The sequence below is a fragment of the Orbicella franksi genome, chromosome 2 (genome assembly GCF_964199315.1).
Source record: "Orbicella franksi chromosome 2, jaOrbFran1.1, whole genome shotgun sequence".
In the NCBI taxonomy this organism is placed as follows: domain Eukaryota; kingdom Metazoa; phylum Cnidaria; class Anthozoa; order Scleractinia; family Merulinidae; genus Orbicella; species Orbicella franksi.
In genome coordinates, this window is record NC_138146.1 from 9,242,012 (window position 1) to 9,299,511 (window position 57,500).

Here is a 57,500-nt window from a genome sequence, read left to right on the forward strand (position 1 = left end):
TCAAGCATTTGGGCGAAGAAATTTTTGAATTTGGTTGAATCCTCGATTTTCTATGCCCTTTCAAAGTCGCGATTAAGTGTTTCACGACCGCGTTTTAGGGAGTCTGGGGCGGCGGTACCTGATGACGTCTACCCAGGAACCAAACACAATAGCGCCTCAGTCAACTCTCTGTATTTGCTCGAGAAAATAGAACGCAAAACTAATCGTTCCGATGTATTTTGGGACTAAAACGTCCAAGTTTTGTCTCAGAATCATTTCTTTTTCGTCACTGGAGTCAGAGTTAAGTTTCGATTCGGAAGGCTCCGAAATAAACTTCGATCGAGCACGTTCGACAATTGTGAACTCACTGCTTAGAGCTTTGAGAGCAATTTACAATATTTCAAGCGACGACGGGGAAGACGTCTTTGCGGACGAGCTGCTTGTATATTAGGAATGGAAAGCTAGATACGAAGTGGAGGAGCAGGCAAACGAAAAGCAGGAAAGAAAACTCAAGGACTGCTTTGGATGGTAATTTCGTCAACTAAACATAAGATTCCCACGCGTGTTTATAGCCCGTTTACATTTGTCCTTACCGAGAATGTATTTTGTCATGGTTCTGTTAAATCCAGTTTGTGTTTTACTTTCAGTTGAATGCTTCATGTTTATAAGAGCGACGTACGTGTTGCAGTTTTCGAGACTTGATGACCTCCAAAACATTGGCTTCGATGGATTGAAAATGGAATTGTTTGGACCTGTATTTTTGAAGCTGCGGGAAGCAAGGCGGAAGGAAACATTTCATACAATTACCGATCTCACATTGTCACACGTTTTAAGTCGTAACTCCAAATAACCAATGTAAATTGTTCTCAAAGTTTGCAGTGAAATTCGTCGGATAAGCGAAAAGGATGTGTTCCCTAAGCGGTCCGCAGATAATGTTACGCGGTCATATTTTCGACGCTATTGCACAGAATCTTTGTCGTACTGCTGATTTCCAAACCTTCGAAAAACTCTGTGAGTCTAACAATTTTGTTATCATGCAATTCTAGAGGATTAATCTTCGACTTTCATCTAAATCGAAAGAGAAATAAGTGTTGGTTAGCGGCGTACAGTTGCGATCTATTTACATATCAGTATAACGCTTCTTGATCATGACGGGATCACATAACTTTGCCGGTTATGTTATAAATATTGCGGGATTGGAAGATATAGGTTGTTGGTAGTATTTCTACAAATTGCTGGTTAGCTTTAAGCAGAAAATTTATGAAAATAGCGTTCGAAAGTCTGCGGAACAAATTCCAGTGAGAGTTCTTTAATGGTTCTCACAGATTCAGTTCGCTTGTTTCGGTTCGACAAAATCAACCATCGTTTACGTCTTTATTGTACCATTAGCCGATCATCGTCAGTAAATTGTACAGTATATCTTTCTTTAAATCTGGAATATTGCTGCAACAGCCGATAGCACCTCTGGAAGGCGTTTCTGCGCACTTTTCGAATGTGTATTGCACCATCCTGAAGGAAATGAGAGGAAATGGGTTATCCAACCTTCCTGGGTAGACGTCACAAGAGCCGCTGGACCCATTCTCCACAAACTCGGTCGTGAAACAAAATGGCGGTGTTTTGGAGCTATTTTCGAGATTTCGTCGTGGCACAGAAAATCGAGGATTTAACGGAATTCAAAAATTTTTTCGCAGAACTATTTCAAATAATAAGTAGATTCGTTCTAGCGAAAAAAAAATTTTGGGGTTAGGTGCACTTTAATCTGATCTGAGCTCTGCAATTGTCGTGATCGATCTATTGCGCTGGATCTTTTGACAAGCTGTTGACATTGATCGTTTTGATTGACGCGCGATTGACCAATCGTTATGCCTAATTGCCTTCCGTTCGTGGACGAACGGCGTTCGGTAAAATGTATGGGCTCAGCAGCAGGCTTTTCCTTTCCTCCCCACCCCCTCCCCTCTGCTCCTAACTTTTTGCTCTCGCCCCATACGTTCGCGCGACTTCCCCTTGGCTCTCGGTTTCTCCCGCTTAGAGGAAACGGAAAAGACTGCTACGCAGGCTAAATTATGCGCTGCTCTCACAACGCAAAAATATGATTGGCTTATGTTAGAAGCGTTGACAACGTGTTGTCAACATTAGAGATACATGTGACGTCTTGCAGGAATGTTTTAATTTGGAACCGGAGTAAATCGAAGCGGTACCAGAGCAAATCGAAGTGTTGGAATCGCGCTTGGCAAGCCGTGATTTTCTTGCGAATCTGCCAACAGGCTTTGGAAAGATTTAAATGTATTCAGTGTTTTGCTTGGCAACGCTTTCCGCCTCTAACCCGACTGCGAGCGTGTTAGTGATTTCGCCGCTAAACAGCATCGTCCAAGCCCGGCGTACAAGTCAGCGAATATCAATTCACTGAGCTTGGCCTTTCTGCCGTCCATTTGAAAGATTGAACCGGACTTTCACTTGAAACCGGACACTCACCTGAAATTTTCCACTGCTATTGGCAAACATTTCACCGCAGTTGGATGTCAAATATATAATGTAAATTTTCGGTTGAAACGCTGCATTTGAAATTTTCGCAATAACTTTTAGATTTACACTTACAGACGCAGCGAAAATTGTGACGAGATGCCTCATTCGCCGTCTTCTTTTTAAAACTTCTTTGGCAGTTTCGCTGAACGAACGCTGAACGAAGATATACTTCTCACGGTTAGCATTATACGTATTCTTACATGAAGTACAGACCCTTCTCACTGCATATGTTTTTGCCTGGCCACTTGAAGAGTAGAGTAGAGCAGTTTTATACAGGATATCTCCCGGGGTTACTGACAACAGGCGATAATAAGAGGACGTCAAGATGGGAAATCCTACACCCAAAAATCACTCGGCCGTGAAAGGGCAAACTCTTGGGCTTAGGCGGTAGTCCCTCCTTTCGCGCGCTTCTCGCCCCCAGGATTTCGCGCGGTGGCCATTTTTTTCTCGCGGTTTTCTTTCGTGTCACGCACGACGGACTAAGCGAAAGAGGGACTACTCGTAGTCTACTATTTTGGCCTGACGCGATGTCTGCGATGACCAAGATCGTCAACAAGGGCAACAAGCTTGCATGGTTTTACCAAAAGTGACTGTGTTAATAAGTTTTTTTTTTTAACCGAAGGTATAAACCAAAAAAAATATTGATTCACTGGAAGAAATCCCGTTTTCCGTTTTCTGCCATAGCCCATGGAGATTTCGAAATCTTTAAGAAAGCTGTGTAAGAGTTTTGTGGCGTGCAATCTTTAGCTGAAGCTAAAGGCTTTGGAAAAAGCATGAACTGCTCGTTTATGAGAACCGTCCGTTCTGGAACTGTGGAAAGTTTTTGTATTCGTACCCAGAAACACTGGGAAAATGAAATGGCTCTTCAAGAACGCGACAGTATTTTGCAAGGTATGTTGACTATGTTAGCACTTTGAATTATTTGTCTTTGCATTATAAATTATGTCCGCTTATTGCTTGCTGTCGGTCATTCTAATAATAATGGCTTTTGCATGCATTTACGAGCAATCATAGGAAGAACTCCTAAATTCAGAGTTTTTGCCTGAACAAAACCACACAATATCATAAACAACACGCAAAACAGTCCACAGACTTGCGCGTGAACATCTACATTTGCAGTGCCAGAACGAACAAACTGGAAGGACAAAAAGCTCCATGAAATTGATGCAAGAAACATAAGAACGTCTCTCTAAGACGGACTTACAGTTTTCCACAAGGAAAGCTACAGCTATCTCTGGCAAAGCCGGACACCCGTGATAAGAAGCAGCATAACCTGCAACAGTTAATCAAACAGCCGGGCCCAGCGTAATAATACAAAATGCAAGTAACCAACATGTTCACGGAATACTTCAAACTTTGTCCCTTCAGAGCTAATATTTAGAGAGCTTAAAACATATCTTGCAATACAAGTGAGACAAAAACACTAGCACGTGGCAAAAAACAGAGGTTTCAAACTCTGTAAATTACACGCAGATAACAGCGAAAACCCCCCAGACCTATGACCTCTAACGGCTCTACTCTGGTGGAATGTCCCTCTAAAATCAGGATTATTGCTTAGCGAAATATTCTAAGATCCCCCTATTGTACCATACAAAAGGGGCAGATCCTCAAAGATATACTAGTTCGAGCAAAACTCTCAAAGCGGCTATTACACGTGGATAGGAGTTGTGTAGGCCTGTCACCCCTTTGTTATCACTCCTCCGACAACGACTTTGATGATTTTTAGTGGAGGAAGATGGTGCTATTCGTGATATGCAGAACGAGGAACTCGGTTTCCTTTTAGCATCGCGCAGAACGCGAAGTGGACGGATAGTGAAAATGACTAACAAGGCTTTGCTTTGGACGTAATTTTTCAAAATGTAACGGTATGCAACTTTTGTTTAAAGAAAAACGTTCTCCTTTTTTCCGTGTAGCGTCAAATGCCTGTTTAATTTTTCGTGAATTGTGAAAGGACCGTTTTATTTTCCGTGAAAAGTGATGTAGACCCCCCCTTTACCACTCTCACTGTAAAGGCGTAGTTTAATCATTTGCAGCAGCAACTTAGCTGACTTCTCTGAAGTCATCTGATGTGCTCGAAAGTGTTCAGGTCAATCCTTTTCTCAGGATCACGGCTTGTAAAGTTTTTCCTTTCAATGGCAAAATTGTACCTTTTAGTAGGTTGCTTTCAACAGAAAATGTTATTGTGCATGTCAAGGAATACTTCTGAGAGGATTTGTTTCCCATTCTGACTAAAATGACAGAAACAACAGCAAACTTAGCTGGGGGGAGGGGGTGTCTTGTGATATACTCCTCTTAACAATTTATCCCTTCATGATTATAAATCAATTGTTTTAAAGTAACCCTCTTTAAATAATGGTCTCTTTTTGGCCCTCGTAAACGGCTTATTATCTAGTTAACACTCCAGAGAATTTACACAATTTATTTTTTCACCTGTTTGGAGAATGTTTCTCACTGCACGAAGAGGTACATCCGATTTCTGCCTGGTGATTAACGAGCAATGATAGTTTCCTTTCTTCTTCTCAGCATTTGCTTGAAAACCTGCCCGGTGCTCCCGAGCCGGTGCTACAAGAGTAAGGTCGCGTCATTGGTTAAATTTTTCCGCAGTGACTTAGTCGGTGCGGAGGACATTCGGCTATTGTTTAGGTGCACAAAAGACCTGCATGATAAATGTGTGGGGTTGCATGGAAATCTTGTCGAGTTATCCCAAATAAGAAGAGCTTTGCCGAGAACTAGAAATGATATCACTTTTGTCTAAATTACGGTAGCCAGTTATCTGTAGACGAATCACAACATCTGAGAGACTTACGAATAACTGTCTTTCCTTTACTTTGAGTAGGTAGGTTTACTTTCCACAGATTTACCGGCTGTCAGGCCTCTTGCATCTCCTTGAATCAATATTTGCTACGTTCGCAAAAGTGCCTAGCTAGAACTAAACATGAAGCCTGCTCGACTACTGAAACATCAAGGAAACGTTTGACAAAAAATTTGCATGCAAAAGCACAGAATTGACATGATTGGTAAGTGAGTATATTTACTGAGCATTTCGGAAGCAATTGAGAACTGTGACAACGCCGTTAAATCATTTGTTGCAGTAATTTAGCAGGCAAAGGCCAAGTATGGTTAGCCAAATGTTGCAAAATTCAACAACTTGGACCTTCATATTCAACAACTTATATTTATGTTCAACAACATATATTTATATTCAACATTTTATATTTATATTCAACGATACGCATTTTCTTTCAACTTCAACCCAAATTATTTTCATTCAACAAAAATATTTGTTCAACTTCAACCAAAAATAATATCATTCAACAAAAATATTTGTTCAACTTCAACCAAAAATAATTTCATTCAACAAAAATATTTGTTCAACTTCAACCGAAAATAATTTCATTCAACAACAATATTTGTTCAACTTCAACCCAGATTATTTTCATTCAACAAAAATATTTGTTCAACTTCAACCAAAAATAATTTCATTCAACAACAATATTTGTTCAACTTCAACCACAATTATTTTTATTCAACAATAAAGTTCCCGGACATTCAAAATAGTCATTCAACAAAATTCCCCGTCCCACCCCCTGAACTACCCCGAACGCTGTCACAAATCCCTAGTGTTTTGGGTACCCAAAACACTGAATGCGTAAAACTGATGCAAGTGAAATCATCCACGATTCTGCTCAAAACCCATTTATCTTCTTACGAAGCTTTGTCTCAATAAATTAAAGCGTTCTTTAGCTTGATATAAACACAATACGTCTCTGAAAATAGTCGCAATTCATAACAGACTGTCTGATCCGAGTCCGCAGTTATAACGACATATAAAACCGAATTCACGCGCCAAAGATCCTTGTATGAACATGCGCTTGGTGCCTATCGATAACCCTTGAAATGCACGTTATTTAAAACGAGAAAGGCGCTTTCTAAACCTCCGATAGTGCGGCGATTAAAATCAATATGCGAACGAACGGCCGTCACGCAATATGCAGGTCTCAAGCTGTGACCGACCTCTGTATGTGTTGCCTGTCGGAAATAAACTCTGGCTTAGACTTGTTTGTCGCTCTTTCCTTGACCATCCCTCCTAGTGTACGTAGATTTTGCCGGGGAACAGTTCTCTATGCCATGAAATAAGTTTTTTGCTTCGGAGACAAAACCAAAATAAATATAAATAAAGTATATACAAGGCTAATCCTTGGATACAGGGAAAGTCTTAGACTTGTTTATTTCTCGCTCTTTCCTTAACCATCCCTCCTATTAGATTTTGCCATTAAAGCAGTTTTTTTCTTCGGAGACAATTCTATAAAAAATGCAAATAAAGTAGACAAGACTACGTCCTTTGAACACTGGGAAAGTGGGATACTTAAATCCCTGGTGATATATGGGTATCCCTTTCCAATATGCTTGTTTGTTATCGTTTCTTTAATTCAGGGTAGCCAAATCGACCGAGGATTAAAAGGCAAAGCAAACCTTTTATATCTTCATCTTATATATTCCGGCAAAATCTACATATACTAGGAGGGATGGTAAAGGAAAGAGCGACAAACAAGTCTAAGCCAGAGTTTATTTCCGACAGGCAACACATACAGAGGTCGGTCACAGCTTGAGACCTGCATATTGCGTGACGGCCGTTCGTTCGCATATTGATTTTAATCGCCGCACTATCGGAGGTTTAGAAAGCGCCTTTCTCGTTTTAAATAACGTGCATTTCAAGGGTTATCGATAGGCACCAAGCGCATGTTCATACAAGGATCTTTGGCGCGTGAATTCGGTTTTATATGTCGTTATAACTGCGGACTCGGATCAGACAGTCTGTTATGAATTGCGACTATTTTCAGAGACGTATTGTGTTTATATCAAGCTAAAGAACGCTTTAATTTATTGAGACAAAGCTTCGTAAGAAGATAAATGGGTTTTGAGCAGAATCGTGGATGATTTCACTTGCATCAGTTTTACGCATTCAGTGTTTTGGGTACCCAAAACACTAGGGATTTGTGACAGCGTTCGGGGTAGTTCAGGGGGTGGGACGGGGAATTTTGTTGAATGACTATTTTGAATGTCCGGGAACTTTATTGTTGAATAAAAATAATTGTGGTTGAAGTTGAACAAATATTGTTGTTGAATGAAATTATTTTTGGTTGAAGTTGAACAAATATTTTTGTTGAATGAAAATAATCTGGGTTGAAGTTGAACAAATATTGTTGTTGAATGAAATTATTTTCGGTTGAAGTTGAACAAATATTTTTGTTGAATGAAATTATTTTTGGTTGAAGTTGAACAAATATTTTTGTTGAATGATATTATTTTTGGTTGAAGTTGAACAAATATTTTTGTTGAATGAAAATAATTTGGGTTGAAGTTGAAAGAAAATGCGTATCGTTGAATATAAATATAAAATGTTGAATATAAATATATGTTGTTGAACATAAATATAAGTTGTTGAATATGAAGGTCCAAGTTGTTGAATTTTGCAACATTTGGCTAACCATACACATCACGTTTCTGGAAAAACATTTTTCGGCCAAAGTATATTGACCTTGTACAAAGCGTTCAAAGTTACCGTGTTTACCGTTATCCTGCTACTTCGGCGAAACACTTTTCTTTTGCCAATACGGCCGTGGATAGCGTCTTAAACGCCACTTTAAACCTTGCTAGGCATTCAAAGACCATCCTGAGTAGAAGGATGTAGAATTGAAAGAGAAAGGAAGATGAAAAATACGCAGAAAAAGAAAATAACTCGAAATTACCATCTGCTAACGAAAGTTGAATCTGGAAAATGTCGTCGTGTGACAGCGGCCATTGACGTCATTTGTCACGTCAAGTCGCAAGAGCGTGGGAAAACGAGTCTGCAATGTCCTTCGGGCGGTCAGCGGCTAGGGTTCCAGTCGTGACCCCATAACTCTGATCACGCTGCGGCCAAAACGGTGTGGCGCTTGGGGAAGTTTTTCTTTTTGAGTGACCATCATTTGTGACAAATAACATAACATTGTTCCACTAAACGTTTTCTGGCCGGGAAAAATTGTTTCCCTATTTGTGCATTCGTCTGGATTCCGCCGCTATTTGTACAAATGACGTCAATGGCCGCTGTCAGGCGACGACATTTTCCAGATTCAACTTTCGTTAGCAGATGGTAATTTCGAGTTATTTTCTTTTTCTGCGTATTTTTCATCTTCCTTTCTCTTTCAATTCTACATCCTTCTACTCAGGATGGTCTTTGAATGCCTAGCAAGGTTTAAAGTGGCGTTTAAGACGCTATCCACGGCCGTATTGGCAAAAGAAAAGTGTTTCGCCGAAGTAGCAGGATAACGGTAAACACGGTAACTTTGAACGCTTTGTACAAGGTCAATATACTTTGGCCGAAAAATGTTTTTCCAGAAACGTGATGTGTATCCCTCCAATGTCTAATTCATCACTGTGATTGCTTTCAACAGCGTTGGACTTTTGAGAAATAATTATTTTAAAATCAGCTCCAACGCTCCATCTAATTTAGTATGCAACATTTGAAAATTTATTTTTTAATCGCTTCGGCAGTTTTTTGATGTTTATCGAATGATATTGCATTAAAAGACCTTTTTCTTCAACACTGTGTAGTTTTCTCATTATTTTGCGTTGCGATAGTAATTTCTGAACAGTCTTTTGCGGGGGCTTATTTTCGGCCTGATTTTGCTGCTATCAGACGGAAAAAGTTTGCGGCTCGATATTTTTGGTTTAAAGCGAAACTGAAACAAAAGAAATTCATTTTTAAATAGTATTCGGTAACCTCTACTTGGGAGATAAAAATCGGCCGATTTTATTTTTTAGCCGGAAATCATCGGTCGTTTCTTAGGCGCAGGGCCTCTCAACACTGTATTGTACTAACTGGTGCAATTGAATTTTCTAATTATAATAAACAATAAAACAAGTTCAATCTTTTACCAATCATACTTTGCTATGTGAGTTCGGGAATTCCAAGGTCACAGCGGTTAATCAGTCGATCGATTCTGATCGATTTTGTCAGCATTTGTCGTCAGTTAGCTCCCACCTTTTAGCTCTTAATTGTTTATAATTTATTTTTATTTTTATAGAGCGCCACTAGTTTGCCAGTCCCCGACTAAAGTGCATCTCCCCTTTCAAAGAAATAAAATTATTATTCTATCAGTAATGCAATCATATTGTACAATTACGTAGTAAAGATAAAATTTCACTCGCTCGTAGATAAGTCACAAATCCGCACAAAGATCAGGCATGTGGACAATTTAGATTAAGTTTAAAATTACTAGAAACGTCTGTAAACATGACAGCCATGTTAAATGATGGGCGGCAGGATGAAACGGTTCCCGGAATGCCAATCCCTTCAAAGCGACTGCTTGAAAAACAAATACAAACATATCACAAAGTGTAATAGGGGCACCCAACGGATCGTTTCGGTAAATTATCTGTTCGGAAGGGCTTTAATCCCCTCTGATTTTCTTAGGAGAATTGTCCGCCTCGAACTTTCGTGATATGATAAATTCAATGTCTGTTGTTTTCGGATTGTTAAAAATGTCGTTTTGAGTACCGAAAAAAGGTCAGCTATCATTTTCAGAGAGGCGATAAGACCTAGGGTTTTCGGGAAATGGACAAAAAAAAAAAAACCCTAATAAATTTGAGAATACTCAAGTTCCCCTAGAATAACCGAACAGATAAAATGTTTTTAGTGCAACCTAAAATTAACGAGATAGCCCATCCCAGAGAAAACGGTCGATGGGTGCCCCTGATGTAACCGCGTTGTCGTTGTCGATACCTCAACAAAATGTTGTTAAGACTGTTTCATCTCTTGTCGAAATCTTTCTTCTAAAGCTTTGTTAAAGAGTTTAATGATACAATCTGACGGTGCCTCATGGATCACAATTAATTTAACATTTTGTGAGCACTGTCCGTATTTGTTAGTCCTAAATCCACGATGTCTCCGAGGGTTGACACCAACTCTTTCCGCCAACATTCCCATGTAAACATCTTCAAGTTTCAAAGGCTTCTTTGGGTCAAATATGTCCACAAATTGATGAACAAGGTCTTTAGATAGCACATAGGCAGGTCCGAGGCAAAATCTCGGCAGAGTTTCGCTTCGGTATTCCTCGTAAGATAATGCCCACTTTCCATCCCGGTGCGTTTTCGATCGTCGCGCGAGATTGCCAAGATACAGCTTAATTTTGGGAGTATCAGGATTTCTTAAGTAATATAACAATTTAAAAGTATTGACGAATACGTCGTCATCGGCCTTTAAAAGGAAATCGAAATCACAATATTTCACGGCCCACTCAAGGCCCATTTCAGTTTTTAGAGTCAAATTGTGATAAGAATCCGTTTGGGATCCTTGAATGATATCACCATAAATTGCTGTTTCCGCAGACAAGTATTTCATCTCCGTTGGATGCCGTGGTTGTCCCAAAAGAAACATTGTCCTCCAAGATTTCTTCATGGAATAATCAGTGCCCCAGGTTTGACGAATAACTCGCCTCTTTTTGAAATTCAGTGGACTGGAAGGAACCAAGATTAAAAGCAAGTATTTCTCTGTGCATCTGGTTCGAGTTTTCAAAAACGTTCGATGTCTGGTTTCTCGTTTTGTCTCGGAAATTCGCAGTCTGTTGGTTGTTTCTTTTGCCGTCGAGAGTTTAAATGGTAGATGACGATACTGCTGCCTGTTGTATGCTAATGACGTTGGATGGAATTTTTCTTTCTTACTGAGTAAGAGAAATTCATCTTCTGTTTGCACTCGAACCGTCAACCGACTGCCCTCAGAAATCCATAGGTATATTACCAAAACAATACAAGCATAGCCTACAGTCACACACAGGAAAACCCTGATCTTCTTCATCGACATTTCCATCGAATTAAACACGATTGTTTCCCTTTTCTTCTCTTTCTGTACATTTAAGTGAACCCAGATTTCACAACGACGTCAGTGTTAACTGGTTAATGGTTCTTTTCAATCTAATTTATTTGAAGAAATGATTTAACAGCGATCAGAGTACTGCAGGTGGACTGTCAAATCACAGGCTCAGTATACACTTCGAAGCTTTAGTTTGTTTGCTTGCGATAAAATTCGTGGCCATTTTGCCTAATTTTTTGTATGTGAACATATGATACTTTGGAACATATTTTCCAGTAGTTAGTCGCCCGTTATAAGGCTTTGACCTGTTCTATTCTTTGCGAACAACTGGGAATGCTTAGTATCTTTCTGTATAGGTGTGTGTGTTTTTTTGCGAAGTTTAATTTTTTGACTCTTGTCGTGGGAAGTAATACAGACAGAGTGCAGGTGAATAAATCAAATCGACGAACTGATTTGTCAATAAGAGAAATAAATGGGTATTACATGATGAATTACTGTAAGCTTATGAGTCAAACTTCGTTATTTGTACAGGTGGACTATGAATGTACAAGCTTTGTATGACTGATAAACCAAGCCGTCTTTGTTTAAGAAAAATCCGTACATATTGTGCATGCTCGCAAGTACTAAAATAGAGCCCGTTTGAACGAAGTTTGATACCTTTGGAGAACAATAAAATGAAGGCCCTTTCGTATTAAACCAACAGGTTAAAATTTGTCTATACCACAACGCATTAAAGCCAAAGAATTAGTCGAAAACTTCAGCCATCTTTCATATGAGCACGACTGGTAAATAAGGGGTGTTGCTATTGGTATTATGGTAACAAGAAAAATAAGCTATTTTATACTTATTTCTTGAATATCTGATAATTTGTACAAGTCTAAAGGCAAACGAGTTTTCCCACGGACTTCTATTATACCCAAACATTGATATTTTAAAATATTGATTTTTTTACTTTATCCATTTTGCATATTGCGTAGAATTAACAATATTTACAGACGTCGAGGTGAATAGTACTTTGCTAATCACCTCCGAGTTAACCAATCAGAACGCGTGAAAAACCCTATTCGTTTGTATAATATATTTTTTACAATAACTGTCTACTTTCTGGCGCGCTTATTGGCTCATTTTTATCATCAATAAGAGAACAGACGGATAAAATTTTAACTTATGCAAGCTTTCAAGTTCAACTTTTAGCTGTCAAACTGTCAACTTTTCAACCAATGAGATTTTATTGACTTTTTTAAATAGCCAATCAAAAAGCGAGAAAAGCTATTGGCAATGTTCGCGTCACTTTGAATAAAATTCACTTATCTTGTTTACGGCAGGTTTACGGCGTCTTGTCCCCTCATTTAATCCCGGCATTTGCCCATTTTGGGGTCTTGTTATTGTAAAAAACAAATTGACATCAGTCTTTTTTGCGTCTGTCCTCTTATTGATGATGAATTTCGTCATAACATTGTCAAAGTTTACTGCGGAACCACTCGCCTGCGGCTTGTGGTTCCACAGCCACTTTGACAATGCTATGACGCAATTTATCATCAATAAGTAGACAGACGCATAAAAAACTGATGTCGATTTGTTAAGTAGTATATAACCATTAAAATGTTCGCTCGTGCGCGATTGGTCTAAATGTGTCACGTGACTGAATATGCCCCAGCTAAAACTAGGGAATATCAGTGATATTCTCCAATTTTCAAAACGGCACGTGTTGCGAGAAATATTTGAAGGATAATAAACACAATAGCCTCCATTTGGCGCGAAAATATTATCGGATATTAGTTCTTGGACCTTATCTGTTCCTCAAAGCTCACAGTTGTTCTCGAGCTATATACGCCACTGGAAAAACTTTTTACTTCTCGGAAAAGATAATGTTAGCGGACAAATATCTGAGAATATCTTCTTACCAAATGGGGCTATTGTTTATAAATACTGGTGTGTGATACTGGAACATAGTGTTGTAAATTAAAGAGTATGATGAAAAGAAATTAGTAATGGCTAGAAGAAATCATGGCTTGATCCTTTTTTGTCGTTGCCGAACAGGTGGTTTGTAATAAGCGAATCCTTCTTAAAAGGGACACCCACAGGACAAAGAGAAGTGTCCCTTAATGGAGGTGTCCCTTGAATGGTTTGGTCGATGCTGTCAGTTGTAAACCATATGCATGTAAACAAAAACAGCTGCTTTCTCGACGTAGAATGTTGTTATTAAATAAAGCAGCCATAAAATACATGATTTGACTAAACGAACTTTAGCCGCTTCTTAACAAACCGCCGAGAACTGCATTAACAGCTATTGTTGATGTATTAAAGACCAATACATTTGTGTTGCTGTTCAATTTTTAATCATTTCGGTCAAATCAAACCTTAACAGTAAAGTATCACAAAAAAACGACATAACTACACTAGAAGTACAGCAGGCCGTAGGTAAGAAAGTGTGTGAATAATTATTGTACAATTTGTGTATGTTTCAATTGCTCTTATATGGAATTTTACCGGTAAGATATTGGTAAAAGTAGACAAAAATATTTTAAAATTTCACGAAAAGGAACATCGTTCTCTCATATTTATTCTGTAGCTCAATTATTCGTTCATTCTTTAGTTTATGAAATACTGTCTTTCTTTTACTCAAAAATGCCATCTTTTGCTGCTTCTTTTATCGAATATGGTCATGTCCAGTCCTTCTAATATGGAATTGACGTCAGCGTCTCTGGTAACAACATAATTTCCCTTGCGATCTAAAACGGACAAACAAGAACACGAAATAGAAATAAGAAGCTGAATGATGAAGTCAATAAGTTGTCGGGGGGGGTGCTGGGGGGGGGGGCGGAGAGGGAGGATTATGACTTGGTTCTTTGTCTCCAAGCCGGCTCGCGGTGCTCAAAGAACCCAGTAACACAGACAAATTCGACGCTGTCCTCAGCACGGGCTATTATTAGTAGTTCACATCCTAGTAACTCATGTGACAAATGATGGTCAAGTTTTGCACCAAATTTATGACTTCCAAAAGTCAAAACCTTAAAGACATAAATTCATCGGCCCTGAAGCCACCAAGGGAGCGTTATAGTGGGCTAGGCATACATGGGGTCGTGGTGTAAATTTGAAAAAGGCCCGGCAGACTTTTTCAAATTCTGTTAGGCTAGTCTTGGCCCTATTCTCCCAGAGGAGAGCTAGGAATTAGTAGTAGTAGTAGTAGTCTTGAACAATCGATAGAAATAAATTCCAATTCTTCTCTGCTTATCACAATTCACTTAAAAATATCTTTGTCTTGGATTTCTAGGAGCATCTCCTTACCTAGTCATAACGCAACACTATCTTGACCAAACATTCAGTAAATTGTCATGATAGTGTCCCTTGAAGTCATAATTTCCATATGAAAAGTTGTGCACCTGGACTGTTTTGAAACAAAGGTAAAAAGCAACTCGAAAATGGTTTATTAGGTTGTCTCGCAAGTTTATGAGACTTGTCTTTGGCATCAGATTAAAAAAAAATCTGTCAGCTAAAAAAGAAAGTGCGCAGCCATGCCTGCTCGACAACAACTGTATAGAAGAACCAGAACAGTTCGTGTTTCTCAACACAGCAACATTAAAACCCACAAAAATTTGCAACGTCACCTAATCTACATAGGGATACGTCACACGTCACAACATAACAAATAAGAGAACAATGGGAGAGCTAAAATTAATGAACATACTTGCAGAAAATTCCGGCAGTCTTCTGACGTCTGTAGATTATGATAAAACAATGTTAAAAAGCAATTAGTATTTCGAAATATAGTACATTGCACACCTTACAGACTATGACGTTGAACCCTTTTGGTTCGTTGGTTGGCTCTTTAAAACAGTTTCTTTTTTCTTCTCCAGTCCTCTCCTCTTTTTGTTCGTTTTCTGCTCTACGCGGGAACCATATTGGCTTCTGCTTCAAGGAGTGTACTCCGTTATGTAAGCGATATAGGCATGCGTCGCCCCAAACAGTATGGTTTTTGAGCCTTTTTGAACAGCTTTTTTGCTGCTCAGTTTTCCAGGGTATATACGCTAATCGATACATTTAATTGGTTCTGTCCCCAACTACATGTGAGACCACGTGACATCTCCTAGAGAACAGCTCCTTAAATTGCGCCTTCAGAAAACCGTGCATATGATTAAAACTCAAAGAAACATTTCTTCAGAGTTAAGTCTATTCATAGTGACAGAAAGGACAAAACGTTAAACTTGAGAACTGAAAAAGAAATGATGCGAAGTTCTTATACACTGTGTCCAGGTCAACACGGATTATATACACCTGCAATAACAATTATAAGACTAGCGGAATTGTTTACCTGCGCTGCCATTATTGTTGGACAATTTTCTAAGTTCCTTAAGTTCTTTGATATGTTTTCGCCGTAAAGCAAGATACTTTTGCCGAAATCTTGCATAAAACTCTGCGATCTCTTGTTTTAGCTGTTCTCTTATTTCATGGCGTGTTATTTGGGGCTTGACTAGCGTCGCCACTTGTCCGTCTGAAAATAAAACAAAGTTAAACAAAACAGTCACTGTCACCAACTTTGGTTGCACTGATCAAAAGAGCATAATCTTGAGAATTTTAAAAAAATTCTGTTGTAGAACACTAGCTCCCTCTGGCACATTGTTGAGTATGCAAAAAGATTATTCAATTTCAAAACACTCCTTGGCAAGCTAGGCAGCTTGCACTTAGTAAAAAAAGCTTCAAGTTCTTTTCTGTGTCCATTGGCAAGGCGCCAGGGTTCCATGAAATGAACTTTTTAAGTTATTCCATAATAGAAATCTTATGCGTGCTAAATGAAAATTTATGACGGGTTTTCTAGCAGAAAGTCTCGTTTTACTTTGTTAACAAGAATAACACTTTTGTCTCAGAACATTACATTGTTTTCAAAAGTAAACTTCAATCTGAAAATCCCTCTTTTTGTATCTTTTCTACCGTTTTATTTCTTTGATTTTACTGATACGTGGTACTATTAACGACAACTCCGTGGCTGGGAGCTGGGCTGCCAGTAGATCACTGTTCAAAAAAATGTTGACATGTTGCTGTTTATAGTGATCAATGTGCTGAAGGGCCACAATATACACACATCACGAAGGTTCCCATGCTGTATTCGGCGGGGGGAGGGGGAGGGTTGTGGGGTGTGGGGTGTGGTGTAAGTCTTTGTAGAAAGTAATTAGTAGTATTGATCGAGTCGTTTGGCTGTACTGCTATAGCAACTGGTGTATATTTTTTTAAAAATGTAATTAGAATCTGATTAATACGGACACCAAAGGGACACACAAAAGTATCCTAATTTTCCGGGTGTCCACATTAGGCCGACACTTTCGCTCGAAAATATTCTAATATAAAGAATTTTTTTAAACTTATACCGCAGCCAGTTAATAATAACGAGAAGAATCTATTTTAAACAGTGTTGATGTGACCGCAGCCAACAAATTGCTTGTATAAGAAATGATAGAAAAAATGCGGGTCAGCGACTTCGTTTCTGGACCACGAAGTGTGGGAAAAATACCCAGATTTTCTTTTTTTGATTGGCTCAAGAAACGCAACATGGCCTACAGAATTTTTAGCCAAAAATATTGAAGATGAGTCAAAGGAGGCAGCCTATATGTCACTTTTTTATACATGGGTCTTTTGCGTTAATAATTCAAATGTTCCATCTTTTCTCTTAGAACGTAGAGGTAAATGAAGGCGTCGGAAAGCTTAACGAAAAACTCAAAACAGCGGAATTTGATGGCGTGTGGGGTAAAATTTCAAACTTGGGGTATATAGGTTTTTTCATTCAATTTGCAAAACATGGGAAAATGGCAGAAAAGTGATCTATCGAAAGAAAAATAAGGGTCAAAGAACGTCAAAGATCGCTGAGCCCACGCAAAGTTGTAGCCAGTAGTCACCAGCACTACAGTTGTTCTTTTTATTATTTGGTACATGCGTTTACTTTATCATTTGGTATGACATGATGTATGAATTGCGTGCGCAAATATCAGACTGCGATAAGTGACAAATGGGACATTCCATGGTGTACCACGAGAAAGTGTTGTATAACTATTTTGCGCCATGTCAGAAAATACAGTGCCCAACACCATCAACAGAGCTTACGATGAGACGATTGTGTGTAATACCGTCTAGTATAAAACGGCTTTCCAGTATTCTGATTGGCTGTGTTTTCTATGGCACGGTACAAAGAGTGCTATTACCGATTTTTCAAAGTGTAACAGCTGGAAAGTACTGAAACTGTTGCAGCCACCCCGAGCAAAAGCGAGCTCTCATAATGAACCTCACAAACAAATGTTTTAACTATCATTTGATACTAAGGCAATTCAACTGTAACTTTAAGTTGAAAGTAAAGGAACTTTATTGACATTTAAAAAATCAAATGTTTCGCACGGATGTTACTAATACTGGTAACGGGGAACGGGGAAAGGGGAACCAGGAACGGGAGTCTGGGAACGAGTGTACAGCGGTAATCCGCCTGAGAATTCATCATGGCGGACAAAGGAAAAGAAAAGGGAACAATTTGGGCAAACGTGAGGAAGTGTTACAGTTGTAAACATGAGTTTCTACCGGCTGTGCCCCCTGATCATGTGCCCAGGACGTTCTTGTTATGGCAGAGTCCGATTGGCACTGTGATAAACAAAGCATGAATTGGGGCCTGGGGGAAAAATCGAATCGGTATTATCACAAGCTACATCCCCAATCGGTCAGGCCACAGTCATTCTTAATAGAATTTCAAACATTCATAGTCAACTCATATCTTCTCAGTTTGTGCGCGAGCTGTCATATCAATACGATTTCGAGGACAAGTGACATAACACATAACTGTCTTTGAACGCGGGTCGTCCGCTGTCTTCGCATTCGGCAGCGTGGCGGCCTTTCGGAGATCGGCAAGTCAGCTGGCAAATCAGGTGAGCAGCAGATAAATAACCTGTGGCCTGGCCGCTTTGTCAAAGACAAAATATATAAAGAAACAAGCAAGGAATATTCCACATTATTATATGGCTGTTTCTCACAAGGACTGGGAACTACCGAATTCAGGAATTTGATTGGCTGAAATCGATATTGACCGCGGTCTAGATTTTCCCATCTAGACCGCCATCTAGACCCGTTTCATTTTGCGTTGGAAAAGTAGCACACTAAAATACAAAAATGTTCACCATTTTCTTTTATTTTCTTCTCAGTCATTTATGGAAGTGCCAAAAAGCCTGACAACAAAAAAAAAAGTAAAAAGGACGAGCAAATTTCGGCAGGTTTAAGTTAAGCTCATCGCCGCTCGCAAGCAAAATCTCAGCAAACCATTTACATTAAACGAATTAAAGTTTTCTTCTTTGCCATATAATAAACACCTTATTAACCGAGCTAAGTCGGTCTGTATGGGAGAATCTTGACCTCGGTCGTTTGTACAGACCTCACTGCGTTCGGTCTGCACTCACGACCTTGGTCAAGATTCCCCCATACAGACCTCCAGCTCGGTTAAAAAGAGCTAAATAATGCTAATGTTGGTGAAAGATGACCGCGGAAAAGCGACCGCGTGACACTCGGTATGTTTACAGATGACATATTGTCACGTATCAGACGAAAAACAGTCTTTATTCTCTGTCTGCGTTTTGTGCCCAGTCTGCAGTCTACATTTTGTACCTAGTCTGCATTTTGTACCCGGTCTGCAGTCTTGCAGTCTGCATTTTGTACTGACCTATTGGGAAAGCATGTGATAATACCGACTCAATTTTCTGCCCAGTCGCTATTTTATGTACATATTGGACTCTGGGACACAGCCGGTGGAAACCTACGTTTACAATCGTAACACTTCCTCATATTTCTGTTCCGTTTCCTTTTCTTTTGTCCGCCATGTTGAATTCTTTGGCGGGTTATCGCTGTACACTCGTTCCCAGACTCCCGTTCACGGTTCCCGGTACCCCGTTACCAGTTTTAGTAACATCCTGTTTCGCACTGCCATTTATGTGCGTAGAGCGGGGTTCCACTGTTTTCCTTTCGAAAGACAAATCGATATGACAGCAAGTATTAGTCAGTTCCTAATCGCCACACAATACACTTAATGCAAACACATCTAAGAGAAATTCTGAGAAATCAAGGTGTACTAGAAAGTATTCTGCCTGAGGAAAAGTAAAATCACTGCTTCTACGACTGGGATTAAATGGAATGTTCGGTATTTCATACCTGAATCAGAAGGCTGTGGCGATATCGTCTTTTTATAAAAGCAAAAATGCCAAAGGAGACCAGAGAGAGTGAAGACACCGAGAGAGCCTCCCAAGATAATCACTGTTCTTACATAAAGATAAGATTCTTCAGTAAGCAGATCAGAAGATGTCTTCACTGCAAAAGGAACGTCATCTGCCTGGATAATTTAAATTAAACGAGAAAAGAATGTTACAATTCGCTATTTTATGTATTTTTTGTTTCATGTGGTCATACTTGTGAAAAAAGATCTAACAATAATCATCATGTTGGTAAATTAAAAGCACGACAAAGTTTATTTTTTCACACGGTGGAGTTTTAATCCATATTCTCACTTTCGGCCCTTGCTATTGTGTCACTGTGAATGAAAAGACTACAAAATTCAAAATTCTTCCTTATCTATCCTTAAGCCCCGGCCAAACGATCGCAACATTTTAACGCAAAATATCGCAACATTGTTGGTCGCAACATTTTGTGTGCGTTTGGCCACCCTGTGAGACGTTTTGTGACGTGTTAGGTGTTGTTGGAGATGGTTTGGTTTGGCCGGGGTTTGGCCGGGGCTTTAGACAGGGATTACAAAAAGAGATTTCAGTAACTGAAATAAGAGGAAAATAAAGAGGAAACTTAAAGCCGACAGACTAAATCTACGATTACTTCTGTCCTCACCTCAATAGTCCCTACGTTTCTCTGTATAATTCTGTGTATGGTACTTGTTTCTGATTTCACATAGCGTCGGAAACAGCGCGCTAGTCTCATAACGTCACCGGTCAGTACCACTCCATTAGCAGACTCGTATCTAACTGGTATGATTTCTATCACTCGTAACCAGTCCTTACTGAACATCTTACTCTCGCTTGCTGTCGAGTACGAGTCAAGAAGAGCAGCATGGATTCGGTCTTTTTCAAGGTCTTCAAAAATATCGAACAAGTTCCCGTATGAGTGATCTGAAACAAAACAGGCGTATATCGGTCCATGAGTTCTTACCGACCTGAGAGTTGCTTTTCTCGGTTAGACTTCTTTGTCTTCGAATAAAGTTTTAGATGAGCCAAAGTCGAATGGATTACAAGAGAAGAACTTAAGAGTCCATGTCCATAAAAATGGAAAATAACTCGGCAAGGGTCGAAAATTCGACTTCGCTCATATTTTCATGGTAGATAGGCTAGGGCATGACAAAAACTACTGGATAGTTTTTTTGGCAAAACATCCTTTCATTTCAAAGAAATATGCAAATTACCAAATTCCGTTAAAATCGTCATTTGACGCACCATTTTATTAAACAAGTTTGAGAGCCTCGCATGCAAAACCGCATCATTCTTCCGTCTTTAAAACACTCAAATATTTTTGTGCAATGTTTAAATGTGTACTGGGTTGGTTTTAGGGAATGTTGCGTTGTCTTTTTGGGTGCAAAATAATTAAATTTCGAAGACATGTATTTCATTCACTTAAAGGTACTTCGTGTATATAATTAATTTTCACCATGTGCGAAACCTTCAAATGGATTAAGCTTCTGGTGGTTGAATCGCAGAAGGATGATCTACAGATTCCTGTAAAAATTTCTTTGGGCAAATGATTGTGAGCGACGCGAGAGCTTTTCGAAGTACGTCAAAAATACAAATATTTGACCATTCCCTCATCAAATTTCAATTTACGGGTTAGACGTATATTTTAGCATGCGCCACATGACTTGACCAATGTTAAGTTGAAATAGACACAGAGCTGATAATTTCGAAATGCTCTTACCTCATGTGCTGTAAAAGGCAGGTCCAAAGCCGATTTGACGTGTTTCTCTCACCATTCGTCGCACATAAAGCAGAAGTTTGCTTTTGTTTACACAACGTCCGATGTACATCGCCAACTGTCAACTTATTTAATGGTCGAATACCATGAATCTGTGACCCTCTTTCGACACATATGATCACCACTGCATCTAAGTCAAAAACGGCTAAGTCATTTGTAGATAGTTGCTTGCTTTGCACTACACCAAAATATTACGTTTTGATCGTCATGGTTTGATGGCTTGAATCCTTGCTTGCAGCGGTTCCTTGTTCGTCACGCAATGCTGTCATCCCATTTGAGGGGGTAGGGGTAGGACAATTTCTATCCTAATACATAAGGCTCCATAAGGCTGGGAACCACTGGGAGCACACAATCGTGTTGAGTAGGAAGAGATTAAATTAAGAAATGAGAAGAATGAATAGTTTACCGTTGCCCCTGTTGTTATCTTTCACTCGACCACCGCTACCTACATGCCCTGCGTAATACTGTAACGCTAAACTGATACCTAGGTCTTTTCGCGCTGTGCAATTATTTTTAGTTTACATCAGGAGCCATAATCGGGGACGGAGACCGTAAGTCTTGGGATCCGCGCGCACCTATGATATGGGACAATTTTTCTATTTTTAGAACAAATTGCGCCATCCTGACGTCATATATCCGCGCGGATCCACGCACATGTCGGGGGTTCTCGTGTGGATGTTGTCACGTTGCATGATCAAATGGTGAGAGTTGAGAGATTCTCTTGCGTATCTTTCACAGCGGTGGCAGGGAATAAGACAGGGACTAAGAACCAGGGCGCTTATATGTAGTTTTATGCTCTGAGCCAACGGAAAAGGTGGGTTTTTCGGGGTCGAAAACAAGACTTCAATCTCGCGCTGGGAATGAATAATAAGATCTGCTCGCGCTAGTTGTAAGCTTACGCATATGTTTTTGTGTTTGTTCTGACTTAAGAATATAGCAAGAAAACTCTCTACTCTGGTATCGAGTTAATTTGTGAGTTTCTCGGACAATGGTTAATCATAACCAAAACCTGTTTTGATAGTTTCTTATTGTTTCTGCTTGTTTGGTGAGTTTGCAAAAGTTTTTGAAAGGAAAGTCTGACGCGTACAATTAGCTCATTTGCATAGTGCGGCTCGTGCACTTTCAAGTCCGAGTCGTTGTTTTCAATTGTCAACAAATCTTGACAAAGATTTCTTTCGTTATCTTTTCTGCTGAGATGCTGCAACAAATTTCACGAACGCAAAAAAGGCTACTAACATCATGTGTGTTTCTTCAACATAAGCATAGTGAAGTTTTACACTGCGAAAATGGAAATAGACAAGGAGTTTGATAACTCGATCAACAAAATCGAAATGGTTATTCGAAGTTGATTAAAGAAAGCGTCATCGTAACTTTGCTGATTATTTCTGCTTTATTCGCATATTTTGAGCTTAGCTTTTAATATGTTCTCAAACATTTATCAAGCTTAAACATATTTAAAAACTATAGAGTTATTGTTTGAGTTCGATGTACGCTTTCAGAAAGTGCGGCGGAAGTACAATTTGTCATGTTTATTGACTGTACAAAACACGCATCGGCGGGCGCTCTCATTCATCGACAACAGAGAATTTACCGGATTTTTACACGAATAAAACTGAGCGGTATCTACGGACGTAAAGTTATTGGGCCTTAATGAAACATCAAGCGTTGCTTACAATTCAGGCGAAACTCAAACTAGCAATTATTTTGTTTTACTTTTCGGTCGCGATAGACTGGCAAATTCCTCGGAAGCGTGTGGCAAGAGGAGCTAGGAAACTATGAGGTCCTGAAGCTCTGCTATATCTAAATATATCGAGCTAGTTTTTTGTTGTGTAATGGAAAAGCTGTTAATCTTTAACATATGTGAAATTTAAAGTGGAGTAATGTGCAGCTCATGTAAAAGAAGCATCCGTCAGAACACAACTTGGTCAGCGATATATATCTAAGCTTAAAGCGGAACATACCCAAATTCGACACTGTCTTACTTCACTCAAACTGGAGCAGCTTACGACGAAAATACTTAGGCAAAATTCCAACAGACGTAAACGCGTTGAGTTGTGGGCCAAAAACATAAAAAATATCGGGAATTTCGGACGCCATTTCCCCCGCGCGACATCCGCAAAAATCCTCGCAGCATGTACGCGCGTGTGCCGCAGGCGATGGCGCAATTTGTTCTAAAAATAGAATTATTGTCCCATATCATGGGGACAACCCCAATACTAGAAATGGCGCGCGCTTACGGTCTCCGTCCCCGATTATGGCTCCTGTTTACATGTAATACAGTGGGCTACCCCGGGGAAATGGGTGGTGACCGCTTAATGGGGCTAGCCGCTTAAATAGAGGTTGGTGTACCTTGAATATTTAATTTTTTTTTTTGTATTTTATTGATATTTATATCAGTTTACAAATAAGAGTGACAATAACAATTGAAAATACATTTGCAGATAAAAGAAAGAAAAACTAGATAAACTAACGTGAGTACAGATGGACGAGGAATACTATTACTAATAAGACTACTTAAGAGGAAAATACTAACACACCCAAAATACTTACTATTTATATTAATGAATAAAACTACGCTAATTTTTACTTTTGTAGAAGAAACTACATAGACTAACGCTAGTATAGATGAAAAAAGACAAAAACAAAAACAAAAACAAAAACAAGAACAAAAACAAGAAATACTGTTACTAATAACACTACTTATGAGGAAAATACTAATATACCAAAAATACTTACTAATATATTAATAAAAATTTTTTTCACTATCAGGATATAAATTTCTTGGTGAACATGGAGTCAATTCAAGACAATCATGATCGACGTGTATTTGAATTATCACTCGTCATGCACCTTCAATTTCAGACTCTTATCTGCCATCGCCCTTTCCAGAACAAAGTTTTTAAATTTTGGGTGGCCGCTTAATAGGGGTAAAGATAATAATGAAACCCTTATCGGAACGACCAAATGGTGGCCGCGGAGGTAACCGGTCAATAGGTGTTTTATTTACAATATTTTACTGACAATGATTTTGGACTGTATTGACAACAGTCCTCTATTTCCTGTTACAAACATACCAATGCCTCGCCACAAGGCAAACAAAATACGCCAAATAAAATGGCATGGCCAGGGCTATTTACTCACGTAATTACTAATTAAATTTAGTCTGTTTTTCTCACGAATTAGACACGTTGCGATTTTCTATTTTTATTTCAGCTAGTTCTTGCTTCATTGATCTATAATTTGTTTCATAGCGATTTTTTTAAAATTCTAGTGAGTACAGGCACTAGCTTTATCAGCTGTCAGGGTCTGAAACATCAAAACCTACAACAAACGTGATTTGGACCTAGGCCACGTACACTATAGAATACGATTATATAAATATACACATGTTATTATACATATGAATAAACAGATGAACAATGATTAAATTGTTTCATTTATCCTGAGAGTGCTCTATACAAAATAGATCAAAATGTGCAGCGTATGCCGTGACAGCATTGCGTGACGAATAAATAACGGCTGTAAGATTGCGGCTGCGCCGACACGCTTATCAGCAATGGTCAGCAGTCGATCAAACGTATTATTTTGGCGCAGTGCAAAGCAAGCAACTATCTACAAATGACTCGACCGTTTTTGACTTAGATGCAGTGATGTTTATATGCGCAGAAAGATGGTCACAGATTCATGATATTCGACCAATAATAGGTTGACAGTTGGCGATGTACATCGGACGTTAACCTTGTGTAAACAAAAGCAAACTTCTGCTTTATGTGCGACGAATGGTGAGAGATCGACTAGAAACGCGTCAAATCGGCTTTGGACCTGCCTTTTGCAACAAATAAGGTTAGAACATTTCGAAATTATCAGCTCTGTGTCTATTTCAACTTATTACAGGTCAAGTCATGTGGCGCATGCTAAAATATACGTCTAACCCGTAAACTGAAATTTGACGACGGATGGTCAAATATGTGCATTTTTGACGTACTTTGAAAAGCTCTCACGTCGCTCACAATCATTTGCCCAAAGAAATTTTTACAGGAATCTGTAGATCATCCTTCTGCGATTCAACCACCAGAAGCTTAATCCATTTGAAGGTTTCGCACATGGTGAAAATTAATTATATACACGAAGTACCTTTAAGTGAATGAGATACATGTCTTCGAAATTTAATTATTTTGCGCCCAAAAGGACAACGCCACATTCCCTAAAACCAACCCAGTACACATTTAAACATTGCATAAAAATATTTGAGTGTTTTAAAGACGGAAGAATGATGCAGTTTTGCATGCGAGACTCTCAAATTTGCTTAATAAAATGGTGCGTCAAATGACGATTTTAACGGAATTTGGTAATTTGCATATTTCTTTGAAATAAAAGGATATTTTGCCAAGAAAACTATCCCGTAGTTTTTGTCATGCTCTAGCCTATCTACCATAAGAATATGAGCGAAATCGAATTTTCGACCCTTGCCGCGAAATTAAGAATTTGTCTGATTTTTACAGGCAGGCACTCTTAAGGACGTTCGCGCAAAAATTTTCCAGTCGATAGATTTTTTTAAAATTTTTACTGCAGTCAGATGAGTTAATTGAGTCAGAAATGCAAAAAAAAAAAAAAAAAGAAAAAAAAAAAAGAAAAAAATTGGAGGTCACCGAAAGCGTGTGGAAAACTACCCTGATTTTGAAAAATTGGTGCACGTAATTGAGCTGTTCATTTTATTTTTTAGGATAACTGCAGAAATTCTCGCGCGCTCTTTGGCTAATTTTCATTGTCAATATGCGGACAGACACATGAATTTATAATTTATACGATGCATCAACGAGCGAGAGTGGACAATTTGACAATTTGTTATCGTAATAAACAAATTGACGTCAGTTTTTCATGCGTTTGTCCTGTTGTTGACAATGAATTTCGTCATAACATTGTCAAGGTAGTCTGCGAATCCACCCAGCTATCGTCTCGTGGATCCACAGCTACTTTGACAATGTTATAACAAAATTCATGATCAACAACAGGACGGAACCATGAAAAACTGACGTCAATTTGTTAAACTTAGCGCGCGCTCGATGCATGACGTGGCGTCTGAATTTGCGTGCGCAGTAAGGATGCGCAGAAACAATATAAATTCTCTTTTAAACGAAATTTTTCGTATGAACATGATTTGATTTGTTTGAATATGAACATACAAGTACAACGTTTTCAAGTCGGGGCAAAAGGCTTTATAAACAATGCAATGCAATGCAATGCTAGGTGAGCATGAAAAAGCTTCAAACAAGAAATAGTTTGCTCCAGTATGATTAAAAAGTTATCCAAAATTAGCTTAGTTCCAGCTATGTTCGATATTTCTGATTCTGATGGAGATCGTATCTCTTATAACTGTTGTACGCAGTCTGGAGCATCGGTTGGTAGCTTGTTATCACAAAGTACCCTGTTTAACTTCCAGTCATTGGGAGTTGATAGTAGATCGAAGTTGAAACTCTCATTAAGTCAATTTTAGAGGAGAATGAAACTGTTAATGTAAGATCAGTCAATGAATTAGTGTTCATTAGCGTTCTTTGACTCTACCCACCTGGGTTTAGTATGGCATTGCGTCTGAGTCCCAGTTTGTATTCAGTGGAGTTATCAATGGCTGCCAACTGAACAGCATAAATTAATCAGTAATTCTGTTGGAAAATCAACCTTAAGAACGCAACTAGCTAAGTGTCACTAAGCCCGTGTTTTCACGAGAGATGTTTACCTTGCATTGGTTTTGTTTTAACCGCTTTACTGAAGTGAAATTTTTAATCGTGTAAACACAGTGGCAAACCTCGGTATCAATCAATCAATCAATCCTTATATTTGCCGCCATTTGTTAAATGGCGGCAAAATCAAAAGTAAGCCAACCAAAGGTTTGTCGACAGTTGAACGCCTCATCAGGCATGGTTTAGCTCAGTAACCGACGGTAACCGAGGAAAAGCAGACGTTGTTGCGACATCTTGGCAGCAAGTGTTCACGCGTTCAGCGCGTAAAGAGGTGAAAAATAGAAAAAAGATTCCTTCTAATGTAAGTAGGTTTCAAGTCAACAGGCCAAAAAAGCTAAATAAGCCCATGTTTAGGCAAAGAAATCCCGGACTGCTGTTTCCCGTTCATCGTTAAGTGCCGTAAGTGTTTCCTTTCTGTTGGAGGCTCAGTAGCTTAGTAGCAGTTTACATGCAGGCGTAACTAGAAGAAGACCTACCACGAATAGAGAGGGAAAAAATCATAATTGAGGTCTATGGAGAAGAAAAGCAAATGTTAGAGTTTTAAGCGGCCCCGAATAAGAAGAAGTACCGGTAAACATCTACGTCGCCCGGGCACTGAGATGTCGTTTCAGTTTTTTTTGCGGGAAGAGGCTCAGTGAGATATCAAAATTTTCTTTCCAGTATTCATCTACAAAGCTTTACATTTAAGGAGAGTTTGGCTCGACAACACCGCAAACAAATTGACAACGACCTACGTTCGGCATTGGAGTAAAGTCAGAAATTTTATAACTGATTTTCCAATAGTTTCTGTGCAACATTGAAGCATTGGTTTCTGAGAAAACCTCAAACCGTCCGTTGTATACGGCGTACTTTAGTTAATTAGTTCCGTGTAAACAGCTTCTCTAATAACTGCGGTTTGGTTACGAAACCTCGGTAAGCAGTAACCGTAGTAAACCTCTCTCGTGAAAACACGGCATTGCTTGACCCAATCAACGTTGAGTATGATAGAAAAGTATTCAATTTGCTTTGTTTCTATACTTCAACATGATTTGTTCGCGTTAACTGGTCGCGTTGCCAAAAAAAGGAAATCAGCAAAATGCCATGCTCAAATGAATTGACAACTTCGACCACTGTTAGCAGCTGGATGGCAGTCTTCAATTTTTATTTTTTAACAATTTCCCATTGTATTTGTTTATATTCATCACCTTTGTTCCGTAGATCATCCTTTCTGGCTTGAACACCATACTCATGAGTGAAGCTGTCATACTGCTCGTGATTACAGCTATTGTAGCGATACCGGTCCACGTCCACAGAAAAGCAAACAACCTGGCTGGAATGGACTTAGGAATCCGATCACCGTACCTTAAGTAAAACAGGTCAAAGCAATGGTACTCTTTCACCTTTTAATATCAAATCACATAACAGCGGCGACAACAACAACGACAACAACAACAACGACAATAACGACGACGACAGCAACGAAAACAACCTTTACATCTGTGAACATCTTGAAATTAAAAATGACGACAGCAACAAGAAAAACGTCCATAAAACCTACCCAACCGTTGTCATGGTAACGAACGACCACCAGAATCCCTCGAGTGATCCCGAAAAGAAAGATTTGGGAAAGTCAACGTGATTCCAGTTCATATCCTGCAAAACAAAATATTGAACATCATTATAAGAAAGGCTAATTACTAAAATTACCTGAATTCATATTAAGGAAACTGGAAAATCGTCTTATACTATGGTAGAAAAACGCCAGAGCGATGGCAATAATGGCTGAGTCTTGAGTAGATTAAACGGATTGCAAACGATGATCAGAAATGACGAAAACCAGTTTTTAAAGTTATGTCATTCGTGACCATTCGTGAAGTAGCTTCTTTAAACACCCGAAGAAAATTTCACGAAAAGCTGTTAACTCGAAATAAGGTGATTGCTGCGAACATCTTTAGTATTCGATGTTAACGATCAACGTTAGGTAAAATGTTCATAGTTTTTGCTTTAGATTTCGATGAGACGTAACTGGTTTTAAGCTGCTAACGCGGCATATTTAAGTAATAGTTAAAGAAGATATCTTACGTTAAGAGATAAATTTTTATTCAGTGTTTCATTCATGACTTATTCATGAAAACCGCCCCTTCTCGGAGGCGAAGTCCAATAACGAAAAAAGACAGTCTTCTCAGGGCGAAATGCTTTGAAAATAAAAATGATTTGGAAAGAAACCTGGATTGAAAGGTGATTAATAGTATGTTGGGTGGGGTGGGGGGGGGGGGGGGATGAAAGCATCTGATGAAACGTGTCCTAATTTAAGTTATAAAGGAAACTTACCAGAGCCCACACGACAATTCCAGCCACGTACGTCATGATACAAGCGATGACAACAGCAGGCCAACAGCTTAGAATCGCTAGTAGGACTTCCTTGTGAATATCTCTGCATGGAACGAACCAAGACAGCGTTAGTTCTTCTCTCTTTGTTCTCATGAACGACTAGTGCACTTAACATCAGCTTCACTAACTTACCAACTCACCTTCAATTACTTCAAGTCGATCAATAGCTAATTGTTTCACTTGCCAACTTACACAGCCCAACAGTTGCTTTAAAAAATAATTACCTTCGTTCAATCTGGGGAAACAACTCTCGTATGAATTTGTCTCTCCTTTAAACAAAAATAGCTGCTTTCACTTGCAAAGGCTATGCACCCAAACTTTTTTTTAGTGAAGATGCATTTTTTTCTGTAGTAGATAGTATTAACTGAAAAACCTTTATTTTAAAATTTTGGAAAGGGCTAATGGGTGAAACTAAAGATCCTAAATCTTTTTTTTTCTGTACTTGGCAGGCTAAATACGGGCGACCACTTGTGTACGAAGGCAGTGCATTCTGGGGACTAGAAGATTAACCTTTAACCACATTTATTTAAGGTGGCTCAAAACAGTAATATTTCCGTGCGAAGCCTGGACTCTAACACGCACTTCAGCGCTAGGCATCATGCGATCACTCGAGGGGTCGCGAGAAAGCGCGCGAGATTTCAAGTTTGCAAAACTCACAATAAACATGGCGACGCGAGGCCTACTTCGTAAAACTCTGTTTCCACCTAGTTTAGTGAGCTGTTTGCGATATCGCTTGTTTTTATCTTCGAAAACATCCATCCTTCCGGCAATTTCAAATGAAAAAAACATTCTTTTAAACCGCTGTGCTGGAACGTAAACGAAAATTGTGATTGATGTTGTAATCGATCGCGCCGGCTATCAATCTAAAAAACAGCAGGAAAAAACTACTCTTCAAGTTTTCTTCGTTCTTTTTACTAGGCCAGTCTCACCTTCGGGTATTTATGGTACCCTTTTTCTACCGCTTATGCTGCTAACGACAACAGCGAAAAGAAAACATTATTCGCGGGTATTCGTGTTTATTCGCGTGGAATGGCAGGCTTTACTGAGCAGCGGACTACTTTCACGCCTGCGCAAAGTGCCATCTTGCAAAGTCGAGATTTTAATTTGCGCGTAGAACGCGCACGAAAAATTCCTTATTCACGAAGCTAATATCTCAAAAACGGATCCGGTGACCCTACGTTTTTAACGCAAAAACTTGTTCAACAGCAAGAGCGGAATGCATCTGCGAAATTGTGAAAAAAAAAAACAAAAAACTGCGGAGTAGAATTTTTCCAACTTGGAAATTTCCAATTTTTTTAATTTAAGCAAAATCTACGTACTCCGCAGAATGTTTTCTAATTTTCCCTGTTTCTACTTCTGTGTGTAATAAAAAGATTTTTATCAAAAAAAATATGGGGTCACCGGTTTAGTTTTTAAGATAGATGCAATTGATGGTAAAAAGTGGGTCAAGTTTGTTGCTATGCAACAGGACAGTGCTAACTTAATTTATGACTTAAACATAATGAAAGGAACAGTGGAGAGTCACATTAATAAAATAGTACAGCCATTCAAAACAGAACAGTTCCAAGCCTGAAAAATTGCACCGAGTTCTATAAGTCTCAAAAAAACACAGAAAACTGTTTTGAGTCACCTTAAGTGAAAATTAGGGGCGTAGCTAGGGCGGATCCTGGGGTGCCCGTGACCCCCCCTTTTATAAGCCTTTTTTAAGCAAACAACACCCAACAGGTAGCAAAAACGACATGACAATTAGGTGAATACCCTCACTTTGACACAGTGCGACCTCCCCTTTGAAAAATTCTGGCTACGCCCCTGAAAATACACGAGCGGTTCAGTGATGGTTATCAGAATTGAAACGTGAGATTTTGATTTCCGGGGCGAATCTAAACGTCCATGTTAAACATGTAAAGATCTACACTAGCATAGAAGAGTGGTAATCGTTATTAGATCTTCCAAAAACGCGGGATGGATTTTGAAATGTTAACTTTGTGGTTACGTTATGTTTATTTTATAGATTAATTAACGACTTCCTACAAGAGTTAATATCTTATTTAGTGTATCACTTTCTGTAGTTCTCTCACCTCTTTTCAGCTACGATAAAAGCTACGCCCGGAGTCTCCATGATAGGCACGTACTCCGCTATCCCATCAGGACTATAGTACTTTTCTTGAGGCATTACACCAGCAATTCCAAAGGAAATCATTGTTTTGGTACTGATTGCGTCCTTGACCTCAATGACACCTTCTTTCTCGGCTTCTAAGCCATTTGCATCAGTTGTGAAGTCAATCGTCGTGGCGCCGAACTCATCGCATCCCTGGCAGCAGTGAGAAACAGCCAACTCAAGTATGGTTGGCAAGATACCGCTTTCCTTGCTTCTGTTGCTATAGGGTTGTGAGTTCACGTATGGAGGATTTTTCCACCAGTTAGTCGGGATCGTGGAGCGACATCTGCAGGTTCCTTCGAAAGAAGAACATGTTTAATTTCAGACGAGAATTACAAATCTGAACATCACAAACTAGTTATTCAAGTCTTTCTACGTTACCGCCCGGTGACGTCAGGCGTCACCGATTGTGACGTTATGAGTTAGCTGGAAGAGGATGCCTTGTTCAGGATAAGAAAAAAGACATACAGGTATCGAATATTCTAAATTTATCAGAGCACGCTGAGTAAAAGGGGCTATTTTTTTCCTGTGTAACTACAAAATTAAAAAAAGAACTATCTTTCTACACAACGGACCAGAAGGGGCTAGGCTATGCCGTAATCTAGATATGGTTGCTCTTTAGACAAGGTTTTATACATGTCTTTGTGCTTCAAAGTCTGTAAAAGATGAGTTGCTGACTGCTTACAACACGAGTCAATTGAAGTACTTGCGCGTATTGCTTGAGAGAGTTATATTTGTGTGTGGCCTTAAACAGTAACATACGCTTTACAAAACGTGTGATATCTACTGTGTAGCTGAATTACTTTTTAAACTCAGGTTTACTCTTTATTCAGATTGCCGTAAGAGTTCCTTTAACATTCTCCTAACTCGGAAAAGACGCAAGAAGGCAGCCCTAAAGCAGCAGGGAACAAAACATTGAGAGGAATCACGGTCCCTCGTTTCATTTCTCGCACAAAACTCAGTACGAGGCAAAATCGACGCAACTCTCCACACAAACGTACATGAAACATAGTAAAAATATTTATATTATACAACGAATAATCACGCTCACTTGATGATATGTCTTTGATGGGACCGTATCCTTTGCTGGTGAAGGCGGCTATTCTTATGTCGTATGTAGCGTAACTTTCCAGATCAGTGAGAGCATCGCTTTTAGACCCTGCAGGTAGTTGTTTCTTCATGTAGTCTTGTGGAAAAACTGGAGTTTCGTCATAAATTCCAAGGCTGATGATACTGTACCAAATGTAGTAGCCACGTAGAATACCGTGTATGGTGTGTTCCGGGGGGCAGTGCCATGACAGGTAAATTACCGTTGCACTTGCTTTGTCCTTGGCGTAAACATTCTGTGGTTGCTCACTGGGAACTGGAAACATTAATGGATCATTGTTTATTCGGAGAAGACATCTGTTACATGTTAGATAGTCGTGAACTGAATGTTAACATTAGTCTATAAATTTTCAGAAAAAATCCCATACGTAAGCTACTACGTGTTCCAACACAATATGGGTTGGCTTTGCTATGGAATTCCCTGTAACGTTGCGAAATTTGACTGCCACTTTAAATACAGTCTTTGTAACAATTCAATCGTTCTCAAGAAGCAACGAACATAGTCTCAGGGTTGAATGTTCAATAAAGAATCTTGAAATGAACTTGTTTATTTATTTATATACACCGTTTATAGAATATCGTTCACAATATCATATACTTACTGTCTTCATCCGTTGATACATTTACCGGTGCAGACTTGGCACCATCACCTTTTATGGTAAACGCGAGAACCCGTATAGTATAGAAGGTAAACTTCTTAAGACCGTGGATTTCTTTCACATTGACTCTTGGTGAGACAGTTATCTTAGTGTAAGGTGCGAAAGGTTCGTTCGTCTTTCTATAAAGCACTCTATACCCTCGCAGTATACCGTGCACGAAACCGGCGGGAACTGGGTTCCACGTGATTCTCAGCGCTGTTGAGCTGATATTGTTTCCTCGGAGGTTTTGCGGAGGACGGCTGGGAACTGTGTTAAAACAAAAAGTGAGACTTTTGCTTAAAGAAAGAAAAATTGCTTGATAATGATTATAACCTCCCCTTAGTTTCCATATGATCACTGCGATATCTTCGAAGCGATCCCGACAGAAAAAGTCGAGCGGTTCTCTAGACTTCGCGTACAAACTAGTTTCTTACAGAATACAATATTGATCCCAAAAGGACCTGAATTAACAACGAAGCAGTGAATTTTAGTACATTTATCATTGCATCGATCGCTACTATGTCCGGGAGACTGGCAGTGTCGATGTAATCGCATTGATCGCTAAAGTTAATAATAAAGACGTCAATAAAGCGATTCTGAAATTCGTAGCGAGCAAGTGGAAATTAACCTTTAAACAGAGAATGTCCAGCAACTAGTATGTGACTTGCACGGTACGTGATTATGATCTGCATTCATCCATTTATTTGTTTCCTAAACGGACGGCATTCGCACGTTGTCTAGAAGCGTTTTAGGCTCAACTGATTCAATTACACTGGAGTTTTAGCGCGGAGCTCTTTTATTCAGTCAAAGGAAAATAAAACCAAGCATGCTTAGTTTAATGTGTGCAAAATTGGGAAAAACTTCTTTTGTTCCTAAGTGATTGCTTTTTGGCCAGTTATGAAAATGTCCAAATACGTCTTTCCTTTTGATTTACTTATTTGCATGAAATTCAGCTGATAGGTTGGCTCACAATTCTACAGTGACACAGAAGGAAAACTTTATTTCAGTCAGATAAATTTTGAAACAGATCACCGAAAATGTAATAAGAAAGAAACGTTAGATCGGATCAATCCATCATGATTTCTTAAACGTAACTGAAGGAGAAGGTAGAACTATCCATACCATCTTCATCAGTGGAGACTATCAAGTCCAACGACAAGGCTCCGTAACCAATCCTTGTGAATGCGGCCACTTGTATTGTGTAGTTTGTAAACTTATTCAGTCCCATCAGATGAACGTAACGTTTGTTAGCAGGCACGTCCTTGACAGTAGCCCCCTGGAGTTGAGTTCTGTTGTAGAATACTCGATATCCTCTTAGTATGCCGTGAACAAAGCCAGTGGGAACCTCAAGCCACGTGACGTTCACACTGGTAGAGCTTGTGTTATATGATTTGACGCTTTGCGGAGGCAAGCTGGGAACTAGAAAGAAGCATAGCTATTTGATTTCTTGCAATGATTTGAAATTTGAAGAAATGATGGTTTCAGCCTTGGAGAATTGTAGACAACAAAGTAAACAAAAATGCGCACTCCATCAATCCAAGATCTAACTGTACGCAGATTGGTATTAGTTAACACGATCTCAAGAATGAACCCTGATCATAGAGAGAAAGCTTACGGTAGTAAGTTTGTTAATAAAGTTCTAAAATTCGTCTTTTGCCCGAGCTGCGAGGTGCAGAGGAAAATGAATGTGTAACTGTTAAGACGTTCAAATACCAAGTGTTAAAGTTTCTTGCAAGTGGTCTCACATATAACATAGTTAACATTTTGAAACTTTTAAGTTATTCTACTATGAAGATAAAAGCATTGTAAATGTAGCATTTTTAATAATGATAATCATGAACTTTTCTTAATTTAGTATTGCACATTTCTCTAGGGCAGTATATTTTGACTGAACTATATACCTCCGCGAAATTGCAAATATACTTGAGAATTTAAAACGCCTACCGTCTTCATCTGTTAAAACAGATATATTAACAGAAACAGCTCCATCGCCTTTTCTTGTGAAAGCCAAAACCTTTAATGAGTATGCTGTAAACTTTTCCAATCCTGTGATGTGAAGCTTGCGCTCGTTTGGGCCTGTGGTCGAGTTCACATAACTGTCATTCTTGTCACCAGTCCTTTTATAAAACACTCGGTAACCCTGTAGAATTCCATGAACAAATCCTTCAGGTACCTCTCCCCAGGTCACCTGAAGACTTGTAGAACTTGTATTGTATGCTGTTAGGTCAGTTGGGGGTTGACTGGGAACTGAAATTAAAACAAAGGATTTGTTTTTTTGGATGGCAAGAGAAGGAAATACTTTCATCTAACATCGTATGGTAGGGAATGCTTCCCTTGGAGTGGCGTCCTTCTGTAACCAGCGAAGCTAAGAGAAAATTGTTTCTAGAGGGCCTGGAAGTGCGCCTAATTCATCAGTAGGGAAGTAGGGCTGAAAAATTCTGATATGTTAGCTTCATTGTAGCTGTCATCTGTTTTACTGAACAAAACCTACCTACATAATAAACAAAGAGCTTTAATTTCATCGGGTGCAGTGATGAATATTTATTAAATCTTGACTAGCTTTTTAAAGGTAACAGTCGATGAGATAAATATATTTTTCTCCAGATATAGTTAAACTCCAAACCTATGCGACACTTAATAGCTGAGTTAAACTTGATCTCCCAGTATTTTTTCCTGATATAATGAGGGAAAATACTGTTAAAACCGGCAATTAACGCTGCAAGAAGATCTGTTCAATTCAGTCGAATGAAGACTTGTCTACTGGTTAAGGGGGGATTACTTTCGACTTACTGTCCTCGTCAGTTGAAACAAATATGCTAGTTGAGTTTGCTCCATCCCCAATCCTTGTAAACGCTAAGACAGTGACCTGATAAATGGTGAATTTCTTTAGCCCCTGCAACTCTTTTTCGTTTGTAGTTCCTGAAGTTGAAATGACGTTGTTATTGCTTGTTCCACTTGCGACTTTGTAGAACACACGGTAACCGAGCAGAATACCATGAACAAAGCTACGGGGCACCTCATGCCAGCTTACATGGACACTGGTGGAACTTGTGTTGTAGCTGCTGACGTTGTGAGGTGGAAGACTTGGAACTGCGTAAGTAAAACCCGTGCATTAACATGAGGGCAACTAGGATTGGTGTAAAGGTCAAACTTCGCTTGAAGCAAAGCTAACTACGATGAAGAAATATACGATACAGCAGACCTTGAAGCCAAGTTAAAACACTTAGTAGCTTGAACTAGGTCTTAGAAAAACTTGGCTCGGTATGGTAAGCTATTTTGTGGGGCATTTTGACCATAATATGTTAACTGGGCACCTACATCTACATCTACATTTATTAAGTCGGTAAAATCATTAAGACATCACACCAACTAAATTATAAAAGTTGATTACAAAATATATAAATAAATAAATAAATAAATAAATAAACTCTGATAATACATATATAAAAATATGTGAATTATAAAAGAGTATGATATAAAAATATATAGTTTAAAAGTCTATTAATGCTTGGCTAAATAGGGAAGTGGCTTAGAGTTAAAACCAGCCAGTGAGTTTGACTCAGCTATTTCCGCGGGTAGTTTATTCCATAGTCTTATGGTCCTTAAGAAGAAAGAATAAAAATAAATGTTCTTTGTCGTCTTATCTTGCCTATATCTATATCTATAACGATGAATCCATCGAGTTCTAAATTCGGAACCAGTAGAGTCCAGTATTTGTCGCTTTCACTAAGTGTTATACATCAGACAACACACCGAAAAGTGCCCTTATACGATAAAAAAAGCATCTCATCAAATCCACGAAGGAGTTTCCTTTATCAAGTATCTTTGAAAATTTGTATCTGGTTGAGTGAACGAACAACAAATTTTCCTTTACAAGTTTTCTTTGAAGTTCAGTCTGCTCGTAGCCTAATAAAAAAGCTTCTCGACGAATTTTCTTTGAAGCTGCATTACTCTTTGTACTATAGAAATTCCCGAAACCTCATATATATCGTTACCGTTTGAGTAGTTTTCTTTGTTAAACCCGGTGCAAATAAACAAGTTTTGCAACTCGACAAGTGAAACTTACAACTGCCGTATCTTGTTCTGCAAATAAAAATAGTCATGTGAAGACTTATGCAACAAAGGTTGCTGTGTGTGTAGTAAGTATAAAAAGTCCTCGCTCGAAGCAGAGAATGCTGAAGTTGTGCTAGTAACTCACCATCTTCATCAGTTGAAACGAGAACAGGGTCAGATACGTTTCCATCACCAATCCGAGTATACGCCAAAACTTTAACAGAATAATTAGTAAACTTTTCAAGTCCCATCAGCTCAAAACTTTGGTTAACTGTTGTCACATTCTGGTAAAAACTGTCCTCATCTATTTTAAACAAGAGACGATAACCTCGGAGAATGCCATGCACATATCCATCAGGAACAGGCAGCCACGTGACCATTAAACTTGCTGAACTAGTGTTGTAAGCGCCGAGTTGTGTCGGAGGCAGACTGGGAACTGTGAAAAGAAAATATATTGCGAAATGGACGTTTTATGCGATTGTTTAAACAATAAAACGAAGATGAGCGTTCACGGCGTACAAGATTTACATTCGAAGATTGAAAAGTATTTTATTCCTGAAGGCGTTGCCATCCTAGAAAGCTCGGAGCAAAAATATGCGCACGAGTAGTTTTGCCTGTCAGAAAAGAAATACAAATAACACAAATCATACATTAGACGACGTCAAAATATAGACATTATTACAGTATTACTTAAGAATCGGTTAGCATGCGTCCTAAAATTTAAATCTGTTCAGCGTTAAGTTGGTGCCTCAGTACAGGGACTTTTTTTGGTTAGATTGTGATCTTGAAACATTTTAAAAAGGAATTCTGACTACAACGCAAATGAACTGTTTATTGACATGTTTTACTCACCATCTTCATGTGTTCTTGCATGAGTTCCATTTGTCATCGCTCCGTTTCCTTTTATTGTAAATGCCAACATTTTGACCACATACATTGTAAACTTGTTGAGATCAGTGAGCTCTACAGAGGTCACTAGGCTTGTTATATTGATATAACTAGTGTTTAAATCCTTCTCCCTTTTGTACAGCACAATGTACCCCAGAACAATCCCGTGAGCGTACCCTTGCGGCACGGGATTCCACGTCACCTTCAAACTTGTTGAGCTCGTGTTGTATGCTGTGATGTCCGTCGGTGGAAGACTGGGCACTAGAAATTACGTGATGCAACTCATCATATGAAATGAACACTCGTGTTTAAAAACGTGTTTCAAATCATGGGGAAATAAAGGTCATGATGGAAATTAACGAGAATCACACAAAGAAAACTCTGTCTGTATTGAGAACAGGAACAAAATCGAAACTAGAAGTTGAAGTGAAAACGAAATCATATCGTTCATGACTTGATGTTAGATTGTTCAACATGTGAGTAGCATAGATACATCTTAAAACGAGGAGCATCCAGTTAAATTGTCAGAATTTCAGTCGCATAAGGACAAAATGTCATCCCTTTAATCTTTTCCCACATAAAATCAGTGTCACGAAGATTAACGCGCCACTTAATTAAATGTGTTGGACAGGTGAATTCCCCCCATGAGCACCTGCAGCGAATCATGGTAGTTGTATCATGAAAAACAATATCCAGTTCAAGACGATGAATACAACTGCCATGATTGTCTCTTAGAGGAAATTGGCTTCATTGTTGCTTTCTTGTCGAGAAAACTAACCTGTAAAACAGGTTAGTTCCTGGATATACAGACTAACTATTCTGAAAACACTGTTTTTAAGCCAACCTAAGGTTTCTACTCACCATCTTGATCAGTTGATGCAGACACATTTGCTTCTGGTCCATTCCCAACACGAGTGAACGCCGACACATTTACTTGATAGACTGTAAACTTGTCTAATCCGCTTATTGTGGTGAAATTCAACATAACGCTGTCGTTTTGTTTTCTGGTGTCGATTTCTCCATATTTACTGTAAGTTACTTTGTAACCCAACAAAATGCCGTTCACTTGATCCTCAGGAGGTTGTTCCCAGGCAACCAAAAGACTGGTGGAGCTCATGTTATGCGCACGAAGATTCACAGGAGCAAGACCGGGCACTAAAATTTCAAGTTTGAATTAAAGTATTTTGTATTATTTTTTTCCAGTAAAAAAGAAAGCTTTTGTTGGAGAGATTTACTGCTAGGATGGCTCAACTTGGAAAGTTTATGCTAATGCTTATAGGTTCTTCGTTAATAATTCGTACATAAGTTCCAGGGAATGAACCCTTTATGGTCATTATCACCTCTTCCTTTTTCTACTTAATAAACCATTTTTGAAATTCCTTGGATTTGAATGAACTTTTAGTACTTCAGTAATGTAAGAATCTTAGTCTACTGGTAGTTAGCTTAACTTTGTTTATGTCCATTTTTGTGTGCCTATGTTTGCTTGTCTTGTGTCCCTGACCGAAACATGTGAAACATCTTTTCCTTTAACTAGCTGCCTGGAATTTTAAACTCTTAGGTTATTTCGGGTAGCCAGCTTCCCTATCATTTTTGCTTTGATATATCAGATATAACATTGTAAATTCGTCTTCCCTTTTAATTCTGGGGTGAAATAAAGTTTTTGTTGAATGTTGTTACTCATCACAGCATTACAAAATGTTTTTTCTTCATTACTTACCATCTTCAAGTGTTCTTACGCTCAATCGTTTGCTTGACATGCTGACGCCCCTTCGCGTTACACTGCTCACATAGATCGTGTAGTTTGAAAACTTTTTAAGTCCACTGATCAGAAAGTCTCTTACAGTCCTGTTTACAGCAACAGCTAAAGTTCGGTTGTTGTTGTCAAGTTTGTAAGAGATAAGAAATCCTATTGTTGTGTTGAGCTCGTGGCAGTCCGCGCATTGCCACGTGACTTTGATACTCGTGGATGTGTTTGATTCCACGCTAACACTTGTTGGCGGTTTACCGGGCACTTAAAAACAAAAGAACATTTACCTTAAGTTAGAATTCAGAACTAATTGAAATAACGTGGTATACATGGGACAAGAAAAAGGACGGAACTGTCTTGTCTAAATTACAAAATTATTGAAAATGGAGTCACTTTTATGAGTTTCCAAGGTTTTTTCCCCCCTTTACCTAAGAAGACGGTCTACAGGATCAGGAAAAAGAAAAGAGTCAATAAGAAAGATCGCATCGGTGAATGAATATCAAGTAGGTATGTGCTCGTTGATTATACTGTTTATACATAGATTTTGTCACAAATTCCCACATCCTTTAAAGTCATCAAGCCGGCTGGATATTTAGCGGTATACCGCAAACGTAAAAACGCTTATAAGTCCTCCCGCTTTTAAGTCCCTTGGTTATAGGCCCATCTACCTGTAAACATAATGTTACTTCCGATTATAAGGCTTCCGGAAATATTACTGTTTTGAGCCACCTTAAGTCCCTCCGCTTATAAGCCCGACCACAAGCGGCAATGTACGATACTCAATTCCTTTTTTGGCAATGCTGTTAAACATTGTTAAATACATTAAATGAAATTAAGTTTTGGTCTTCCCCAGAACACTGTAGCATTCAAAGTTTCAAATTAATTGTAAAAGAACGAAAAAAATCAATTTACGAAAACGAGTTTGCTACTTAGAAGAAAAGATGAAACAAGTACATATTGTGATTGAAGTGTTTTTCGTGTACCATTGTCTTTAACCGGCTGTACGGTCAAATTTCCAAGTTTCCCATCTTCATAGAGTGCTTTGAAAATAACAGCAAACTGCTTTGGTTCAACGCTTTGACGATATACTATAGTCAAATCTGCCAACACACTTCCATTTCTGAAATCAAAAGGTTTCATATTTAGTTTACTTTTCTTGGACCAAACTAAATTTGTTTAGCGCCCTGTCTCTAATAAGATGCCTAATAAGCCCCCTCTCGTGAGATACCAAAAGTAAATTAGAGCCCTGGGCGCTAAATCCAATTCACTATAGTATGGAGTGATGTTCTCTTCAGGCATACTTAAGCACTTGAAATTTGTTTTATTCGTTGGAATTACTCAACCAGTATGTGGTAGTGTTAGAATGTGTAATGGAGATATTTAAAAATATCTAACTACTAACCTAAATTGATGGCACTGGACATTCCGCAGGTAGCTCGACTCTTGTCCATACAGTAGGAACACCTACACAGGAAGATGAGTGATATATTTGAAAAACAGTCGTACAAATATGTATGCTGTCTTGCATTTTGAATACATGCTTTAATTTGCCATAATGGCGACATCTATAGTACTATCATGATCACATTCAACCTATTATGGCCACAAACACTTGAAAATGAGAACTTAAAGAGCTAATCTGTCTTGATATAATTATCAAATTCTTTTCGGATGCCTCTCTGCCAGATACTTCATTTGGATGCGCTTATCAAAAGAAAATGTCCCTCCTATAGAGGGGGTTTCGTCGATATCTAAAATTGACGCGAGAAAACAGAAGCTGTAGCAGAAAGCATGGTATTATCGAGACTACATCATGTGATCTAAGGTTCTACTAAGATAATGAACCTTACATTCTGTTGAATGGTTCTGGCCAAGATCTTGAAGTTGTCGCTTTCTGGATCAGAAAGATTCCTGTTCCATTTCACGTCGCTGAGACGAACCGTCAAGTTTACTGGTACAACTAGATAACAAACAAAATGTTTACAGTTCTATTAAAAAGGACATTATTTATTGTAATATCATGTTGTGTTAACACAATATGATATTGTTTCTAGGGCGCCCATTCCGATAAGCGCCCTCTTACAATGGGCGCCCTGTCTCTAATAAGAGGCCTAATAAGTCCCCTCCATTGAGCTACCAAAAGTAAATTAGAGCCCTGGGCGCTAAATCCAAGTACTACGGTATATGGCGTGATGTTCTCTTCAGGCATACTTAAGCACTAAAATGGAATATCCGATCTCTCAGTCTGGAAGGTTTCTTTGTATCTGACAGGGACATGTTTGGTTACAGCCATGATTATAATACGGTATTGGAACCGAGAAGAAAATGAACATACATGACCGTTTACTCACCTTCCTCCAATGTTCGAACGTTAATCGGAATGCTTGAGACGCCAAGACCTCGAGTGGAAACACTTTGTACCCAAACTCTGTAGTTAGCAAACTTTTCCAGGTTTTCAATCTTTATATTTCGTTTTGTTACGTTTATGTCATTTCTCGAAATCGTCTCATTTGGCTTGCTTGTTATGACATAAAAAACCCTGAGCAGTATAACGTCAGATTCCACCGGCACGGTGGTCCATTCCACCAGAATGGTTGTTGTACCCGTGGCATGCCCTGATATGTTTTGTGGAGGTTTTCCTGGAACTAGAAAATTTAAGAAAACAAACTGTTAGTGTTGAAAAATTTGATACGATCAAGATTGAGTTTTTTTTTGTTTTCCTGGATAGAACTGAAAAGTGACAACTTACTGTTGTCCCATATGGGTTGCACTGGTAAGTCACTAAAGAAGCCATTCCTGTATAGGGCCTGGTACAGAGTTATGAACAGTTTCATTTCCACGTATTGACCGAAGATAATTTCCATGTCAGCAACAACTTTACCACTGTCATTCCTAGAATAATCAACAAAGAGGCTGCCCATCGACATTCTCTAGCAACGTGTCCACCCTATTTAATACACATAGTTTTATTGAAACAAATTACGAGAAGATAGCATTCGACAAGAATTATTTCACAAATGATCTGGATTACTTCAGATTGCAATCAAATTGTATGGCCTGTCTAACATCACCAGTAGTTTCCACAAAACTTTGAAATGCTATTACTATAGTTACCATGCAAGGTACTAAAGATTGGATTACTCCCTATGATTCTCAAAGCTAATAAAGTAAACGTTATGTACTCGTGAACTTCTAACCATTTAGCCTGCGACTAAGGTTACCTAAAGCGGTGAATGACTATGTCGCGTAGATGAGTTTCGTTGTGATACATTTCTTCAACCTAAAAACAGAGACAATGAGATAATCTTTATGAATATGTCAGAGCTCAATCGAACAGCTTTCATAATTCTGCACAGTAAGTCGTTATAAACATGTTAACTGTTGTTTCTTCAGCTATGATGTTGTTTCTCGAAATACTCTGGTCGTTTTTTGTCCATTGCTCGTTTGGCGGTTAAACCAGTTGAGGTTTGAATCCCTTTGTCCTAGCCAACCGGTTGACCAAGAGATGTTTGGAAGTAATGTTGCAGTACAAATGACGAATACTTACGTTAATCTGTAATTGTTTTGACAGATTTGAGAAAGCATCTGAGGTTGTGTTTAAAAGATCAGCAGTCCAATTTTCGCCAGGCAGTCGGACTGTCGTGTTGATAGGAACAACTGAGCCAACATAAGAAGAGAAAACCAATTTGAATAACATTACCACGTATAATATTATACTTTATTATATGGCTTTGGCTTGTGGCCGATATAACGCGCGCTCTGATTGGTTAATTGTCACTGAATTGTAGGGCATTATTCTCCCGTAATGCCCCGGGCCGATTACGGATTACGCAAATTAGGAAGAGCCCGGCTCGGAAAATTCAAGCGGATTGAAACGATGAAAGCCGATTAAAAACAGTAAAAGAGGTAAATTTAATTCCGAGTAGCTAAAAGTTTAGGGATTTTTCCTTACTAAAATTCATATAGAAGTCGTTTTTGACTTACCGGTAACCTTGGCGAGCACTAGTGAAAAGCAATCAAAGTTTGCCGAGTGTTGAGTAAAGCTAAAATCGCTAAATGAAAAACACCATCGGCAGATGTGTCACGTATCCTGAGCAGAAAACCACGAAGAAACTTATAAGTTATCATCTTAGTCACAATAATTACCGAAATATTGAACTCCGTTTCAGTTCTCATCAAATAGATTCCCTCGCTTCAACACAAGAGAGTGAAAATCAGCTTCCAGGATCATCAGATGTCAACAATCGGGCGGTTTCTGTCGGTAGTAGTATTTCTGATACCTGCAGGAAGTTTTAGACGTTCACAAAACTTGAAAAGTTAATCCATAAATCCCAGAATGAAGAAGGCCAAGATATGTTGTCGAAAGCGAATGCGAAGATCGAGTTATTCTGAGCAGTGCATTCTGAAGCATTAGTATTTTGTTTCACCGAAAGGCCGTTGGTTTGGACTATTTTGAGCACTTTCTGTCTTTTCCATGTGCGTTGACGTTTTGCCACAAAAGTTGGAAAACCTCTCCCATCAAGTTGTGGCACCACGATACTAAAATACCTTTTTGAGGCTGGGACAATCATTTCTCCCGTGAGGAAATGTGCACTTTTAACGGAAGACGTAATACAGTGGTGAAGTTCACTGACTGTGTAGTTTTGCCCTGGGTTTGAGACGATGAATGAATCGGTAAACGCGCGCATCGCCGGATGTAAATTGACGACTTCCGCTCGAATAATTTTTTCTTTCCTTTAATTCATGAGCCATATAATAAACAACTTAATAACCTCGACCGTTCGGTCGTTACGGGAAAATCTCAAACCTCGGCCTACCGTATTGACCTCGCTGTCGCTCGGTCAATACGGCAAGGCCTCAGTTTGAGATTTTCCCGTAACGACCTCACTCTCGGTTATTAAGTAGTTAATACTGGAAACAGGATAATATGAAAACCAGAACAAAGTTATAAATGCCCTTCTATTTTCATCGAAGCGTTTGTTTCTTATTCAAAATTAACAAAAATAAACTATAATAAACTTTGAGAAAAATGATATCTTCATTCGGTAATAAAAATTCGAGCTTGATTTCGAATTATAAGTACTTAAAAGTTTAAGGTTTTTGAGCGGGTTACACTCTATGAGCTATGGTAACCTGATACTCAAGAATAAATGGATGACCATAAAATTATTCTACAGTGATTAGGTATTCGTTTGATACCACCATTGAAGCTTCAACAAAGTGGTGAAGTTGCCGGATCCAAAAAAGACTGAATGCTGGAAAGCCCCGGAAAGCCGCTTCCAGCCTCCTAACATACCTTCCTCCAAAGTTCGTATTTTGAAACGTTCACTTTCCACTCCCAGTCCTCGAGACGTAACACTCTTTATCCAGACAGTGTACCATGAGAATTTCTTTAATTTATCCAGTACAAGAAATCCTGCTGTAACGTTCGTGTCTTTAATGTTTTGCATTGTTGTATTTTCTTTAAGCTCATAAAACATCCGCAGAGCTTCGTTTGGAATTACTGGCTCGTAAGATGGCAATGAGAATTTCCATTTGATTAATAAGCTTGTTGGATTGATGGCTTCAACCGACATGTTTGTGGGAGGTTTTCCAGGAACTGTGTATTTAGAGAGAAAATGTTATATACATGTAGTTGGCAAAGGTCACAAATATGTATTCGGCAAACATGCAAAAATTTTGCAAATATGATAATAATAACCTTCTAAAACCAATATTCCTAACTTGATCTTATTGTGTTACAATCGATAGTGTCAACCAAAAGCGAATTTTAATTTAATATTAATTGATTTATACGTCTGGTTTATCAAAACGGTGTTAATAAAAACTTCACCCAGGTAGAGGGCTTTTTCTCTCTCCAAAGTATGCGATATAAAAATTGAGAGGAATTCAGAACAGTCAGTTATTCCCTCAATCTCTTAACTTCCTTTTTCTATTCTTCTATTTTTTCATCGCTTGGAGTGATTTTTAGGCGTTTTTGTCCAGCTCACATAAAACCAGTCATTGACAAATTTAATAGAAAAATACTGCAAAATGTTTACGCTTTAAATTAATTGCAATGAGGACTAACAGAATCGTAAAATTGGGTGATAAATCACCAGTTCGAATTGCACAACTGAATACTTACTGAAAGTGAAGAATGATCATCGCAGTTAATTTTCCAATTTAAGCAATTGGAAAGAAGACGCCTGAAAAAATCAGGGCTTCAACGGGATTCGAACCCGTGACCTCCGCGATACCGGTGCGATGCTCTACCAACTGAGCTATGAAGCCACACATTGGGAGCGAGGTCAATTAATTGAGTTCTTCCCGTGAGGAGTGAAATGATGTGAAGTTTATATGAAATAATTCATATATGAACTGCGGTAGTAGATGAAAGTGAAGAATGATCATCGCAGTTAATTTTCCAATTTAAGCAATTGGAAAGAAGAAGCCTGAAAAAATCAGGGCTTCAACGGGATTCGAACCCGTGACCTCCGCGATACCGGTGCGATGCTCTACCAACTGAGCTATGAAGCCGCACATTGGGAGCGAGGTCAATTAATTGAGTTCGTCTACTACCGCAGTTCATATTTGATTTATTTCATATAAACTTCACATGAATACTTACTGTTATCTGAGATAGGAGCCACTGTCATGTTTCCCAGAGTTCCATTTTCGTACAGCTCTTTGTACAACAGAATAAAAGCAGACATTTGAACGTCCTGGCCAAATGTAATTTCAACTTCTGCTGCGGTCTTTCCACTCTCATTTCTAAAATTTAAGACCAATACATTAACTCTTCTCAATTTGGCTAATTTTGTTTTCAAAGCTTAAGAACAAAAGAAATCGATTATTTCTATTATTGCTGGTTGTTTTTACACTATTCGCGCACCTTTTACAATTCGTTATTGTTGCAAAGATAAAACAGGTTGAAAACTCTCGCAAGATTACAGGTTAGTTGGTTGCAGATTAGAATGTGCATACTTACATAAGCTTGTGGCACTCCACTTTTCGTAACTGGACATTGTTTTCATACAAGAGGTAAACCTTAAAAAATAAAGCAACAACGACCTCGGAAATTAAAAATTCATAAGTCAAACACCACAAATTGTTTCCTTGCTATTGTTACCTGTCAAAATTCGTGTTAAAAAAGTTATATTGGTATTGTAAGTAACGTTTCTGTGTTCAGTGTATGTAATGCGTAGTATTGTTAACTAGTAAGTAATGTTAGTACTGTAAGTAGCGTTAGTATTGTAACCAATACTGCTAGTTATTGTAAATTGTAAGTAATGCTAGTGATATTAGTACTGAAAAATTGTAAAAAAAGAAAAGAAACTATTACCAGTCAAGTGAATAGGCCATTTCCGAATTACCCTAAGCCTCATTCTCAAAGTCTTGGTGCCTATCCTTTCATGATGAAAAAGAGATTTCATCCACTGCACAGGCAAATTAAACTCATTTTCATATGAATGGTTGAACACCACGCCTCGCTTTGATAGAGAGGCTAAAGGGAGCTCGGGCTATTTAATTTCATTGCATTGACATTGTACTTACATTTCGTTCAATCCTGGCTGTTACGTTATGGAAAGCGTCGCTGGTGCTATTAAGTTGAGCTTGAACCCAGGGGACATTCAACTGAATGGTTAGTTTCACCGAAATCACTTGAATGGATCAAAAAGTTCATTATTAGAATACTTAATGAAAGTGAAGAATAATCATCGCAGTAAATTTTCAATTTAAGCAATTGGAAAGAAGCCTGAGAAGCCTGGAAAAAAAAAAAATCAGGGCTTCAACGGAATGCGAACCCGTGACCTCCGCGATACCGGTGCGATGCTTTACCAACTGAGCTATGAAACCATACATTGGGAGCGACGTCAATTAATTGAGTTCAGTTAATTGAGTTCCCGTAAGGAGTGAAATGATGTGAAGTATATATGAAATAATTCATATTTAAACTGTAAATTAAAAAAAAAAAAAAAGAAAAAAAAATTTACTGCGATGATCATTCTTCACTTTCATCTACAACCGCAGTTCAAATATGAATTATTTCATATATACTTCACATTAGAATACTTAATGACAACATTATAATACGTGCTAAGTTTGGTCTTTATGCATTTATACATTACATGGAATTAGCGGTAAACTATTCACAAATATGTGTTATTTTGAGTTATACATTGCATGTGTGCCGCCATTCATGATTTATGACGTCACAACATTGAATATTTTGTTTTACAAAAGGCAACATTTTCCATGATTTAACAGCAGATTACCACATCGTTGTTCAGTCATTGACAATCTTTACTTATAAACAAGCCAGTAACTATCACCTTGTTCTAACGTCCTTCTTTTCACTGCTTTACTTTTTGGTCCAAGGCCACGCGCAGTTATCGTTTGTATCCAAATCAGGTAACACTCAAAATTTTCCATATCCTGTATGACGACGTTGCTGTTAGATTTGTTCACGTTTAACATTTTAACGTCAACATTTTCTTTATCATTGAAGGAATAAAAGACAAGGAATCCCAGCAAGGGAAATACTTCACATTTATCCGATTGTGGCGGATTCCAGTTGATAGCGATACGAGATGGACTCAATGCCAGTGAAGTTATGTTCGTTGGCGGTTTTCCTGGAACTTGATAGAAAAAAAAAAATCAAATCTAAGAACTCGGTGTTAAACGACACAGATGGATCTTGATATGAAAGTCAAGAAAGAGAGAGAGAGAGAGAGAGAGAGAGAGAGAGAGAGAGAGAGAGAGAGAGAGAGAGAGAGAGAGAGAGAGAGAGAGAGTTCTTTAAAAGGAGACACTAATAGACCATACTCGTATTCTTGATTTTTGACTGGAACTAGCTTGCAATAGAGGCTCAGGCGGGGGAATGTCATTAAAAGGAGATTAATTTCGTTTGTGTTTGAAAAATCTCTCTCCATTAGCCTCAGTTGCAAGCTAGTTCCAGTCCAATACCGAGAATGCGAATATGGTCTATTAAACCTCTACCTCTGCTCGTACATTATAATCAAGACCTTGGTCTATAACACATACTATTATCGCCAATCACTTCTATTTGTAGGTCTCCTAGCCTTTTCTGTTTGTAAAGTGCTTCATATATGCCAAAAAAATTCTCCATTCTGCTGCCTCCGTTGTAAGAAGCGTCGATGAAGACGATAGTTTCACTGCTGCGATTGCTGAGAAAAGAGAAATAAAGTTACATTCAACATCTTTCGGCATGAGGTTCTAAAACACCTGGTCTTGAGAAGGTTTCCAAACTTATCGTTATCATTTATTGATCACACATAAGGTTCACCTTTAACTTCAACACAAACTGTCATGAGTAAACGAAGCGGAAAGGGTTAGGCCATGATGCATTCAATGGGACATTTTGGCAAATTGACAGATCTTACGAAAGCAAGACTACCACGAAGACGTTTTAATACGATGATAAATTGTTGGTACAGTTATTCACAATCACGCGTTTAAATATTACGTTTTAAAAAATACAATAACATTTGAAAGTGACATTTGTAATCTCAAAAGAATTGCTATTGTTGACGATGCCCACTCCAATAAAACTACCTGAATTGTAAACTTGAGATATTCTTGTAAGATGATTCATTTTGATGAATAACTCTAACCTGTAGATAAGCAGAATAAACGTTGTTTCACTTTTATTCATACCTTAATTGTTTGGAATATTTTGTGAGCTAAGTAGAACTGCTTTGATATCTACATTTAGATAAAGGTTATTTCAAAAAGAACGCTTTACAATTTCTTTTCTGTCATGTCATATTGCATAGAATCAATGAAATAACACAACGACTTGGAGTTTCACAAGGTTTGAGATTTAGAAGATTTAGATTTAGAAGTGAATATATAACATAAACTATAATATTTGAATTGCAATTCCAAAAGTTTGATTTTAACATATTTATTTGGAATTTACACTTCAAACTTCTCTGTGGAAATCTCCTTTAATCTCTGTTGTAATAAAGAATGAATGCTTCTCTTACGAAAAATCTTTATCCTAACGAAGTATAAGGAAAGATCTCTAAATAGTGTAAATAGTGTAAGTAATATTCTATATCAAATTTTGTAAGTAATATAACCAATTAATAATTTGTAAAGTCAGCAATTTGTGCAATTGTTACTATTAAAAGTACAGTAGTTTCTTTTTTATTGCAGTTGTTATGTGCTCGAGTTAATTGTTTGATAGCAATGGACAATTCTCCCGTTGGTAGTGATAATGTTCATAAAGAATTTATTTTGTAAGTAGTGCGTTGCAAGTACGTTTGGAATGTTTTTCCTTTAGTGTAAGTATTTTTTTTTCTTTTTTCGTAACCGATTTGTGTTTAATAAAGTTCATTATTATTTTAAAAGTATATTTGAATTGCAGGTGAGTGATTTAGAATGAGGCTCTATTTTCTTAACTCATAGATTGCGTACATTCGAGGAGTAGTTACTTGCTAAGATTACTTTGGTTAAACGAGGCTAAAAAGTACAGTTATGACGATTAAATCGTTGTTACTTACGCTGTTTCTTATCAAAGATGACAAATTCGTGAAAACTGCACTGCTGCTATTCTCAAACTGAGCATCCCACGTCACGTTAGGAAGTAAAACGTCTAATTTGATAATGATGTCCGCTGACGCTGAAAATTGGAACAAAGAATGAAACCCACGAAATAAATACAATCAGTTTTCAAGTAAAAAATGTATCAATACAAAACTTCTTTTCGATATGCATAGGTATATAGTATTCATCTTCAGAGTATACTGAGAGAATACTTTGAGTGGGAAACTGGGGAAAGGCGATACTATACTCTACTACATTTTTAATTCGTAGATCTTTAGTAGCAAGAGACTTATGATGTTGCACACGAAAACGAAATGCTGCGGGTGAACTTACAGTCATCTAAACGTTTTTGGAACTCAATGAAATCACGAGCCAGGTTAGCTGATTCACATGCTGGTGAAAAACGTACTGTTTGTTTATTTTTTTAAGTTAACATTGGCAAGTTATGGCGACGAGGTATTTTAAAATATGTAAACTTCCATACCAAACCTTAGGCTCGTAAAGAAGGTCTATAAAAGGCAGGTAACAGAAGGAAGACATGAGACAAACGAACGAACGAACGAGGCAACTCCAAATTAGGTGTAAATGAAATTGTGAACTCTCCGTTTGGAATTCATTTAATGCTAGGTATAAGAGTATTTCAGTAACCTCTTACAGACCTTCGAAAATCACCCTTCTTTTCTAAATAGTATTGATAATAAAAATTACCTCGATATGGAGTTGTTACATTGAGAACTTGCGAGGAGAAACCAAATCCTTTTGACGTAACAGGTACGGCCCAAATGGTATATGTGGTGTTAGGTCGCAGTTGTGAGATATTAGCTTCTTCGTGGTGTTTATCGACTAGGATGCTGTGTGTTTTGTTGTCATTTGCCTGGTAGTTGACTTTAAGTCCCCACGTGTTTACGATTTGTTGGGTTTCCCCAGGGGACCATGACAATTGAAGAGTTGTTGGGTTAATAATGGTTACGTTCATATTTTCTGGTGGCTTACCTGGGACTAGAGAGGCAAAAAAGTCAGTCAGTTATAACGTTGAAATAAAAGACACGAACTGAGTTGCACATAAACTTACAAGCAATAAAACATCAACCCTTGTTGTACAGTCAAAACCATTTAACGACTAATGACATGTTTTTTCAAGACTATAGCAAAGTAGAAATTAATACACAGAAGAAGACGAATAAAAGCCAGTTAATTACAATATTTTGATCCTTACTTAAGACCAACGCCCAGTGTTTTAATGTAGTACATTAACATTTTCGAGATAATTCATGCAAAGATGAAGAAGAAATCAAAGGTCAGCAATTTAAACATACTTATTATAACTCCCTAGGGAAACAACAACTTGAATTTTCTACTCGCACATCAACAGGTCGTGCACATTGAAACCACGGCAAATTTGTGTGCAAATTTGCGTCAAGCAAATAATTTTTTCGCGGTTTGTTCCATTTTTGAGTTGGGGGGCATAACAAAACACTTAATGACTGGTCTCACGGGGGGGGGGGGGGGGGGGGTCTCGGGGAAACAAAACTCATTGTTTCCCTTAGGGCCAGTCATTAAGTGATTAAAAACTATACCAGGACCAGTTACTTTTTCCGTACAGGATTTAATTTTCGCGCGATGTCGAGAAGCCTTTAGACATACAGGACCCTCCAAATAACAGGATCCATTTTGCCATTTACTTACAACTTTTTTTATTTTTAAATTTAGTTAAATATGGTTTCTTTTGGTCCATTGTTTATTCACGGTTCAAAATGTTTTTTTATCGCACATATGATAATTCAGGGAGTTTTTCTGGACTTTTATTTGAGCAAATGCGTGACAGACGGAGTAACAGGGCAAGAATGTAAACTTTATCAAGTCAGTACTTACTCGTATCATTAATGACGTCGATTGGAAGCAAACCTAAATGCCGAGTTTCGTAAAGGGAACTGTAAAAATTGTCTATATGACGCATGTGGAACTCCTGAGAAAAGGTCAGACTAAATTCTGTAGCAACCAGGCTGCTGGTATTCCTATCCAAAATACAAACCAAACCAAAGTAAAATAACAACAAAGTTAGTACAATACGAACAAACCTAGCCATTAGTTTACTTGTTTATCTTAACAGATTGTTGGTGTTAACAGTTAACTTTACACGAAGAGAGAACAACGAGACAGTTTATTCCCGGCACAATTCTTTGATGAATCATTCTAAACTATTTTTGTGAATACACCTCTTTAGCTAGGGCGGTTTGTTTTCCCTTAGCAGACCGCATGATGATGCTCTTGAGAATTCTTGCTTTCAAATTTTAAAATAGTCGCATGTATATGAATGAATAATTTTAAGATGGATAAAGGAAAACTTCCCTAGAAAATATCACGTGGTCTACGATGGGAAAACAACCGCCCAAACTTAAGAGGTCTATTGCATAACGTGAAGGAAAGTGGTCAGGTCCATAAGCGAGGAACAAAATCCCTCATTTTTTGTCAGGGAATTTTTAATGTTCATCCTTAAAAAACGTGTGATTCACAAAAAGATTTACGGTGACAGAAGTATATCCGAGAAAGATAGCGTCTCGTTAACGCCGATTTTTTTGAAAAAAAGTTGAAATAAGTAACTATGTTACCTTAGTTGAAGTATTGTCACTTCAAGAAGAGATGCATTGTTATAGAAAGTTCGAAAAACCTGTAAGATAAACGATACAATTAGGAAAGGAAAATATTTCTAAGATCAAGAAAACACTGAACAGAAACAACTTACGTTTTGTTTTATACGGGAAGAAATGTTCATAAACTTGTGGCTGCTTGTGTTAATTAAACTAACTTTCCAGGACTCATTTGTAAGAAGTATCGTGACTTGAATACTGAGGTTATGGCTTCCTGAAATAAAAGATCAAGACAATGATAAAACAGGTAAATCATGTTGTTTGGAATATGAAAAAATCTGACATATGTAATGAGTTACTCCAAACATTTTTATACAAACCCGATGAGTCCTTGCTAGATACAGAAGAGTTTTGAATGGTTCTTAATGACTGGATGAAAGTAGGCGTCACAGACGATGAAGAGGAGATTGTTGCACATGGAAATGTTTCATTTGCTCCTGGAATAGAAGAAAAAAGTACAAACAAGAAGGAACTATTTCGACGCAGCAAAGCCGAAAAGATTACAGCACACATTGTAGGATAGTCAATCATCCCATTGCTTGCTAGTCTTTTGAAGTTCTAAATGCCTAAAAATAGAATAACCACTTTAAATTTCTTTATTATAAAAAAACCTTGTCAACATCAACTACAAGCTATACTGATCATTCAGTTTTATAACTTATCCATAAAGCTCTCTCTCTCTTTGGTTCTTAAATCATTATTTAATTTGAGCGGTCTATGCTTTTAATTCAAAATCATAAAATTTTAACTATCAACTATCAACTTTAAGCGGGCCCTGTCCGCACTACGCCGGAGGAAATTGAGAACGGAGATTTCAGTCTGAAAATGCATCAAAACGGGCAGGGAAATCCCATCATTACCTTAACATCATCGTTTTTGAAAAGCTCCGTTTTCAATATGTTTTTCTTCCACACAAAAACGTAAAGTCAGCGTTTTCAAATTCCACCCGGCGGTTCGAAGAGCGTTTTCGAAAAGCTATGTTGTTGTGACGGATTAGTGTGGACGGTAGGCCTAACCGTAGAAATAAAGCTGCATTTTAAAATTCTTCCGGCGTAGTGTGGACGCTGCCTGAGACAAGCCGAGTACTGCTAATCCTGGATTTCCAATTAGCAGTAGAAAGATAACCGGCTCTGGACGTATGGACATTATTCTTGTAGGATTGTGTCATGCATAGGGAAGGTGAAAATGGTATATAAAATGCCTGAATAAATTAACAGCGGATTTTGTTTGGAGAAAGAGAGGGAAAGTTGATATAATGTACTACTCTTACTATTTGGCGCCGGTAAAGAATACATTGTGTTTGGCATTCTAAAAACACATGTCTTAATTGCGTTTTCTTAACTCCTGTCACCAACTGACACAGATTCAATGATTTAAACAAACGAACCTTCTAGTTGGTAAAAATGTCTTGATTTATCAGGTAGCAGCTTGTGATCTTCACACGAAATATCCATTAAAAAGCAATCACTTGTGGCTGTCACGTATTCAAAGGAACTGCAGTTGAACATATTTCCTTCTGCGACTTGGAGACACAAGTGAGCGCATTCACTTACAGACAATTGCTGAAAAGATATCTTGCCAGCACCAGGCAGACGATGGTGTTTATAAGGTAAAAACTCAGCTAGCGGGTCGTCACCACCAGAAGGCGTTGAAGACTGATCTGAGTAAAGTAAAACATTTTAGCATTTATTGAACAGTGTCTTTCTGTACACATGAATTCTTATATGACCTTAATACGGTTTGACTTGGCCAGTGCATTTTCAAGTGTTGATCTATCAGTTATGACACGAGGCCATTTGCGAATGCAAATTTTGCTTTAGATCAAAGCCGAGTGGTGACGAATTTCCTTATCATTAGTTCGCATAGACACAGAAAGCATGGTCTAAGAAATACTTGTCTCGCACCAGCTTCATTTGAAGAATTCCTGCGGTTATCAAATTGGTTATAACTCGGTTTTTCCAAGTAACTTAGTTAAAAATAGTTGCTCTCGATAACGAGAAAGCTTTCATCGTGGTTTGATATCAGAATGTTGCATTTTTAAATTATTTTTTGCTGTTTTATCAGTTAAAAAAAAGGCTCTGATGTCTTATTTTCAATCGCTAGGAAGTTTAAGGAAAATGGTTTTAGAAGGAAATTAAAGTCAGGTTTTTTCCCGTACGATGACCTATTACCCGTTTATCACTAAACAAAGATTTCATTCCCGCATTTACAAATAAATGTTCCTTGTTTTGACATACTTTCAAGGAAAAGTACATGTAAGTATTTATTCGTACAAGACATGATTTTTCCCACACTTTTTTCTGCGGTAGATTCCTCATCCTAGCTGTGAATGGATTTGCATTTCATATTTCTTGTGTGGTATTGTTCCAGCTATTTCGCCTAAATGAACGGATTGCTGAAGGAGGATTAGCTGGGAACATCAATGTTGCTGATTTCCTTGATTTATTTTAGACATGTTTTTGTTAAAGCGTTTATTGGTTGAACAGAACGAAAGGAAATTTGTTATTGCTGACAATCAAATGTATGATGAGATGACATTTCTAAATTTAATTCTAATCAAACTTCACCCGGCTGACGTTTGTAACTTCACCGCATATTAGTGGTTTGTTTGAACAAGAACGTTTTTGCTTTTCACTCCTCTGAGAACTATAAAAGTTTTTTTTTTTTTAACCAGTTTCTCAGGCTGTGTTAACCGAGGTTGACGCCTAATTTAAACACCGACTATATTTCCTTTTAATACAACATTTCCTTTAATTTACTTTAAAACAAAGTTAAAGTATGGTAATGGAGTTATTTGGATATGGATTTAAGTCGCGGTTTCAGTGGTTCACACAGGAATCACGGAATCAATAAAAATACCTAATGATTGCATGTAAATCAGCCAACAAACAGGTACCAAGCGGTAACAATGACAATTGCATTCATTTTAAAGCGTTTAAACCCCAAGCTTTTTGGCAGCAGGCAAGCATTTGGCGTGACTCAGGCTGTGTTTAAGTAAACAAGAAACAGAGAAAAATGGGTGATTCTTATCTGAAAAGTCATAATTTATGGACAATACGAAGCATTTTTTTTCTTTTTTTTTAACATAAAATTATATTAAGAATAACACAATCCAATTTTATAAATAAACTTTCATTACACTTTCCAAACAAAGGTTCTTATTTTTATTTTAAATAAACATTATTTAGATGCGATATGTTTACCCGAGTTGCCATATTTATTTTGTATCTTCAAAAAAAAATATTTATCCATTTTTGCGGGATTCAGGCTCTGTCGACGAGACGTTTTAATCAACAGGGTTGCATAAATTTAGTTTTCAAGAAGAAGATTTTTGACCTGAGATTTTGACAACATTTAAGCAATACATACATTTCAAAGCATTATAAACTGTCGAAAATGCACTTCTAGCGAGATGTTATGTCCTCCTAGAATGCCAAAGATAAAATCAAAATCTCTGGAAGAAATTTTGTATCGATTTTCGAATTCAATGTCTCCATTACAATATTGCAATAAATATTGCATGTACCTGCGAGGCTCGGGCAAAAGACCCGACTGGCAAATACATACAACAAAATCTGAATTCTTGTAGTTTGTCTTTCTTCATCGATTGATAGATATATTTGAATGGCATTAGCTATTTGTTTCTTCATTTTGAGATAATTCCTTATTTCGCCGATAAACCTAGTAGTGTGTGGTTGGAAATTAACGACCGTTTAAAAATGATACAACCTCACAATGATGCTAAATAAGGAATACTTCCAGCAGTTTAAAGAGAACAATTCTGAACTTGAATGACGCCAGAAAAATCAACTGGCGATTAAAAAAATTGTCTTAAATAACGTAATTTACCTTCACAGAGTAAGGACTTTTGCTCTCGGACCAAACTTAAACACAAGGCCAGACATAAAACCTGTCATTAAGAAAAACAACATCACGATTATATACTTTTTCACCATAGCTGTGATAAGCCGTGAAAGCTTAATTCCCAATAAACTATTCACGAACCTGTTTTACTGTTTCGCGGATGGACATTTCTAGAGTTTACTTGCTCATACTAAGGTCATTTTGAATAGAGATTAACGTTCACATGAATCTACAAGATTCTGCCGCTTGGCAGTCGAACGCGCCAGTCAGTCGCACGAGTTGTACTGTGGCTTAAGAGGTTCCCACAGGAAACACTCTCATTTATGCAACTCAATTAAATATTTACAATAATCTCGAGTGTGAATTTGTCAGCAGTTGCGCATATTGTGTGAGATCCC

The 57,500-nt window shown here is 38.2% G+C and overlaps 2 protein-coding genes across 2 annotated transcripts; both read right to left on the reverse strand.

Moving 5' to 3' along the window:
• Positions 1-10,282: 10,282 nt before the first annotated feature.
• On the reverse strand, positions 10,283-11,486 carry LOC145480005 (beta-1,3-galactosyltransferase 5-like). The gene has a single exon (XM_081458496.1). It carries the CDS (start codon positions 11,348-11,350, stop codon positions 10,283-10,285), a length of 1,068 nt encoding a protein of 355 aa, XP_081314622.1. The 5' UTR covers positions 11,351-11,486.
• Positions 11,487-13,480: 1,994 nt separating this feature from the next.
• Positions 13,481-53,465, reverse strand: LOC145477978 (uncharacterized). The gene is made up of 38 exons (XM_081455860.1): positions 53,334-53,465; positions 53,200-53,258; positions 52,463-52,605; positions 51,299-51,589; positions 50,548-50,666; positions 49,595-49,653; positions 49,064-49,206; positions 48,352-48,657; positions 47,573-47,679; positions 47,007-47,065; positions 46,647-46,789; positions 45,333-45,635; positions 43,584-43,693; positions 43,258-43,316; positions 42,786-42,928; positions 42,388-42,681; positions 41,887-41,996; positions 41,439-41,500; positions 41,020-41,156; positions 40,007-40,300; positions 39,151-39,444; positions 38,254-38,550; positions 37,547-37,837; positions 36,139-36,438; positions 35,293-35,595; positions 34,471-34,767; positions 33,313-33,615; positions 32,655-32,966; positions 31,524-31,899; positions 29,386-29,488; positions 28,613-28,707; positions 28,260-28,416; positions 26,904-26,970; positions 20,207-20,484; positions 19,523-19,700; positions 15,666-15,845; positions 15,042-15,071; positions 13,481-14,085 (listed from the first exon to the last, which is right to left on the reverse strand). Exons 1-38 carry the CDS (start codon positions 53,361-53,363, stop codon positions 13,976-13,978), a joined length of 6,942 nt encoding a protein of 2,313 aa, XP_081311986.1. The 5' UTR covers positions 53,364-53,465; the 3' UTR covers positions 13,481-13,975.
• Positions 53,466-57,500: the final 4,035 nt, after the last annotated feature.

Excerpts from the sequence above, each read along its gene's own strand:
- LOC145480005 (XM_081458496.1), bottom strand. The coding sequence starts at position 11,350 with ATGGAAATGTCGATGAAGAAGATCAGGGTTTTCCTGTGTGTGACTGTA.
- LOC145477978 (XM_081455860.1), bottom strand. The coding sequence starts at position 53,363 with ATGAACATTTCTTCCCGTATAAAACAAAAC. Across the intron at positions 42,929-43,257 it reads ATAGTCATTCACCGCTTTAG|GAATGACAGTGGTAAAGTTG; the intron begins GTAACCTTAGTC and ends TGATTATTCTAG. Across the intron at positions 28,417-28,612 it reads GTTACCATGACAACGGTTGG|GTACGGTGATCGGATTCCTA; the intron begins GTAGGTTTTATG and ends GTTTTACTTAAG.